Source organism: Rutidosis leptorrhynchoides, chromosome 3 (genome assembly GCF_046630445.1).
Source record: "Rutidosis leptorrhynchoides isolate AG116_Rl617_1_P2 chromosome 3, CSIRO_AGI_Rlap_v1, whole genome shotgun sequence".
In the NCBI taxonomy this organism is placed as follows: Eukaryota; Viridiplantae; Streptophyta; class Magnoliopsida; order Asterales; family Asteraceae; genus Rutidosis; species Rutidosis leptorrhynchoides.
This window is the reverse complement of record NC_092335.1, coordinates 648,837,010-648,909,098: the sequence shown is the minus strand read 5'-3', so window position 1 is coordinate 648,909,098 and position 72,089 is coordinate 648,837,010. Positions and strand designations below refer to the sequence as shown.

The following is a 72,089-nucleotide window of genomic DNA, read 5'->3' as shown; positions in this document are numbered from 1 at the left end:
GTTCAAAACCTAGTGTTCCGATCCTAGAGACGATCATGGAGGAAGGTGATAATTCGGTGATGCAAGCCTTGCACGTTGCCGTGAGTCTTATGCATTGGGAATGTGAACTTGATGTAAGTTTGGCTCCATATTTGTAGAGGGGATCATGAGAATTAGGATTTAGATGACTTGTGGGCTAAGTCAATCATATGAGCCTAATTGAGTAAACCCATCATTATCAGAAACAATAACGAAATAACTCAAGTTTGCCTCATGCATTAGAATATATAAGTACCCTCACTACGGTTAGTCTGAACTAAGGAAAATTAATCTGTTAAACAGAAAAAGTTTACAACAAGAATAAACTCAATCAGATGAACATGAGGTATGAAATAAAATAAAAAAGTTGAGTAACAAAAATACTATCCATATAAAATCAAAATGAACAAAAGCATTATAGTGGTTTTCTATTCATTTCTTACTAACCAAAATTAGTCAATTAAAAGAACACGGAGTATACATTACTCTTTTTCATCTACATCTTCTACACAAATGTCTTCTAAAAGTTTTAGAAATGTGGATTGGTGGCTTGAGAATCTATAATCGGATTGATACTAGAGTCATGTAAATACTTTCTTAATAGAGTATTTCAACCCACTTGGTCACGGTTATCACGAAATCCCTATTAGGATAAGACTAGTACGAACAATCATCTTGACCAGAAGATAATTGTTACTTGCAATAATAGAAAGTATAATCTGATAGTTTGAGAGTTGAAATGTAACAACCTGACTTCGTTATCTCAAAAACAAACTAAAAAAAAAATTTGATGCAGTACATCTGGACGGCGTCCAGCATTCTGGACGGCGTCCAGCTCTGAAGGCCAGGACGGCGTCCAGCCTTTTGGGACGGCGTCCCAATGAACTACCAGAGACTGATCCCCGTACTCAACTTACGTGAGCGGAAAACCCGCTTCCCGACACTTTCAAGCTAAAACCTTTTCACAACATGTTATAATAAGTTAAACTAAGAGATTTCCACCATAAGCCAAGTTTTACAACATCGGGCTCACATCGACCGTTTTACGAGTTTCGTTCAAAAATACAAGTTCGACCATAAGAGTTTAAATTCCAAACGACACCTAGAGCATGGTGTTTGGGGTTAAACTACCCACATATTGGCCAAAATTCAAAAGCTAACACATCCAAAAGCGTCCCCTATCATAACAAGCGGGATCTCTAATCCAACCGAACGCCCTTACCCTTGTCGACGCCCGAGCCTATAAAAAGGTAAACAACGAGAGGGTAAGCAAAGCTCAGTGAATGCAATAATTGTGACGACCCGAAAATTTTCGACAAAATTTAAACTTGATCTTAATAAGAGATCGACACGATAAGCAAAGTCTGTTAGATTGGATCTCAAAACTTTTGAACTGTTACATATATTCAATTGACCTTCGACTGTTCTCGATGATTCACGAACAATCATGTGTAGAAAAATGTATATATGTAATATATATATATATATATATATATATATATATATATATATATATATATATATATATATATATATATATATATATATATATATATATATATATATATATATATATAAATGAAAATATAAATATTAAATATATATATATATATATATATATATATATATATATAATATTTTAAATTTATATGTGATTTTTATTACTAATATATTGTTATATATATTGTATAAATATACAGTAAATATTACATAAATAATAAATTGTATTATTATTAGTTTAATTATAGTTGATATATTATCATTACATTAATTATCAGTATTAGTATTATTAGTATCATTAAAATATTAATATGAAATCTGTTACAATATTTTAGTATTATTATTATTATTATTATTATTATTATTATTATTATTATTATTATTATTATTATTATTATTATTATTATTATTATTATTATTATTATTATTATTATCATTATTGTTATTGTTATTAACAATATTATCATATTATTATTATCTTTATCAATATCATTATTATTACTAATATCATATATTATTCTTGTAGTTATTATTAATAGAAAATAATACAATATATTATTATTGTCATTTATAATATAAATATTATCGTCTTTATGGTTACTAATATCATTATTTTTCTTGTAATGATATAACTATTATTATTAATGTAATTATTAGTTGTTAATATTAATTTTAATTATATAAATTATATTAAATTGAATAATAGTACAAGTTTGTTACATACACCTATCAACTGTATATTGATGGTGTTATTGTCTCCAAATCTTGTTACCAAAAATCCAATGCTATCACAAATACAATCAAGTTGTTAGCAATCAACATCTATTTCAATTTTTTATTTCTTTTCCTCTTCTCTCCTTTTGTCTACTATCTCTGGACGAATGAACCTCTCTCATATCTCAATTATATACCTATACATTTACATTTACACAAGAGTTATATATAAATGGATATAGAAACCACAACCCTTCTTGATACTTCCTCTTCGTGTTCTTACTCGACGAAACAAACCCATTGAATCATCCCATACCATCATCACAGTAATTGCTTGGCTACTATTGAACGACTGCTGCAGGCCACTTCTATTCAGTCCCAAAACAACCATCTGCAAACCGAGTAAGCTGTTACAATACTTCTGTTTCAATTAAAAACTACTGCTGAATTACCTTTGGTGTCATGATTTTCTGTTAACGAACATCAGCTTATACAACTGCATTATTTTTTTTTCTTTATCAGCGAAATCACTATGAAGACCATTCGGAAACCACCGCTTCTTCATCATCAATTATCATCCTCACCACATCAAGAAAAAAACAACCTATAAAAACTACTGTTATGACACTGCAAATTAAAAACCTGCTAAAACTGCCATTATACTCCCTGGTTGATCACAAAAATATATGACCTACAACCTATGATACTAATTAGTCGTTTCTAAGAACCACCATGAACACCACTAACATCATCACTATTGTCTCGGTTATTTGTGATTAATGCAGTTAATAATCAAAACCACAAGCAAACCGTTAACAATAATCGATTATCACTAAACCCTTCAAGAAAACCATATATTACAGTTGGTTTCGATCCAATTAAAAATACAGATTTTATATATAAATTGATGAAAAACTAAGAAAAATATCAATGAACCAATTACCTATTTAAACAATTGATGAGTATTGTGTAATCAATTGATCGATTGCTGAACCAAAAATCCCATGAACCATCGCGATATTCCTTTCTGTGTTGAATATGCTATCTTTGTTCTGTATCAAGTCCACCTCAAACCTAAACACTGCCCTTAATCACTATCATTTATATCGATCATCATTAACAAAAAAATTAACAAGAACCATCATAAAGATCCATACCCGATCACTGTTCTGTTTCGATCTTCAACCAAAAACCGAACATCATTCCCATTGAACTTTTACTTACTGCTCATCTTGATTCTAATTGTATGAAGAATAATCGAGACCATTGTTGTTACCCTAAATCAAAATCCACCAAGAACACCATTTATTACTAAATACGTTTGATCTAATTAAAAAGTACAGAATAGATATATAGAGAGACGAATAAATTAAGATAATATCAATTAATTGATTACTTACCTGATCACTTGATGCACTGATTTCTTAATCCATTGATGATGATGACAATTAACGATGATGATAAAAGACTGATGAGGACAATGAACGATGATGAAGATAAATCGATGTACTACTAATCATTGATCGATTTTCCTTTTTGATTAACGAATTGAAGATCACTTTAACCATGATTTTTCTCCTGCGAGTTGTTGATGCTATCTTCGATCTGTTTGAGCCGCCTTTAGACGCAGACCCTTCTTTATTAGGTAGTTTTTTTTATTTATTAAATTTTATTATTATTATTATTATTATTATTATTATTATTATTATTATTATTATTATTATTATTATTATTATTATTATTATGAATATTATGGATATTAAGATTTTAATAATTGTATGATTATACAAATAAAAATTATAATTAAGATAATGATTTAAATGAATTATTAAGTATCATTATTATTATTATTATTATTAATATTGTTAGTAATATTATCATTAATAATATTATTAGCTTTATCATTTAGATTATTATTATCATTTTTATGGTTATTAATATTAAAGTCACTAAATCATATATTATTTATATAAAGAAATATAGATATTACATATATCATAATTTCCTTAAAAATATATATTATTATATTTTTAATATAGATTACGACAAACATTAATCTATAATAATAACTAAAACTTAAATATAATAAATGATAAATTATAAGATATAATAGTTAAAATACATTAATAAGTATTAATATTAAAATATGCTTTTAAAAGTTAATAAATGATATTAATAGATACATATCAAGTATAGGATTTCTATAACTATTTTATAACTATAACTATTAATATATATATATATATATATATATATATATATATATATATATATATATATATATATATATATATATATATATAATACTTGATTTATTACCAATTTTATGTTTATAATATTATTTGGTATATTAAACTGATATAGGTTCGTGAATCCAAGGCCAACCCTGCATTGTTCAGTATCGTCTTATGAATATTTTTACTACAAAATATTGTAGAGTGAGTTTCATTTGCTCACTTTTTAAATGCTTTTGCAATATATATTTTTGGGACTGAGAATACATGCGCTGCTTTTATAAATGTTTTATGAAATAAACACAAGTAATCGAAACTACATTCTATGGTTGGATTATCGAATCGAATATCACCCCTTTTAGCTTGGTAGCCTAAGAATTAGGGAACAGACACCTTAATTAACGCGAATCCTAAAGGTAGATCTACAGGCCCTGACTCCCCCATACTGGAAAATGGTATGCTTTAGTACTTCGAGTTATTAATACAGATGGATTTCTGTTTTAGGGATATTCTATATGCATTATGTTAATGTCGGTTACCAGGTGTTTAATCCATATGAATGATTTTTAAACACTTGCGAGTGTATGATTATTGAATAAAGGAAATCTTGTGGTCTATTATATTATTGAAAATGATTGTTTATGATAAACTAATGAACTCACCAACCTTTTGGTTGACACTTGAAAGCATGTTTATTCTCAGGTATGAAAGAAATCTTCCGCTGTGCATTTTCTCATTTTAAAGATATTACTTGGAGTCATTCATGGCATATTTCAAAAGACGTTGCATTCGAGTCGTTGAGTTCATCAAGATTATTATTAAGTCAATTATAGTTGGACATATTATGAAATAGTATGCATGCCGTCAACTTTCGATGTAATGAAAGTTTGTCTTTTAAAAACGAATGCAATGTTTGTAAAATGTATCATATAGAGGTCAAGTACCTCGCGATATAACCAAATGTAATGTATTAATCCAGATGGATTAGGACGGGTCATTAAAGTTGGCATCAGAGCTGGTATAACGCCGTCCATGTGTGGCGGGTTAGTCGTAAAGGAGGTTCTCACAGTGTGACCTGTGGCAAAGCATTGGCTCTTAATCCTTGCGATCCCTTACGAGGGTTGGCAGTAGCCGAGAGGCAGGCCCTAAAATCAGTATCCGAGGTACACTCAGTGGTCACCAGGCGGTTAGCTGGGAAGGCACTGGGTGGGACGGTGGTTGTCCCCAACTGTATTAAAGTTGGTATCAGAGCGGTGGTCTTAGCGAACCAGGTCTTGCATTAGCGTATCTAACTGATAGTTGTTTAGATGCATTAGTGAGTCTGGACTTCGACCGTGTCTGCATGTCAAAAGTTTTGCTTATCCTTTCGTGTCGAAAATCATCTACTTATCATCCTTAAGAAATTACCTGCTTATCATTCCTAGTCTAGACACATCTTACTGCATTGATTGCATGAATAGTGTATAGACAAATCCATATCTTAGCGTATCTATTACTGTAGACTTTATCTGACACGTTTCCTTAATTTCCTCTGTAATCTACGGGATCTTCTGTACTATATTAGATATTCTATATAATTAGAATATTATCTGATAACCGAAAATCATTTCATATCAAAAATCCTCTAACTGATCATAAGAGATGGATCCTACACCTAGCTTGGATTCCATTAGTTCCGGAAGCAATTTCAAGATGCGCATTGAAGTAGACTCCGAAGTCAATGAACCCGAAGTGTCTCCACTATTTAGCTATTTTCCTTTCTGGAGGAGATGGGGGTGGGTCCGAGACTTACTCACTCGATGGAGAAATGAAGAAGGCGAGCCCTACCGCAAACCAAACTTACCTCCTAACATCGGAGAAAATGATGCACTCACAGGTGAACCTATGCGCAACACTGTATTCACCCTTCTTGCTAAAGTTTTCCACCTCGAAGGTCGCATTACTGCAATCTCCGAAAATATTCAACCTCTACTTTCGAATACCAATCGAAGGGCAATATTAGAAGAAGTTAGGGAACTTCGAATTGATAATCAAGATCTATCGAATCAGATGAGTGGATGGATAGAAATGATAGAGGGTAGGATAGAAACCCTGACAAGAATGGTGCGTGATTTATAAGCTATACTTGGTACACCCACATCATCACCAACCTCAGCACCAACAACACTTCCAGCACCGACAGCAACAGTACCACCAGCAGCAGAACCAGCAGCATAACCAGTACCAACAACAACAACATCATCACACGTCTCAACCTCGCAATCTATACCTCAAGCATAATGATGTGCGCATAGGTGTATATGAAATAGCTTTATTTTTACAACGAAATACTATTAAATACGGTACAATTTTACACAAGATATTTATTTATTTATAGAATGGATATACTTAAACCTTGCTACAACACTTATAGGCAGTGTACCTAATCGTACAGTAGTGTAGTTTTTAGTAAGTCCGGTTCGTTCCACAGGGAAAAATCTTTAAACAAAGCTTAACGCTATATTAGTTTTACTTTATAAAAATACAAATATATATATAAATAATATTATTATTATGAAGGGGGTTTTTACCATTTAATGACCGATTTGTCGATTTTTAAAACTTTAGTCGCAGTTAAAACCTAATGTAAAATATTAAAAATAAATACAACTTAATTTAAAGCGTAAAGTAAATAACGATAATGAAATTGCGATAAATAAAAGTGCGATAAAATAAACTTGCGATAATTAAAAAGTATGATAATTAAAAATGCAATTAAATACAATAACAATAAATAAAAGTGAAATAATTAAAAGTGCAATTAAATATAAAATAAAGGGAATTAAATATGAAATAAAATAATTATGCTTATTTAAACTTCCGTAATCATGATGTTTGACGTGTTAATTTTAGTTTTATGCCCATGGGTTAATTGTCCTTTGTCCTGGATTATTTAATATGTCCGTCTGGTTTTGTCCATAACAGTCCATCAGTCATAAATATAAAGTGCGAGTGTCCTCGTCAAATTATCCTTATACCCGAAGTCAAATATTCCAACTAATTGGGGACTTAAACTGTAACAAGGTTTTATTACTTTGTTTAATAATTACACCAGGATATCGACTGCGTGTAACCCAAGGTTTTAATACTTTGTTATCAATTATGCCAAGTGTCCTTGTACATAATTTCACCCCTGTTTTAATAATTCTAGTGGCTATTAATCCATTCCCGTGTCCGGTTAAATGAACTATTATTCGTACATATAAATTCCCATCCCATCGTGTCCGATCGAGTGTATATGGTTATTTATAGGGACGTCCAATTGTAAATCTTTATATTAAAATTAACAAACTATCATTTAGTTAAACAAATATAAAGCCCATTAATAGCCCATATTCAAATTTCCACAAGTGTCGTTCTTTTGTCCAAATCCCAATTATGGTACAAAGCCCAATTACCCAATTTTAGTATTTAGCCCAACATCATGATTACTTCGATTTAAATAAGCATAATAATAACTTAGCTACGAGACATTAAATTAAAAAGGTTGAACATAACTTACAATGATTAAAAATAGCGTAACGTTACACGGACAGAATTTCGACTTACACCCTTACAACATTCGCTAACATACCCTTATTATTAGGATTTAAAATTAAAATTAAAATATAAATATATATATATATACGTTTACATATAGATAGAGAGATTGATGGATGATACGTTCAGAATGCGCGAGCTTTTATAGGTATTTTTAGAATTTGGGGCTCCGCGAGTCGCGGTATTTTTGCCCTTCAAACTCCGCAAGTCGCGGAGTTTGCTTTTACAGCTCATCCCTTTTTGGATCTTCTTTGCCGACAGTTTTAATATATAAATATAATATATATATATATAATTTATATAATTAATTATATATTATATTATATTTATATACATAGTTAACTTGTAATTTTTAGTCCGTTGCGTCGAGCGTTGAGAGTTGACTCTGGTCCCGGTTCCGGATTTTCGAACGTCCTTGCGTACAATTTAATATCTTGTACTTTGCGTTTTGAATCTTGTACTCTTGTAATTCTGAGACGTTTCTTATCAATAATTGGAACCTCTTTGATTGTATTTTGTACTTTTGAGCTTTTTGGTCGTTTGCGTCTTCAATTCGTCGAATCTGTCTTTTGTATTCACCTTTTATTATTTAACCGAATATCACTTGTAAATAGGACAATTGCAACTAAAAGCTTGTCTTTCTTGAGGAATAATGCTATGAAATATATGTTCGTTTTTAGCATTATCAAATATTCCCACACTTGAGCGTTGCTTGTCCTCAAGCAATATAGTCTTGAAATATACTAGAATCACTTCTTTATTCTTCACACTTTGTACATCAGTGATTTCTATACGGCGGTATAAACAATGGTAGTAACGATGTGGTTTACAGTCCCACATGACTATAAAAATTTAGATCCATTAAGGAAATTGGATCTTTATGAAAACATTTGATCTTTTTGAAAATTCAATCTAGTTTTTTACCCTAGATAAGTTTTCCGGAATAACCCTTCACCGGTGTTTGTAAAATATTTTTGTGGGTTTGGTGGGTTTCAAATTTGAAATTTTTAGCTTAAAACTTGTGGTTTTGTGTCACCCACTTGCTAACCTTGTATTGGGAAAGCAACACGTCCAGTATACTTGCTCCGTATATTACCTTTCGGTAAACTACCGTCCAGTTGTAAAGGAAAGTGTTGAACAAGCAACTGTTAAGGCAATGTCCCCTGACATTCTTTTAATTATGGTCTATAACGTGTCAGACGCAATTATTATCCTTTGTAGGAGCAATAGTAAAGCTTACCCTTATAATTTTTCGGTCTGGCACAAGGTCCTGTCTTTGACCATGTTATGCAACCACCGTTCTTACGGTTGACACCCGATTTGGTTCAGGTGACCTAATGAATTCCAGGTGAATTCCTAGGATTTTACGTTCAAAGGTAATGAACGCATTGAAAATGGGTTTTCAGAAAACAAATCGGTTTGTAATTTTGATCAAAATATTTTCTCGTTCAAGCTCGAGTTTAGATATCATCGAATTCCATGAGTTTGTAATTCTCAATCTTTAAGGTCAATCTCTAGGATTGAGTAATATCAGTCTGAAAAGCTGATTTTTGATCTTTAAGGAGATTATCCTTTATGGGGATCTGATTCATTAGTCTTATCAAGCTAATTTGCACGGCGCCCCCCATTGTACGAGATAAATCCTTCTTATGGTTAGGATAAATTTGACCACTTGGCGACCCTGTTTGATGCTGAGGTCCGTGGATTTCCTGCTGATTTTAGTGATGACTTTTCTAAATTTTTCATCAACCTACAGCTGGTCTGAACGACAACTTCTTGACCTAAATCAAGAAGCGCGTGTCTTTTTCGGAAGACTTTACTTCCTTTAAATGATGGAATTGATTCATCGTGTAGATCCATCTCTTCTTTTCTTTTATCGGGTAAAACAGTTAATTATCGTCCAAAACAAAAGTATTTTCAATTATTTGTACAAAAATATGTGATATATGTTTTGAATAACTTGGTAAAAATTTCCCACACTTGGCTTTTATTTTCCTTTCTTTGCCTTTTTATTTTCCTCTATTCCATTCTTAAATAAATTCTAACATTTTGGGTTGTTTCTCAATTTATGTCCTTTCCGAGGTAACGACAATTTCGGTATTAACACCTAGTTTTCATCGTTCATAAATATATATAAACATGATTTTAAATTCATTTAGTTTGAAAATTTTGAAAAATTTTACTAGAAGTGGGTAGTCAGTATATAAGACTAGGGCTGTTCTTTGTTATCAGAGAGCACTAGATTGTAATACAACTACTGATTTACTAGTATTTTTAATGGTAACCAAGTGTTTAAATTAAAAAATTTTAAAATTCTGAAAGAATTTAACCCCTTCCCACACTTAAGATCTTGCAATGCCCTCATTTGCAAGAAATTAGTAACAATTTAAATTATTGAGGGTGATTAGCGTAGAAAAATGATTAAATTTTACCAAAGTTTCCAAACATATTGTTGTTTGTGCTGAATGGTAAATGGTGCATATCATTTGTTCATTCCTTCTTGTTGTTACATCACATTTATTTTTCATCTTGTCGTCAAAATTAGTTGCTTTTGCTGAACTTAATGCCAGTCTTTGAAAATGCGTTGTTTTACCCTGTTGTGTACATAAGATAAACTGCAAACATATACATATTTTTGAAGTTTGGTATATTACCCCACATTCAAAAATTATTAAAATCTAATAATAAAAGTTAGAAAATTATAAAAACTATTACAATATCAACATAAGTGCTAAATATAGTAACAATACAAAAATAAAATAAATAAAACTAAATAAACTAGGGTTGTTACTGATACCAGTAGGGGTTCCATGCATAACCGTATGTGTTATAAAATGCTTCAGCTGGGTTATAAGTAGGATACGGTGGTTGGATTTCTATAGACCAGGGAGGAAATATGGGCTTTGGAGTAGGAATATAGTTTCTACCTACATGTTGGCAATGAGCTATGATGTGGTTTTGATGAACTTGCCAATCTTCAAATGCTTGATGTCTAGCATTTTCATATTCTTGTGAAGCTATAAACCTTTGCATTTCTGTCATTTCATTTCCCCCTCCCACATTACCTGGCTATTGATTTCTCTCAACCTGTGGATGTCTTCCATTATATGGTACGGCGGCGTTATTTCGCGTCTTCAAAACCTTAGCACCATGATATATATTTAAACCAATTGTATCGTGGGGTTCTGGTTCTTCGATTAATAATCCCCCCCGACTTATATCCACATCGAGATACTCAGCAATTAATGTAATAAATATACCACCTCCTATTATACTGTGCGGTCTCATCCCCCTAACCATAGCCGATAAATAATAACCCACACAATAAGGTATACTTACAGCGCTTTGTGGGTCTCGAATACACATGTGGTAAAATAAATCTTGCTCATTTATCTTTTCCTTATTTTTACCTCGCTGTGTAATCGAGTTCGCTAGAAACCTATGGATTACTCTTAATTCAGCTCTATCAATATCAAGATAAGAGTAATTTCCCCCTTTAAATCGGTGATGGCTAGTCATTTGACTCCATACACCATGCGTATCAAAATTTTCATCAATCTTCCTACCATTTAATATCAACCCTTGACAATCGGCAGATGCTAGCTCCTCAGGCGTATATATACGTAAGGCCTGAGCCATGTCTAGTAGAGACATGTGGCGTATCGAACCTCCTAACAAAAATCTAATAAAAGTTCGATCGGTTAAAGTAGCTACCCGATCATTTATTTCTATACTACACAATAGTTCTTCACACCATACTTTATATATAGGTCTACGCATGTTGAATAATCGTACCCAATCATTAAAAGTAGAATTACCATACCTCTGTGTAAGTAATTCTCTAATCCGTTCGCCCAATCCTACAGCTTCTAACGGTTCCCATTCTATTACCCTAGGTACTTCAACAGCTTTAGAATGAAGAGTGTGCAAGCCCCTTTGGTATTTTGGATAATCTATCCAACGTCTGTCTAATCTCAAGTTCGGGTGCAAATCTTCCACGTGCATATCTGAAAATGTCATAACTGGATGAGGTATATCTTGTTTGTAATAGTTATCAACATCCTATTGTTCCGCATTCTCAGGAGGAGCAATGCGAGCTTGGAATGAAGATTCACCCCTTTCAGTCTGCAAAACACATCAAACACAATTTTTGTGCATCCAAATATGCATTAGTGTCAGCAAAATCATCAATCAAAATAATTACAATGACATGTTCAATTTATATCAAACTTATGCTCATTTTCATATTTTTATCAAATCTACACTTTTTCAAATAAACATATACGAAAATGTTCGCCAAGTTCATAAGCATTCAAATAACATGTCAAAATAATCATTATTAGCAATTAAACAAGTTTCAAATGGCATTATCTCTCAAAAATCAAGTTCATGAATTTTAGACATGAAAAAGTCCACTTTAATTCTCAAAAATCATGTTTAGGCTCAAAGTTTGGATCATTTAACTACCTAAACATGTTGCACTACTTAATTTAGCAATAATTCATGACAAAAATCGGCCATAACCTGTTTATATCAAAAAGCCCCAAATTGCTCAAGAACACAAACCCTAGATTACTCAAAATTTGAAGTTTAAGGCTTCTAATCATGTTAAATAGCATCAATCTAGGTTATACAAGCATAATACATAAACAATTTAAGTATAATTACAATAAAAAGCATCAAAATCGAATTGGGTATAAAATTATTCAAAAACACTAATACTTCGGATTAAATGGGTGTTTTGATGAAGAAATTACCGTTTTCCTTGAGTAATTCCTTGATAGCATCCTTCTCAACATGATTTTGTGAAAGATTTGATGAAAAATGGCCAAAAATTCGATTTTGTGTGTGTTTTGTGTGTTTATTTTCGCAGAAAAATGGGATATGGTGAAGAAACTGGTCTGTTCGATCCAGTTATATTTTTTTTCTAGAATTTAGGTCCTCCGCGAGTCGCGGTATATAGACCTTACAAACTCCGTGAGTCGCGGTTTTTTTTTTTATATATATATAAAAATCTTATACTAATTAAAACAATTATTTTAATTAAATTTAAAATTTCGTTTCCCTTGTTATTTAGGACGAGGTTGTTTCGGAACGATGTCCTAGTCCGTCCCTCGATAAAATTTTAAAATTTGTCAATTTAAAGCGCGGTTTTAAAAGCAAAGATTTTTTTTGGTTTTTTTAATATTTTTGGCATACTTTAATTCAATAAGATTAAAAATAATGATAATAAAAGTTCTCGTCTCTCCCTCGGGTAAAGCAATTTCGGTTCAACGACCTAGTATTCAACTCACAACGAATTTTAAAAATCATATTTTTCACTTAGCGAAATAAAGTAAATTTTTGTTTTTAAATTCACACCAAACTTAAATTTAAAATGCATAAAATTAAAAAAATTCACACCAAACTTAATTAAAAATTCATATTATAAATTCACACCAAACTTAAATTATATTTTTGTTTTTATACATACAAACTTATATTAAAAATATTAATTTTCCAAATATTTACAATTTTAAAAGTTTACAATATTTATTTAATATTAATTTATTAATTTTTTAAAAACATGGTAAAAATAAAATTAAAAATCTTTTTGGCTTTTATCCCACTTTAATCAATCAAATATTATCAAAAATATGCGCCCCTCTTTTTGATAAAGTAATTTCGGTTCCATGACCTAATTTAACTCATGACGAATTTTTGAAATATTTTGGGTTGATTGATTAAAGATATTTATACCTTAAGAATAAACGTTAAATTTCGCAGTGATGTAATAAATTTTTGTATGATATCAAAAATTTCGGTCGCAAGACCTAATTTTATTGAATACCAATTTAATACTTTATAGCGAACAAATTAGCGTTTATTATCAAAAGGTTAAAAATAAAAATAAAAATAAAAACTGTACAAACTTACCTGTGAGATAGTATTCTTAGTGATATGCTCTAGCCCACTCATAAGATAGTCGGACTAATTGATTTTCCATGGCTACATAGGCGTAACCTCGAGCATTTAATCTTTTTTCTTCTAAACATATGAACGGTCCATCTCTGCATAAAGTAACAAATTCGGTGTTTGAATAGGTTTGATTATTTGAACATTTACTTTCGTGTGACCATTTTCCGCATTTGTGACATCTTTCAAGGTGTCGTGCTCTTCTTTTCCCTACGGATTTTGATTTTCCTTTACCAAATTGTAACTTATTATCTTCGCATCTGGATTCTTTTCTTACTCCGTCCAATTTTTCTCTAATTACTGATACCAGTTCACTCGGTAGTGTGTCATTATTACGTTTAGTGATCAAAGCGTGTAGCATTAGACCATGGTTTAGTTCACAGGAAGTCTTCATTTCGTAAAAACCTAAAAAAAAATAAAAATTCAGAATGGGGGGAGAAGACTAGTTCTTTAGGGTCTGCTAGGGAAAGACCATTCGGGTTCCATTTTCGAGAACTACACGAAAACAGAAAATCTAACTCTAACAGAAATACATATTATCCTTTAAAGACTTGATTCTCCCCACACTTAGTTAGCTGTGGTATCGAAATTGTGATTAATTTCGTTGTTGACTTCCATCGGACTATCTATGTAGTGTTTAACTCTGTAACCATTAACTTTAAATTCAATCCCATTTGAATTTATCAATTCTACTGTTCCGTACGGGAAAACTCTTTTGACTATGAATGGTCCAGACCATCTTGATTTCAATTTTCCAGGAAATAGCTTGAATCGTGAATTAAAAAGAAGAACTCTGTCTCCTTCTTTAAATTCTTTTGAACTTCTGATTCTTTTATCATGCCATTTCTTCGTTCTTTCTTTATAGATTAACGAATTTTCGTATGCTTCATGTCTTAATACTTCTAATTCATTTAATTGACTTAACCGTAGACGTCCAGCTTCATGTAAATCAAGATTACATGTCTTCAAAGCCCAAAATGCTTTGTGTTCAATTTCTACTGGAAGATGACATGCTTTTCCATAAACGAGTCTAAAAGGTGTGGTTCCAATTGGAGTTTTGTAGGCTGTTCTAAAAGTCCAGAGTGCATCCTCCAATTTTATGGACCATTCCTTCAGATTTGATCCTACGGTTTTCTCTAGAATACGTTTTAAAGCTCGGTTGGTATTTTCTACTTGTCCACTTGTTTGTGGATGATATGCAGTGGAGATTTTATGAGTTACTCCATATCTTTTAAGAACTTTCTCAAGTTGATTATTACAAAAATGAGTTCCCCGATCACTTATTAAAGCTTTCGGTGTTCCAAACATTGCAAAAAGACGTTTTAAAAAGTTGACTACAACTCGTGCATCGTTAGTTGGGAGAGCTTGTGCTTCCGCCCATTTAGATACATAATCAATGGCTACGAGAATGTAGAGATTATTATGAGATTTTGGAAATGGACCCATAAAGTCAATACCCCAAATGTAAAATACTTCACATACTTGAATGACATTTTGTGGCATTTCATCACGTTGACTTATTTTTTCGGCCCTTTGACAAGCATCACAGGATTTGCAAAGAAGGTGTACGTCTTTGTAAATTGTAGGTCAATAGAATCCAGCATCATAAACTTTTCTTGCTGTTAGTTAAAGCCCATAATGCCCTCCTGTTGGTCCTGTGTGACAATGGTTTAAGATTTTACTAGCTTCATCTTCGAATACACATCGGCGTATTATTCCATCGGGACAACTTTTAAACAAATGTGGATCTTCCCAGAAATAGTGTTTTATATCACTAAAGAATTTCTTTCGTTTTTGGTACGACAATCCTTTTTCAAGGAATCCACATACTAAGTAGTTTGCATAGTCTGCAAACCATAAAATTTCATTATGATCTATCTTCAATAGATATTCATCAGGAAAGTTATCTTGTATGGCCGATTCATTTAGAACTTCTAATTCGGGATTTTCAAGACGAGAAAGATGATCAGCGGCGAGATTTTCTGCTCCTCTTTTATCTCGGATTTCAATATCGAATTCTTGTAAGAGTAAGATCCAACGGATTAATCTTGGTTTGGCATCTTGTTTCGAAAATAGGTATCTAAGAGCAGAATGGTCGGTATAGACCACCGTTTTTGCTAGAACGAGATATGAACGAAATTTGTCAAAAGCAAAGACAATAGCAAGGAGTTCTTTTTCAGTAGTTGTGTAATTTGTTTGTGATCCTTGTAACATCTTACTAGCATAATATATAGGTTGAAATCGTTTTTCAATCCTTTGTCCTAAAACGGCTCCCATTACAAAATCACTTGCATCGCACATTAGTTCAAACGGTAGATTTCAATTTGGTGTTATCATGATCGGTGCATTAGTGAGTTTCTCTTTAAGAATATTAAAAGATTTGATACATTCATCTGAAAAAATGAATGGAGCATCCTTTTCTAGGAGTTTATTCATAGGAGTGGCAATTTTAGAAAAATCTTTTATGAAACGTCGGTAAAAACCGGCATGCCCTAGAAAACTCCTAACTCCTCTAACATTGGTGGGATGTGGAAGTTTAGCAATTACATCTACTTTAGCTATATCCACTTCAATTCCTTCCTTTGAAATTTTATGACCAAGAACGATCCCTTCTTTAACCATGAAATGGCATTTCTCCCAATTAAGAACTAGATTTGATTGTTCGCATCTAATAAGCATTCGTTCCAGATTAACTAGAAATGATTCAAATGTATCACCGAAGACTGAAAAGTCATCCATGAAAACTTCCATGCATTCTTCTATCATGTCGTGAAAAATCGCCATCATGCACCTTTGAAAGGTTGCAGGGGCGTTGCAAAGTCCAAATGGCATGCGTTTGTAAGCAAAAGTACCATAAGGGCACGTGAATGTGGTTTTCTCTTGGTCTTCGGGTGCTATTGGAATTTAAAAATATCCGGAAAAACCATCTAGAAAACAATAGTAACTGTTTCCGGCTAATCTTTCCAACGTTTGATCAATGAAAGGTAAGGGAAAGTGATCTTTTCTGGTGGCGTCATTTAATTTTCTATAATCAATACATACACGCCATCCTGTTATAGTCCTAGTAGGAATAAGCTCATTTTTCTCATTTGTAATGACAGTCATGCCACCCTTCTTAGGTACGCATTGAACTGGGCTTACCCATGGACTATCAGAAATTGGATAAATTAAACCTTCATCAAGCAGTTTAATAATTTCTTTCTTAACAACATCTTGCATATTAGGATTTAGTCTTCGTTGGCGTTGCACATACGTTTTATGACCTTCTTCCATAAGGATTTTATGTGTGCAATATGAAGGACTTATTCCTTTTATATCATGAATCTTCCATGCAATAGCTGGTTTATGAGCTTTCAACACAGAAATGAGTTGTGATTTCTCATTTTCAGTAAGAGTAGACGATATTATTACAGGTAATTCAGATTCACCATGTAAATAAGCGTATTCCAAATGATTTGGAAGTGGCTTTAACTCTAATGTCGGAGGTTCTTCTATCGATGATTTATATCGATATCTATCTTCTTCTTTTAGCATTTGAATTTCTTCTGTTATTGGTTCATATCCATTAGCCATTAGTGTAGCTAACATTTCAATTTCATCAATTGGTTCAGTTCCTTCTCCTAAAGAACATTCTCCTGTTCCTTGTAATTCTGGAAATTCTTCTAACAATTATGCATGTGAATCTATAGTTTGAATATAATAACATGTATCATCTGCAGATTGTGGTTGTTGCATAGCTCTATCAACTGAAAAGGTAACACTCTCGTTCTCTATACTTAGGGTCAGTTTCTTACTGAACACATCTATCATTGCTTTAGCCGTGTTTAAGAATGGTCTTCCTAATATGAGAGGAACATGAGAATCTTCTTCCATGTCCAGAACAACAAAATCTACTGGAAATACTAAAGTACCAACTTTAACTAGCATGTTCTGCATTATCCCTCTAGGATATTTTATTGATCGATCGGCTAGTTGTATGCTTATTCTCGTTGGTTTCAATTCTCCAAGGTCTAGTTTAGCGTATAGTGAATACGGCATTAAATTTATACTAGCACCTAAGTCTGCCAATGCTTCTATTGAACTAAGACTACCCAGAAAACATGGAATTGCGAAACTTCCTGGATCTGATAATTTTTCTGGTATCTTATTCAACAGCACTGCTGAACAATTAGCATTCATAGTAACAGTCGAGAGTTCTTCCATTTTCTTTCTATTCGAGATTAGATCTTTCAGAAATTTAGCATATCTAGGCATTCCTGAAATCACATCAATGAAAGGAAGATTTACATTTATCTGTTTAAACATATCCAAGAATTTGGATTGCTCGGCTTCAAGTTTCTCGTTTTTCATTTTACTCGGGTAAGGAAGTGGTGGTTGGTATGGTTTAACATAAGGTTTAGCCTTAACTGTGTTATCTTCATTAACCTTTTCAACTACCGGTTCTGTTTCCTTATCTTGTTCAGGTTGTGGTTCTTGTGGAGTAGGAATAGAGTCATCAGAAATTACAGGTATTTCAGGTGGTTTAAGTGTAATACCACTTCTTGTGGTAATGGCTTTAGTTGTTTCATTACGGGGTTAGTATTTGTATCCCTAGGTAGACTCCCTGGTTTTCTTTCACCTATCAACCTTGCTAGGTTACTCACTTCTTGTTCCAGATTTTGGATAGAAGCTTGTTGATTTCTAAATGCTTGAGCATTTTGTTCATTGGTTTATTTCTGAGATGTGAAAAATTGAGTTTGAGATTCAACTAGCTTCGACGTCATGTCTTCTAAATTTAGCTTTTTATTATCGGTTTGTGGTGGTTTATTTTGAAAAATAGGTCTTTGCTGATTGTAAGTATTATTAGATACTTGTTGATTGCTAGGACCTTGTTGGTTGTTGTATGGAACATTTCGGTTATAATTCTGGTTTTGATTGTAAATCGGTCTTAGCGGTTGATAATTATTCTGATAATTATTTCCCGGCCTTTGGTTTATGTATGAAATATTCTCTCTTTGTTCCATTGTTAGTTCAATACTGAGACAATCTTTTGTCAAATGTGGTCCTCCACACTGCTCACAACTAATTTTTATTGAGTGAATATCTTTAGTCATCTTTTCCATTCGTCTCTCGACAGCGTCTATCTTTGCAGAAATGGAATCTAAGTCATGGCTAGAATCGGCTCTAGCTGCTTTAGATGATCTAACGATATCTTTTTCTTGGTGCCACTCATGTGAGTGGGAAGCAGTGTTATCAATAATTTTATAAGCATCAGTTTCGGTTTTCTTCATAATAGAACCACCAGCTGCTATATCGATGTCTTTCCTTGTAGTGATGTCGCATCCTTGGTAGAATATTTGTACTATTTGACAGGTGTCTAAACCATGTTGCGGACATCCTCTTAATAACTTTCCAAATCTAGTCCACGCCTCATATAGAGTTTCATTTGGTTTCTGTGTGAACGTAACAATTTCTCCTTGAAGTCTTACGGCTTTAGATGCCGGAAAGAATTGTTTAAGAAATTTTTCAACTAAAACGTCCCATGTATCAATCGCCCCTTCAGGTAACGATTCCAACCAATCTTTGGCTTCTCCCTTTAAAGTCCAGGGAAATAACATGAAATATATCTGTTCATCTTCAACTTCTCTTATTTTAAATAGTGTGCAGATCCTATTAAAGGTACAAAGATGTTCATTTGGATCTTCCTTCGGCGCACCACTAAATTGGCATTGATTAGTCACCATGTGTAGAATTTGTCATTTGATTTCATAATCTGGCACATTAATGTCAGGATGAGTAATTGCGTGACCTTGGCCAGTGCGTTTAGCTCGCATTCGGTCTTCCATACTTAAAGGTTCCAGATTTTCCATAATTGAATTTGTTGAATCTGAATCACTAGAGGATTCTGATTTAATGGTTCGTTCCTCAACAATCTCTGTTTGAATAATTGGTGGTACCGGAGGAAAAATTAATGGTTCAGGATCTATGAATCGTCCCTGAATATTCTCCGAATTCTCAATTGTGAGGTCGGGTTCAAAAAATGGATTATCGGAAATTTGAATTGGAGTACTTGGTCGACTGGATGACGATTCTAAAGAAAAATCAACGGCGACAATATTTGCTAGACGTCTTGATCGAGTTACAGGTGGTGAACGTACAAAAGGTGGTGAACGTCTTGCTCGGTGCATTCACTGAATATCCTATTAGTTTTTAAAAGGAAAGAAAAATTATATAAGTTATCCAAATAATAGACTTTTCTGATTTTGCCCACGTTTCGAATAGCCAAAAGATGCAGCAGAGGGGCAGGATTCGTTTGGTCTCAATATAATTGAGTACGGTTTGGCTCCAATAACCCGGTCCACGTACAAATCCAACTATTACTACGAACCAGAAAATTTTGATGTCTATCAATTTAACCACTTAAAATAAATTTTCATAATTTTAAGAAATTTAGAGAAGAAATAGAATAAAAATCTATGTCCTAAAAACTAGAATGGCGAGAAATAAGAAAGAAAAAGAGCGCGTCGAAAAAGGTCGAAAAAGAAAAGGGTTGAAAAATAAAAGGCGTCGAAAAATAAGAAAGAAAAAGAGTGACTTATAAAACTTTAAAACACTCGACTAACCCAACCTTATTACTATCACTAACTTAAAATTAAAATTGCAAATTGAGATTACTAATTGGAGTGATAATTGATACATAGGTAAAAGGCGTCGAAAAATTCTAAAGCACCTAAATCTTAGTCTAAAGAAAAAGCACTTAAGGGATTTTACGGCAAAGCTTAAAAATCTAGAAGTAAAAATAACTATGGCAAAAACTATGGATTAAAACTAAATATGAGCAAAAAATACAAAAAATTACGCTAAAACAATTAAAAAGGGACAAAATATAAAAATATACTAAAAGTTGTAAAAAATACAATTTTTATAAAAATATTATTTTTATATTATTTATTTATTAAAACTATTAATTTTACAATTTAATTAAACTAATTAAACTAAATATATAAAATAATTAAAACTAAACTATATTAATTAATTAACAAAACCTAATTAGGGTTTTTAAATAAATAATAATAATAATTACACGTAATTAATGCAGAATTAGGGCTTCTGCTCGTGTCAGGGTGGCTCTGCGAGTTGCGGTGCCACGTACCAGAAAACTCCGCGAGTCGCGGTGATTGAATTTTCAAATGAGGTGCAGGCCAAAATCGTTCGGTTTTTAATATTTTTTTGTTTTTTTATTTATATTTTTTATTTTTCTGTTTTAATATTTATATAAAATATTTATATTAATTAAAAAACTTATGTTTTAAAAACTAAAATAAAAATAGAAATACTTTATAATTTTATAAAAATCTTAAAAATAGATTTATATATATATTTTTTTGGTGTTTTTTTATGTTTTAAATAAAAACAAAATATTTAAATAAAACTTATATTTTTATAAAATAAAAATAAAGAAACTTTATAAAACTTAAATATTTAACAAACTCTTAAAAATATATAAATTTTTTTGTTTTTCTTTTTATATTTTTGAATTTTTAAAACGTATTTTTACAAAAGCGTATTTTTTTATAAAAGTAAACTAAAAATAATTTTTTTTTTATATTTAGCGTTGCGCTTCCGGCTTTTAAGCTAGATTTTGTTCCCCGGCAGCGATGCCAAAAATACTTGATGTGCGCAGAGGTGTATATGAAATAGCTTTATTTTTACAACGAAATACTATTAAATACGGTACAATTTTACACAAGATATTTATTTATTTATAGAATGGATATACTTAAACCTTGCTACAACACTTATAGGCAGTGTACCTAATCGTACAGTAGTGTAGTTTTTAGTAAGTCCGGTTCGTTCCACAGGGAAAAATCTTTAAACAAAGCTTAACGCTATATTAGTTTTAATTTATAAAAATACAAATATATATATAAATAATATTATTATTATGAAGGGGGGTTTTTACCGTCTAATGACCGGTTTGTTGATTTTTAAAACTTTAGTCGCAGTTAAAACCTAATGTAAAATATTAAAAATAAATACAACTTAATTTAAAGCGTAAAGTAAATAACGATAATGAAATTGCGATAAATAAAAGTGCGATAAAATAAACTTGCGATAATTAAAAAGTATGATAATTAAAAATACAATTAAATACAATAACAATAAATAAAAGTGCAATAATTAAAAGTGCAATTAAATATAAAATAAAGGGAATTAAATATGAAATAAAATAATTATGCTTATTTAAACTTCCGTAATCATGATGTTTGACGTGTTAATTTTAGTTTTATGCCCATGGGTTAATTGTCCTTTGTCATGGATTATTTAATATGTCCGTCTGGTTTTTGTCCATAACAGTCCATCAGTCATAAATATAAAGTGCGAGTGTCCTCGTCAAATTATCCTTATACCCGAAGTCAAATATTCCAACTAATTGGGGACTTAAACTGTAACAAGGTTTTATTACTTTGTTTAATAATTACACCAGGATATCGACTGCGTGTAACCCAAGGTTTTAATACTTTGTTATCAATTAAGCCAAGTGTCCTTGTACATAATTTCACCCATGTTTTAATAATTCTAGTGGCTATTAATCCATTCCCGTGTCCGGTTAAATGAACTATTATTCGTACATATAAATTCACCGCCCATTGTGTCCGATCGAGTGTATATGGTTATTTATAGGGACGTCCAATTGTAAATCTTTATATTAAAATTAACAAACTATCATTTAGTTAAACAAATATAAAGCCCATTAATAGCCCATAGTCTAATTTCCACAAGTGTCGTTCTTTTGTCCAAACCCCAATTATGGTGCAAAGCCCAATTACTCAATTTTAGTATTTAGCCCAACATCATGATTACTTCGATTTAAATAAGCATAATAATAACTTAGCTACGAGACATTAAATTAAAAAGGTTGAACATAACTTACAATGATTAAAAATAGCGTAGCGTTACACGGACAGAATTTTGACTTACACCCTTACAACATTCGCTAACATACCCTTATTATTAGGATTTAAAATTAAAATTAAAATTAAAATTAAAATTAAAATATAAATATATATATATAAATATATATATATATATATATATATATATATATATATATATATATATATATATATATATATATATATATATATATATATATATATATATATAGATAGAGAGATTGATGGATGATACGTTCAGAATGCGCGAGCTTTTATAGGCATTTTTAGAATTTGGGGCTCCGCGAGTCGCGGTATTTTTGCCCTTCAAACTTCGCAAGTCGCGGAGTTTGCTTTTACAGCTCATCCCTTTATGGATCTTCTTTGCCGACGGTTTTAATATATAAATATAATATATATATAATTTATATAATTAATTATATATTATATTATATTTATATACATAGTTAACTTGTAATTTTTAGTCCGTTGCGTCGAGCGTTGAGAGTTGACTCTGGTCCCGGTTCCGGATTTTTGAACGTCCTTGCGTACAATTTAATATCTTGTACTTTGCGTTTTGAATCTTGTACTCTTGTAATTCTGAGACGTTTCTTATCAATAATTGGAACCTCTTTGATTGTATTTTGTACTTTTGAGTTTTTTGGTCGTTTGCGTCTTCAATTTGTCGAATCTGTCTTTTGTCTTCACCTTTTATTATTTAACCGAATATCACTTGTAAATAGGACAATTGCAACTAAAAACTTGTCTTTCTTGAGGAATAATGCTATGAAATATATGTTCGTTTTTAGCATTATCACATAATCATCGTTCTACGAATCGTTCTACATAAACTATCTCCGTCCTTCATGGCGATTATGTAATCTCTAATGTTTTAGAGATTATGTACTCTAGTTCTAGCCGTAAATCTGATGAGTTTAATATCACATTGACTCATTAAATCCATGATTACGTCTGAAGAAAATATATATGTATATATGTTTTCATAAAGATTGTAATTAAAATTTTTATTGTACAAACTATTAATGGTGAAAATATTTTAACGGGTAGGTAACACCCGAGGAATATTTAGATTTCACATTAATAAGTTACACTGTACATTCTTCGAATCTGATTCAACGGTCATTTACCATCATACTTACATCCACAGATATACGAATCTGATTCAACACAGAATAACCATTTTCATTCAATTTTATATTTGGATTTTAATCTATCAGAATCCAACAAGTGGCATAATGAAGAAAACATTGGACAAAATAAAATTTGTTAGAAACAAACAAATTAACACTGAGAAATTCTGTTAAGAATCCACGCTAACTGTTCCTAGCTAACTGATTACATTTTAATTATCGCAATTTATTTATCGCAATTTATATTATCGTAATTATATTTATAGTCATTTAATTTCTGTTATTTATTTTACGCACTTTAAATATCGGGACACGTATACAAGGTTTTGACATATCATATCGACGCATCTATATATATTATTTGGAATAACCATAGACACTCTATATGCAGTAATGCTGGAGTTAGCTATACAGGGTTGAGGTTGATTCTACAATAATATATATACTTTGAGTTGTGATCGAGTCTGAGACATATACACGGGTCACGACACGTATTAATTAATTCGAATATTATATATTGCTAACTGTGGACTACCAATATTGGACAATTAAAATGAATTAAAATATTGATTATAACATATGAAACTAAACAATTCTTCAAGTTTGCCACTTGATTTCATCTTAAACCTCATTTGTATCTCGACGATTACAATCTGCGTTCAAACCTTTCATGATTCTTGAAAACACCTCAATCGAGATGATGAACCAACCGCACTTCATCTACGAAAGAAAAGATTGATAAATATAGTTATGCACCTGAAAAACTCTCGAAAACTGAGTAAACGTTTAACATAAAGCTGTGTTAATTCCTTTAGCGTTATTATTACCCAAAATAACTTTGCAATTCCTGTTCGAGATAGCCAGTTTTGTCATAGCTTCAACAAGTCAACTTCGACTTTTCATTCTAAACAACCTTATTATAACCTTGATATATATGCGTGCTCTTTTATTATTACCGGGGAACCTTTTATATTCCATCATATTACCAGCAGACGTACCAACAACCTCGTTGCTCCTTGGCTTAAATCTCTTCGACAAATCACTATATTTATCTATTGAAGTCTTATCATGAACTCATCGGCATCTTGTAACGAGAATTGCCATACCAAGTATCGGGAAATCAGCAATCAGTATTTTGAATCTCGCAGCGTTTCTACATCAAAAGTTATATGTATACATATAACATTTATCTCATAGAATTATCATCTTCCATTATGAAATTTTGAGGAGCATTCAGTCTACAAATCAATACTCTGAATATTGAAAAGTTGAATGAAGTAGCAGAAACTGTAGACAACGTAAACGACCATAACAGTCAGAAGTATGATGGTAAAGAAGGATACGTTGGAAAAGCTCAGAAAAGTTGGAACTGGAAAACGGATTGAGCTAACCACGAAGGAGACCAAGGACAAATACAAGGACCATACCCTATATTCAAAGAATCCAGATAATTCTGGATCCGATGAAATCTTTAGAGAATATCTTGCTCCGAAATCGTGTTAAAATCGTGCGGAAAATTTTTCTTCATCAACCTTCGAACTTAAAAATTCCAAAATATCATCATAAATATCTTCGATATTTCTGAAGATATTTTCATAAATATTCTCGTCCGAAATTATTTATCTCTTCGTGTTATCTATACTACATCATAAAGGAAACTACTTTAGTTTCTAAATTTCTTTAAAAATTCAAGCTTGAAATATGAATGATTTTGAAGTAGTGTTGGCAACTAATGCATGAGTTAGTATAATATAATGACACTTGATCAACGTGATTATATTACAGTAAGTCATGCTGAGTTTCTAATGGGACGTGATGATTCACAGATCAAAACGTCATCATGTACCATGTTACACGACTCTTTCATTCTGCTTAACTTCTGAACATATCATGAAAGTATATTCTTGATAGTTCTATTCTCAATGATTCTGATAATTTGACAAATCAAATCGTACGATTACGTTCTTTCTTGGCTAGAACATTAAGTTCATTCGAAAACTCCGTACTTACGAATTCTGGACCGTTGCTCGCTTTACTAGAGGTCGAGAGGATAATAAAAAGGCAAAGAGATCCAAAATATAAGAGAAAATATAAAGCCCAATAACAACACGGAGGTTACAAACCATGGATATTAATATGAATAGCAATATAAGGACACGGTAGAATTAAGAATAGTATCACTCCAAGGTAATAGTAGAAGTAAACAGATTTTTCCGGTGGAAATATTGAAAAGAGGGATGGCAGAAATGATAATTAGAAAAACATCAAGGATTAGAAATGGATTAAGCATTTTCACAATCTTTTAGATGTATGAACTAAGAAAGAAAGTATCGAAATGGTGAGAATAATGGAACGGAAAAAGTTTAATTTATAATGGAAATTTCAGACAGAGTAATCGAGGCAGATCACCGTATTTAATTATAGAGACCTTAATTTCCTTACTCGCCGAAGAATCAAATCTTTTAGATTTCGAAGATTTTCTTTAAATCCCTTGAATTTCGGAATTCAACCATGACTACGTCAAAAGATATGACGAAACTTTAGTTACTCAATTTACTATTTTGTGATAGCTTCACTCGTACACTTCGAGTAATCGAATTGTCTTATTCATATTACCCAACAGTGATAAATATCTATCGATCAACCTATATTCTTCATGAAAACATTCTTATTGGTATCCATTACGACCCCGATCAAATTTCGAGACGAAATTTCTTTAACGGGTAGGTACTGTGACGACCCGGAAATTTTCGACCAAATTTAAACTTGATCTTAATAAGAGATCGACACAATAAGCAAAGTCTGTTAGATTGGATCTCAAAACTTTTGAACTGTTACATATATTCAATTGACATTCGACTGTTCTCGACAATTTATGAACAATCATGTGTAGAAAAATGTATATATATAAATATATGTATATATATATATATATATGTAAATGAAAATATAAATATTAAATATATATATATATATATATATATATATATATATATATATATATATATATATATATATATATATATAATATTTTGAATTTATATGTGATTTTTATTACTAATATATGGTTATATATATATATCGTATAAATATACAGTAAATATTACATAAATAATAAATTGTATTATTATTAGTTTAATTATAGTTGATATATTATCATTACATTAATTATCAGTATTAGTATTATTAGTATCATTAAAATATTAATATGAAATCTGTTACAATATTTTAGTATTATTATGATTATTATTATCATTATTGTTATTAACAATATTATCATATTATTATTATCTTTATCAATTATCAATATCCTTATTATTACTAATATCATATATTATTCTTATAGTTATTATTAATAGAAAATAATACAATATATTATTATTGTCATTTATAATATAAATATTATCTTCTTTATGGTTACTAATATCATTATTTTTCTTGTAATGATATAACTATTATTATTAATGTAATTATTAGTTGTTAATATTAATTTTAATTATATAAATTATATTAAATTGAATAATTGTACAAGTTTGTTACATACACCTATCAACTGTATATTGATGGTGTTATTGTCTCCAAATCTTGTTACCAAAAATCCAATGCTATCACAAATACAATCAAGTTGTTAGCAATCAAAATCTATTTCAATTTTTTATTTCTTTTCCTCTTCTCTCCTTTTGTCTACTATCTCTGGACGAATGAACCTCTCTCATATCTCAATTATATACCTATACATTTACATTTACACAAGAGTTATATATAAATGGATATAGAAACCACAACCCTTCTTGATACTTCCTCTTCGTGTTCTTACTCGACGAAACAAACCCATTGAATCATCTCAGACCATCATCACAGTAATTGCTTGGCTACTATTGAACGACTGCTGCAGGCCACTTCTATTCAGTCCCAAAACAACCATATGCAAACCGAGTAAGCTGTTACAATACTTATGTTTCAATTAAAAACTACTGCTGAATTACCTTTGGTGTCAAGATTTTCTGTTGACGAACAGCAGCTTATACAGCTGCATTATTTTTTTTCTTTATCAGCGAAATCACTATGAAGACCATTCGGAAACCACCACTTTTTCATCATCAATTATCATCCTCACCACATCAAGAAAAAAAACAACCTATAAAAACTGCTGTTATGACACTGCAAATTAAAAACCTGCTAATACTGCCATTATACTCCCTGGTTGATCACAAAAATATATGACCTACAACCTATGATACTAATTAGTCGTTTCTAAGAACCACCATGAACACCACTAACATCATCACTATTGTCTCGGTTATTTATGATTAATGCAGTTAATAATCAAAACCACAAGCAAACCGTTAACAATAATCGATTATCACTAAACCCTTTAAAAAAACCATATATTACAGTTGGTTTCGATCCAATTAAAAATACAGATTTTATATATAAATTGATGAAAAACTAAGAAAAATATCAATGAACCAATTACCTAATTAAACAATTGATGAGTATTGTGTAATCAATTGATCGATTGCTGAACCAAAAATCCCATGAACCATCGCGATATTCCTTTCTGTGTTGAATATGCTATCTTTGTTCTGTATCAAGTCCACCTCAAACCTAAACACTGCCCTTAATCACTATCATTTATATCGATCATCATTAACAAAAAAATTAACAAGAACCATCATAAAGATCCATACCCGATCACTGTTCTGTTTCGATCTTCAACCAAAAACCGAACATCATTCCCATCGAACTTTTACTTACTGCTCATCTTGATTCTAATTGTATGAAGAACAATCGAGACCATTGTTGTTACCCTAAATCAAAATCCACCAAGAACACCATTTATTACTAAATACGTTTGATCTAATTAAAAAGTACAGAATAGATATATATAGAGACGAATAAATTAAGATAATATCAATTAATTGATTACTTACCTGATCACTTGATGCACTGATTTCTTAATCCATTGATGATGATGACAATTAACGATGATGATAAAAGACTGATGAGGACAATGAACGATGATGAAGATAAATCGATGTACTACTAGTCATTGATCGATTTTCCTTTTTGATTAACGAATTGAAGATCACTTGAACCATGATTTTTCTCCTGCGAGTTGTTGATGCTATCTTCGATCTGTTTGAGCCGCCTTTAAACGCAGACCCTTCTTTATTAGGTAGTTTTTTTTATTTATTAAATTTTATTATTATTATTATTAAATTTTATTATTATTATTATTATTATTATTATTATTATTATTATTATTATTATTATGAATATTAAGATTTTAATAATTGTATGATTTTAAAAATAAATATTATAATTAAGATAATGATTTAAATGAATTATTAAGTATCATTATTATTCTTATTGATATTGTTAGTAATATTATCATTAATAATATTATTAGCTTTATCATTTAGATTATTATTATCATTTTTATGGTTATTAATATTAAAGTCACTAAATCATATATTATTTATATAAAGAAATATAGATATTACATATATCATAATTTTCTTAAAAATATATATTATTATATTTTTAATATAGATTACGACAAACATTAATCTATAATAATAACTAAAACTTAAATATAATAAATGATAAATTATAAGATATAATAGTTAAAATACATTAATAAGTATTAATATTAAAATATGCTTTTAAAAGTTAATAAATGATATTAATAGATACATATCAAGTATAGGATTTCTATAACTATTTTATAACTATAACTATTAATATATATATACACTATATAATACTTGATTTATTACCAATTTTATGTTTATAATATTATTTGGTATATTAAACTGATATAGGTTCGTGAGTCCAAGGCCAACCCTGCATTGTTCAGTATCGTCATATGAATATTTTTACGACAAAATATTGTAGAGTGAGTTTCATTTGCTCCCTTTTTAAATGCTTTTGCAATATATATTTTTGGGACTGAGAATACATGTGCTGCTTTTATAAATGTTTTACGAAATAGACACAAGTAATCGAAACTACATTCTATGGTTGGATTATCGAATTGAATATCACCCCTTTTAGCTTGGTAGCCTAAGAATTCGGGAACAGACACCCTAACTGACGCGAATCCTAAAGGTAGATCTACGGGCCCTGACTCCCCCCATACTGGAAAATGGTATGCTTTAGTACTTCGAGTTATTAATACAGATGGATTTCTGTTTGGGGGATATTCTATATGCATTATGTTAATGTCGGTTACCAGGTGTTCAATCCATATGAATGATTTTTAAACACTTGCGAGTGTATGATTATTGAATAAAGGAAATCTTGTGGTCTATTATATTATTGAAAATGATTGTTTATGATAAACTAATGAACTCACCAACCTTTTGGCTGACACTTGAAAGCATGTTTATTCTCAGGTATGAAAGAAATCTTCCGCTGTCCATTTGCTCATTTTAAAGATATTACTTGGAGTCATTCATGGCATATTTCAAAAGACGTTGCATTCGAGTCGTTGAGTTCATCAAGATTATTATTAAGTCAATTATAGTTGGACATATTATGAAATGGTATGCATGCCGTCAACTTTCGATGTAATGAAAGTTTGTCTTTTAAAAACGAATGCAATGTTTGTAAAATGTATCATATAGAGTTCAAGTACCTCGCGATGTAACCAAATGTAATGTATTCGTCCAGATGGATTAGGACGGGTCATTAAAATAATTATACACATACATATATAATCTACTTACTTGCAATCACTTACACAAATACCTCATACACGCTAGCATTTTACAAATTAGCATACCATCTCAAAATACAAATGCTAAGTCCACGATATCATAAGCTAGCACAAACGATAGCATATATCACGAACAATATATTATGCTCTACTACAACACATAACCATGGTTAACCAATCGTACAAGGAATGGTACTTGAATTTCCCATCGGTGTTCATAACAACCATTAGAGTACTTAAGACGTCGTACACTAATGCCACGGGTGTCATCTTAACACGTCCATGCTTCACCCCGGGTGGCATCTTCACACGTCGATACTTCACCCCGGATGGCGTCTTAACACGTCGACACTTCATCCATTAACTTCTTGGAGTGGCATCTTAGCACATCGATACTTCACTCCAGTTGGCGTCTTAACACATCGACACTTCACCCCTCATATTACTTTGAGTGGTGTCTTAGCACATCGACACTTCACTCGTCATGTGAAATATGGTGTCTTAACACATCGACACTTCACATCTCACGATACAATAAATAAACACATTATATACCTACGCATATAATTAGTCCACTCACCTTAACACGTCGGTGATGATTACACTTCCGTACTCTTCAAAGCAAAGTACCTAATACATTACGCACATATATCAATCATACATTCAAGTTGGTCAACCAACTTATTCGCCATACAAGTGCCATTTGGCCCATAGTGCAAACGTGACCCATTTGCACCATTCATTCTAACACTAGGTCGGGATTTTGTCAAACCTTTACTAACGATTCAATTATAGTCTTAAAACACTTCTCAACACAAAGTTATCTCACTTCGCACCCATTAACCCACTTAGGCCACCAAAGACACATTTGACCCATTTCAAGGTTAACACACCTATTTGGGTCACTATCGTACCCAAATACACCCATTCACTTTAAACTCTAAGTGTGCTAGTGATTTACTATCATTCAAGACCCATATACACCATTTAACATTTCCAAACTCTAGGTTAGTCATCTTTGGGTCCTCATGACCCAAACTTACCCAAAAACCCCAAAAACACTAACAATTGGGTTTTATGTTCATTACTAGCCCAAACCCTAGCCCTTAAACAATTAAAACAAGGAAATCAAGGTTAAGACTTACCGCTACAATCAAAACGTAGCTAGGGACTAGATGAATAACTTTAACACTCGAGCTTTAACCCAAAACAAGCTTCTTCCTCCTTAGATTGAGCTTTCTCACTCTAAAACCTCCTCTCTCTCTAAACTTGAAGTGGAAATGAAAGAGTAGTTGAAAATGAAGTAATGAGGCACCAAACTGATCTTGGGACCTTTAAGTCGTCCCCCATGTGAAATTACCAAAATACCCATTTTAAATATCTAAAAACAAGACAGTTGGCCCGCCAGTTCATCTGGACGGCGTCCAGGATACTGGACGGCGTCCAGGCTTTCACAACAGGACGGCGTCCAGCCATTTTGGACGGCGTCCCAACCTTCTGGGAAAACAGGGTCTTACAACTCTCCCCCACTTGAACCGGATTGCGACCTCGAAATCCAAGCCGCATGACAAGCAGGAAGATACACTAAAACAAACTCTTCAGGCTCTCAAGTAAACTCAGAACCTATACTACGACGCCATTGAACTTTAAAAGTTCTCACCTCTTTATTCCTCAATCTTTTCACCTTTTCATCGAGTATAGAAATCGGCTCCTCAATATACTCTAACTTATTGTTTAGCTCAATTTCGTCTAAAGGCACCCATGAAGAATCATCCGCAAGACACTTACGGAGGTGGGAAACATGAAATGTATTATGGATCCCCGCAAGCTCTTCGGGTGATTCCAAATGGTACGCAACTTCACCAACACGAGCTAAAATTTTAAATGGCCCATAAACCGAGGAGCTAACTTCCCTCGTTTTCGAAACCGAATAACACCCTTCCATGGCGAAACTTTAAGCATCACCATGTTACCCTCTTGAAACTCAATCGGTCGCCTTCGTTTGTCGGCATACGCTTTTTGTCTATCTTGAGCCTTCTTCAAATGAACCCGAATCATATCAATCTTGCTATTCGTCTTTAAAACTAAATCGGTACTCCCGATTTCTCTTTGACCCACTTCACCCCAACAAATCGGGGTTCGACACCTACGCCCATAAAGCATCTCGTAAGGTGGCATCCCAATACTAGTATGATAACTATTATTGTACGAGAACTCCACCAAAGGTAAGTGCTCATCCCAACTACCACCGAAATCAATAATACACGCCCGTAACATATCCTCCAAAGTTTGATTCGTACGTTCAGTTTCACCTTCCGTGTGAGGATGATACGCCGTGCTCAATTTCAATTGTGTACCCATATCTTCATGAAATTTCTCCCAAAATCGAGATGTGAAACGGGTATCTCGATCCGAAATAATAGATGTAGGAACCCCATGCCTTGATATCACTTCCTTGATAAACAACTTAGCCAAAGTCTCCGATGATATCGCTTCCCGAATGGGAAGAAACAAGGCACTTTTCGTCAATCGATCAACTATTACCCAAATCGAGTCAAATTGGGTTCTCGCCGTCTTTGGTAACTTTGTGATGAAATCCATGGTAATGTGCTCCCATTTCCATTTCGGAATTTCTAACGGTTGTAATGTACCATACGGCTTTTGATGTTCGACTTTAACTTGCAAACACGTGACGCATTGTTCAACATACTTAACAACATCACGTTTCATGCCCGGCCACCAATACTCTTTCCTCAAATCAAGATACATTTTTGTCGCGCCCGGATGAATGGAATATTTTGACTTATGTGCTTCATCAAGTAGCACTCGTCGATAATCACCCATCTTAGGCACCCACACTCATCCTTGAAAGGATAACAAACCATCCGGGCCTAAAGTAATAGACTCCGTTTGTCCCACGATTCGTTCCTCATGCTTATTGTTAACAAAAGCTTCAATTTGAGTCTAGCCAAGCTTTACAAGAAAATCGTTAGTAATAATCATGCGTAACAATCCTACTCGTATCGCCGGATGTTGACTCTTCCGACTTAACGCATCCGCGACCACATTCGCCTTACCCGGATGATAAAGTATTTCACAATCGTAATCGTTTACCACATCCATCCATCTACGTTGACGATAATTCAAATCTCGTTGGTCAAAAAGATGTTTTAAGCTCTTGTGATTCGAATAAATCGTACACTTGACACCATACAAGTAATGGCGCCAAATTTTCAACGCATGAACAACCGCCGCCAACTCAAGATCATGAGTCGGATATCTCGTTTCGTGTTCCTTTAATTGTCGAGAGGCATACGCGATGACTTTACCTCGTTGCACTAGAACACAACCGATCCCATTTAAAGAAGCATCACAATAAACCGTCATGTCTTCTACACCTTCCGGCAATACTAAAACCGGAGCTTGACATAACTTCTCCTTTAACAATTGGAAAACAATTTCTTGATCGTTTTCCCAATTAAATCTGGCGTTCTTTCTCGTTAACTTTGTCAATGGAGAAGCGATTTTAGAAAAGTCTTGGATAAACCGACGATAATAACCGGCCAATCCGAGAAAACTTCGGATTTCTGTAGGCGTAGTCGGTCGTCCTCAACTCTTCACCGTCTCAATCTTCCCCGGATCTACTTGAATACCATCCTTGTTCACAATATGGCCAAGGAATTGGACTTCCCTTAGCCAAAATTCACATTTGGAGAATTTTGCATACAACTTCTCCTTCCGCAACGTCTTCAACACACCACGCAAATGATGTTCATGTTCCTTCATACTCTTCGAATAGACAAGTATGTTGTCAATGAACACAATCACCGACTTGTCCAACATAGGTTGGCACACTCGGTTCATAAGATCCATGAATACCGCTGATGTATTCGTAAGACCGAAAGGCATAACTACAAACTCATAATGCCCGTAACGCGTTCGAAAATCCATTTTCTCAATATCTTCCTCACGGACCCGCATTTGGTGACATCCGGACCGTAGGTCAATCTTAGAGAAATACGTTGCACCTTGGAGTTGGTCAAACAAATCGTCAATTCGAGGCAATGGATAACGATTCCTTATCGTCACTTTGTTCAACTCTCGATAATCGATGCACATCCGCATACTACCATCCTTCTTCTTTACGAATAAAACCGAAGCACCCCATGGCGAAGCACTCGGTCGAATGAAACCCTTTTCGAGCAACTCTTGGGTTTGATTTAACAACTCTTGCATCTCCGTTGGTGCTAAACGATAAGGAGTTTTAGCAATGGGAGTAGCCCCCGGAACCAACTCAATGCGAAATTCAACTTGTCTTTCCGCCGGAATACCCGGTAATTCATCCGGAAAAATGTATTCGAATTCACTAACCACCAGAATTTCACGAATGGATGGCGGCTCTTCACGAGTATCAACTACATGAGCAAGAAAATTCATACCACCCCTAACAAGAAAATGACGTGCCAGTGCATAAGTGCATAATGGCACAACTCTTCTCCGCCTCTCGCCATGAATTATTAACTCTCCCCCACTTGGGGTCTTCACACGAATAGATTTTTCATGACATGCAATATCGGCTCTATAGCGATCGAGCCAATCCATGCCGATGACAATATCGAACTCACCCAAGGTCATCGGGATAAGATCAATTTTAAACGTTTCGGAACCAAACACAATATCACATTCATTACACACATCAACCCCTTGCACCGTCTTACCATCCACTATTTTGACTTCTACCGGTTGACTTAACTTAGCTAGCGGTTTCTCAAGCTTAGACACAAATCTTGGAGAAACAAACGATAAATTAGCACCGCTATCAAATAGGATCCTTGTCGGATTAGAGTTAACCATGAAAGTACCTGAGACAACTTCGTTTGATTAATTGGCCTCATCATTGGTCATTAAGTAATTTCGTCCCCGAGTCGTGCCCGTCGCCTTCTCCAACTTCTTAACATGATCACCCCGCAACTCGGGACATTCCGTCCTTCGGTGCCCTTCTTTGTTACAATTAAAACAAGTGATTTTGTTTGTAACGGATTGGTTTGGACAATCGCGAGCCATGTGCCCCTTTTGCCCACAATTGTAGCACGAATAAGAAAAACCCCCGGAAGCGCTCTTCTTCACGCTACCAACACTTTCGGCACCCTTCTTGTTCTTCTTGCTTGAAAAGTTCGATTGACTCGAACCCTCGAACTTTCTTTTGCCAAAAGTAAAACCACCCTTTCTCATGACAAGCGCTTCAAAACCTTTAGCCATGTCGAACAACTCATCAAAACTCTTCACCACGTTTACACTAATCTTCTCTTGATAGTTGTCGTTCAAGATTCGATAGAAGTCTTCCTTCAACATTTTATCATTCCCGACATACTCCGGGCAAAATTGGGTCTTTGACAAGAAAACGGATTTGAGAGTGTTCAAATCCATCGACCCTTGCCTCAAGGCACGCAACTCGTCCTTGAGTCTAGTAAGATCGGCCGAAGTTCCGTACTCGTTGAAAAACTACGCCTTGAACTCGTCCCAAGTGAAGTCCATACATTGTTCTTCACCGTAAAGTTGGATTTTCGCGTCCCACCACAACTTGGCATCGCCTCGCAACATACTACACCCGTACCTTGTCTTCTTATCGAGAGGGCATTCACAAGTACGGAAAGCCCCCTCCATATCGGAGATCCAACGGGCACTCTTAAGGGGGTCTCGTTCACCATCGAAGGTAGGAGGTTGAGAATCCTTGAAATTCTTATAAAAGAAGTCCCGTCTCCCCACATTATCTTCTTGTAGAACAAGCTTAACTTGTTCCTTAACCACATTGACTAGTTGCTCGTCGATCGTATCTAGAAACATCTTCTTAACGTCTTCGAGAAACTTCGCTTTTTGACGTTTAAAGTCGACTTTGGCCGTGAACTCAACATCCTCGCTCGTACCTCCTTCATTGGTGTCATGTCCATTTCTCATCTTCATTCTATAAAACGGAAATAGGTTAAACAACGAACGAAAAGACATGACACATATACAAATTCACCTCACCGCCCCCTCTTTCTCAACAATCGTCGTACATTGCTTGTTTGACTCGACTTGAACCCGTAACAATGGTAGCTAATCATTGTTACGCGAGCACGTCGCATTAACTCGCTAGTACAACGTCTATCTCGCTTGATGATTGCAAAACACAACACAAAACAATTAGCGCATAGTTAGCTCACCTAAACCTAGGCACTAACCAATCCCCGGTCCGCCCGTCTCCTACAAGTCCCGCATAAAGCGCATAAACAATACAAGTCTAAGTCTAGGCACCTATCTCAAGTCGCCTAAATCCCTTTGACCATGCTCTGATACCACTAGTAATAACCCGACTTCGTTATCTCAAAAACACACTAAAAAAAATTGATGCAGTACATCTGGACGGCGTCCAGCATTCTGGACGGCGTCCAGCTCTAAAGTCCAGGACGGCGTCCAGCCTTTTGGGACGACGTCCCAATGAACTACCAGAGACTGATCCCCGTGCTCAACTTACGTGAGCGGAAAACCCGCTTCCCGACACTTTCAAGCGAAAACCTTTTCACAACATGTTATAATAAGTTAAACTAAGAGATTTCCACCATAAGCCAAGTTTTACAACATTGGGCCCACATCGTCCGTTTTACGAGTTTCGTTCAAAAATACAAGTTCGACCATAAGAGTTTAAATTCCAAACGACACCTAGAGCATGGTGTTTGGGGTTAAACTACCCACATATTGGCCAAACTTCAAAAGCTAACACATCCAAAAGCGTCCCCTATCATTACAAGCGGGATCTCTAATCCAACCGAACGCCCTTACCCTTGTCGACGCCCGAGCCTATAAAAAGGTAAACAACGAGAGAGTAAGCAAAGCTTAGTGAATGCAATAATTATACACATACATATATAATCTACTTACTTGCAATCACTTACACAAATACCTCATACACGCTATCATTTTACAAATTAGCATACCATCTCAAATTACAAATGCTAAGTCCACAATATCATAAGCTAGCACAAACGATAGCATATATCACGAACAATATATTATACTATACTACAACACATAACCATGGTTAACCAATCGTACAAGAAATGGTACTTGAATTTCCCATCGGTGTTCATAACAACCATTAGAGTACTTAACACGTCGTACACAAATCCCACGGGTGGCATCTTAACACGTCGATGCTTCACCCCGGGTGGAATCTTAACACGTCGATACTTCACCCCGGATGGCGTCTTAACACGTCGACACTTCATCCGTTAACTTCATGGAGTGGCATCTTAGCACATCGATACTTCACTCCGGGTGGCGTCTTAACACATCGACACTTCACCCCTCATATTACTTTGAGTGGTGTCTTAGCACATCGACACTTCACTCGTCACGTGAAATATGGTGTCTTAACACATCGACACTTCACATCTCACGATACAACAAATAAATACATTATATACCTACGCATATAATTATTCCACTCACCTTAACACGTCGGTGATGATTACACTTCCGTACTCTTCAAAGCAAAGTACCTAATACATTACGCACATATATCAATCATGCATTCAAGTTGGTCAACCAACTTATTCGCCATACAAGTGCCATTTGGCCCATAGTGCAAACATGACCCATTTGCACCATTCATTCTAACACTAGGTCGGGATTTTGTCAAACCTTTACTAACGATTCAATTATGGTCTTAAAACACTTCTCAACACAAAGTTATCTCACTTCGCACCCATTAACCCACTTAGGCCACCAAAGACACATTTGACCCATTTCAAGGTTAACACACCCATTTGGGTCACTATCATATCCAAATACACTCATTCACTTTAAACTCTAAGTGTGCTAGTGATTTACTATCATTCAAGACCCATATACACCATTTAACATTTCCAAACTCTAGGTTAGTCATCTTTGGGTCCTCATGACCCAAACTTACCCAAAAACCCCCAAAACACTAACAATTGGGTTTTATGTTCATTACTAGCCCAAACCCTAGCCCTTAAACAATTAAAATAAGGAAATCAAGGTTAAGACTTACCGCTACAATCAAAACGTAGCTAGGGACTAGATGAACAACTTTAACACTCGAGCTTTAACCCGAAACAAGCTTCTTCCTCCTTAGATTGAGTTTTCTCACTCTAAAACCTCCTCTCTCTCTAAACTTGAAGTGGAAATGAAAGAGTAGCTGAAAATAAAGTAATGAGGCTCACCAAACTGATCTTGGGACCTTTAAGTCGTCCCCATGTGAAATTATCAAAATACCCATTTTAAATATCTAAAAACAAGACAGCTGGCCCGCCAGTTCATCTGGACGGCGTCCAGGATACTGGACGGCGTCTAGGCCTTCACAACAGGACGGCGCCCAGCCGTTTTGGACGGCGTCCCAACCTTCTGGGAAAACAGGGTCTTACATGAAAGTGTGTTAGAAATGTCAATTTTATGAAACTCTTCTTTAATGAACGAAGACATACATTTATAATGGGTCAAAAAGTGCATTAAAGTGTTGAAACCTTTCAAAATGGGTCAAGATTAAATGACACATCACTTGACAATAAACATGTTTGAAAAGGTGCATTAGTACACTAATAAACCACTTAAACATGTCCCAAAACGTCCAGGAATACAAAGCAACCATTTGTAAAACGTTGCAAAACGTTTGGGTAAAGTTGCAACCTTTTTGCATAAACCGCAAACAGGAACGGCGCCCCCTGCGAAGGGGAGCGACGCTCCTTACAACTACCAATCTCACCTTTTGCTTCGTGATTTGTTTGGACCCTTTTTAGTTATGTGGAGCGGCGCTTTTGGCAACCAGAGCGGCGCACCTATAACCTGGTGCGGCGCTCCGGCGCCAACTTAGTTTGTTTCATCATCAAACTACAGTCAACTCAAGCTAGCTCTTTAACTCTTTGACGGACGTATACTCCACACACTCTAAAGAGCTAGCTCTTTAACTCTTTGACGGACGTATACTCCACACTCTCTAAATCCGTTCTAGAGTATTAGAGATTACTTTACTTTCAACCTAGTAATCCAATTACTAAAATGTATTTTCTAATTTCATTAGTCACCAACAAAAACTAAGTAGGTGACATCATCATTTTTACTCGCATAATTGGTTATGCATAGCTAAAATGGAGTGGTGTAACTTAGGGACAGAGAGTTGGACCAGCCATCAAGACCAATTATAACAAACTTGATTTAACCCGTTTTGACACTACTGAAAGTTGCTTCAATCTTTAGAACCCGATACCATGAGGTTTACTATCATACTTATGTTATCATCTCTAGAACACAAGTTTTTACTTCCACATCAATTGATCGATCATCAAAATTCAATATCTACAATTACATAATCTAAACATTAACCAAAATATCCAAAAAAGTTGCAGGATAAAGGTCTCAGAACCCAACACTAATAGACTTAACGTTCATATGGCTAGAAAGTCAGTTATATACCAACTGAACTGAAGATCACTAATAATCAAATAATCAGATGTTACCGTGCTGCTACCCCAAAACACGAAGTCAAGATGCAAAAGTAGTTGGACTTATGGTAATGTGTTTTAACGGGTGGGCTATATTAACGCCACCCGCATGCTCCACGAACCCAGCAGGAGAAAACGAGTGACCATGACATACACACACAATGCTGACATCATTTTTCGTGTATCTGTACAAGAACCCGCTTATTGTCTTTCCATTTGGACCGTTTCCAGTTGTTGAAACGCACGGCATCCTGGCCAGAACAGAGGCTTGTTGATGTTGACTGCTGCTGGTATCGAGCTTTGAAGGTGGGTTTGAAACACTTGATGCATGTCGGTTCAACTGGTAATTGGGTTTCAGAGAGTTTGGGTCGGATATAGTGGGATCTGTTATTTTGTTGGTTGGGACGGTTTGTTTGGGTGAACTGGTAGGTTGATCAGATTGGTCAAATTGGTCACTTGTTGTTGAAGTACTTGGCAGTTGTTGATCCAATTGAGAGTTGCTTGAAATGCTTCTGCTATCATCTGTAGCACCACCTACAACCACATTAAAAAATCATTTAATCGAGCCTGAAAACTGAAATAGGCAAACTGATAGAAGTAGCCTATATAGACCGTAAAGTGGGATGGTCACAAAAAGAGTTCAAATAGACTGTATAAGCTATAGAGTCCGTAAACTAAAGTATATCTTCAATAGGCAGTGTAACAAATTTTTATACTATATACAGATAAAATTGATCATTTTAGGATACAGGGTGTGTTTGGATGAAATTAGTTGTAGCTAATGGGCTGGAGCTGGAGCTTATTTTTTTAAAGCCGGTAGCTGTAGCTTATTATTTACTATAAGTGTTTGGTAAACTTGCTGCAGCTTATTTTTCAAGAGCCGATAATTTTCATAAGCTCTACTTTTTATGTGTACCAAACAAAGCTTATGACTTGAAGCTTATTAAAATTATAAGCTCAAGCTCCTATAAGCTCTAACAAGCTCCCATAAGCTAGTATGTCAAACACACCCATAAGCTCCCACTCAACATGCCTTCTAGTTTGTTTTTAATCAAATGTCTTATTTCCCTACAAAATAACCTAGGTGTGTTTACAAACTAAAATGACAACTTCTCATATATGTTCAATATCTTATTAACTTAATGATCATAAGCGTAAGTTGCGCATGAAGTATAAAGTTTGTGCATACAACATACAATGTGCAATGAGAACTGCTTTACGCACTATACTTGCGCAGCAAATGCAGTTGCTATGATTAAATTCGCACATGAACAACTCCTGTATATAGAAGGCAAAGTCTACCATTCTAAGGGTTGTTGAATTTATGGAGATTAGGACTTCATCACATTTCACAGCTATAAATAGAAGACAAGTTCTAACATTCTAAGGCTTGTTGAATTTGGAGAGATTAGGATATTATCACATTTCACAGCTACAATAAAAAAAGGTAAGGCAAAATGGATTGTTAATGAAGTTATATCGTTTGAATATTCATTAGAGAATCTAAGGGTGCTTAATGATCGGACACGATGATTAATTATTTTTAACGGTTTTAAGATCGGAGAGAACATTGTTCTAGGCTCCTTCGAACACCAAAACAACCACCACCTCATTGCACTCAAGCCGGAATTCACATTACCGGTGAATTTTGGCTTGATCACTTACCAAACTTAATTATGCACTAAATATATTTCAATGGTGTATCTGTACTCTATTTTAGGTTATCTAAAGAATTTTTTAACAGCCATATCAACATCAAATGCTCACCTACACACGCATTAGGAGGAAACCAATTTGCAACGATGTTGGGCAGTACAATCGAAGGTTGGTAAAACCCCAGAGACCTTCCCAAATCGCATTGATGTTGAGATCAAAGATTAAAAACTCCGGAGTGAGAATTGAACATGGGTTGAGAGTACTGAATATCCCACCCCCTACCAATGTTAAATGTTAATGTCTCAAAACTCACATTTTTTCTATTTAATTTCTAATGGCCGGGAATTTCAGCTCCCCTAACTTGCAGATGCAAGGCATAATAATTTATCAGATTCAATAACAGTAAGTCGTATTAGCAAACCTAAAATGAATTCATTAACAATAACAATGTACTCCGTATGTAGTTTTTGAACCCTTTGAAAAACATATTAATTTCAAATTACCAAATTCAATCACACTACCTAACCAACAATCTTGATTTTTTTATTAAAAAAAAAAAAAAAAAAAAAAGTGTATTACCTTGGTGAGACGAGCATTGACCATCAGAATACGCAGATGAACCACCGCCACCGGAACCATTCGAACTAAGTTTACAATTCCGCCGTCCACCGCCGCTTTCCATCTCATCCTCACCACCGGAACCTTTCACATTCACATCATCATTACACGGCCAAAAACTCCGGCACACCGTCGGCGTAAACACACATTTCTTCCCATTCTCATTTCCATCTTCCACAATCCTTTCCTTTTTCCGTACATGCTCAACATCCAAAACGTCATCGTTTTGTCCAATAACTTGCGTCTCTAACCACTCTTTATTCTCCACAAACGGACCGCTGACCGAACCGAAACAAACCGTTTTCTTCGATTTTTCTTCTCTCTTACGTCTCAATTCTCGCCTTTTTCCAGCTTGATTCTCAAGTTTTGATTCTTCAACGTTTAATTCATTATCAATTTCCTTCAACTCGTTTACATTCGGACTCGTTCGGTTCGGGTTTCCAAATATTCCTCCGATTGATAACTCCAACATTAACTCGTTTTCCTCTCGATTTTGATTATTAATTTTCGAATCATTCGCCATTACAAAAATACGATCGAATTGAAACTACGAAATTAATTAGGTTTTTTTTTTGTTATTTGAAAAAAGGATTTTGAACTAAGAGGGAAACACTTTATAAAAAGAGATAGGGAGGGAAATGAAAATGACACGTAAGATCTGTTTAAAAGTATGTAACGCGTGAATTTCGGAGTTGACATTTGGAGAGTAATGAGAGAAATGAGGTTTATTAGATGATGCATGATTGACACGTGGCAATTTGTGTTTAGAAGATGTGTTTGGCATTGGTGGGGAGATAATGACAGGTGGCGGAATGTTTGAAAAGGCCGTACAGGTTGGAATAATATTACAGATGTATGATAAGACTTGTCGACGTAGCTTTTTGGTAATGGAAGGATGTACGTGTACGGCATGCATGGTGTGGTTCCAATTAAGATTTGTCAAAGATTTTGCAGCAATGAATCCCGTGTAAAATAGCCCTCTTGTTTTTTATAATCATTCAAAGAAGATAATAAGAAAAATATATTTTATCATTAAAATAATTTTTAAAACAATTCGATGATCGAACGATTACAGTAATAGAATGGATCTATTAATCTAACCTACAGATAATCAACAATTGAGTCGGATCCTACCAACATAAGTACGCGACAAACATACAAAACTTAACAAACACACAAACAAGTGAAATGATATTGAGGGATCGAAATGCATAAGTTTAACGTAAATTGAAGCCGAAAAAAATTCTAAAAGGAATCGCGACACACGAAACTGAAAGTAAAATCGTAAAAACATGCGAAAAATCCAACGCTAATTAGAAGTCATGAGGCATGATGTCACTGTTGTAAATCTCTTTATTTTCTCTCCGGGATCTCTCCGATATCTCGTTTTTGAAAAGCCGTCGAGACGAGATGTCCATCTCCCGAGATTTCTTGGTCAACAGGGTCAAAATTGATCAAAGCCACTATTTTTCGAATTTTCTCGCACATTTCTCGAATATTCTCATAAAACTCGTAAATTTTTCGGCTTTTCTCGCTCATTTCTTGAATTGTTTTGTATAATCTCATAAAATGTATATAAATATACATATATTTATTTATATGTGTATATTTATATTATAAATACTAAAAAGTCAAAGTAAGTCCACGTCCGAGATCTCTCCGAGATTTTTCCGAGATGCCGAGATCTTTCAAAAAATGTCCAAACGAGATTTCCACGAGATCCGAGATCTCCAACCTTACATGATGCAAACCAGTGGCGATGGGGGCGAATTATTTTTTTTTTAAATGTACGGATTTTTTTGGCAAAACATAGAGGTTTTGGGCAAAATATAAAGTTTTTTAAGCAAAATTTGAAGATTTTTTGGACAAAATACGAAAGTTTAGGGGCAAAATATGAATATTTTGGGGCAAAATATGAATGGTTTGGGACAAAAAAAATAAAATTTTACCTGGGGCAAAATCGAAAAACCAAAAAATTTTACAATAAAATTGAAAATCCACTGGGGACGGGCGCCCCACTTGCCCCTACATAGGTCCTCCCCTGATGCAAACTAACCATTAGTCATACTAGTCAAGACAAACTAAAAAATTTCACACAACAGTCACACCACCATCAACGACATCCTGCTCAATACTTTTCCTAAACAACTATAGAAGTAAACCCTCCTACCCAAATTTCACTCGAACCCGCAAATTCGGCCTCTTAAGGAATCACTTATCGACAAACTCAAAAACAAATGTTGAGAAACCTAGAAGCACTCCTCCAAGGAAGGATGGTATTAGAACCACCCAAAACCCCAGTAAACCACAACCGAGATGCAAAATTCAGGAGGAGCATACTATCTCCGTCCCCAAATTATTGTCCAGTATTCTATTTTGGAATGTCTCAAATTAATTGTCCACTTCCATAAATTAGAAAATAATAAGAAGATTAGTTATATTATGTTTTAATATTGTGGATAAGGTTAAAGGAAAAATAAAAAGGTAAGGTTAAAATTGAAAAGTAAACAAAAAATATAATACTTTTATAACATTTTCTTGAACTACGTATTTTTTGTTTAATAACAATAAATATGAGACGGAGGATATAATCCAAAACCGGATAAACCGAAAGCTGGCCAAAAATCCAACAATCAAAAGAAGAGCCAAGGTTGGCAACAACGTCAAAAGTCCGATGAACCGTAAGAAGACGAATAGAGACACAAAGTGGTTGAAACCGAGTAATTGAGGGTCCAAGGGAGGGAAAAACGAGAAGGTAAATCAGTGAAAAGAGGTTGAAAAAGATGACGATGGAGGAAAAAGAGAACAGGGAGACCGTAACATAACTAAATTAACCGACTAGAAATTTCAATTAACCGATTAATTTAGTTTATATTATGTTAACCATCCCAAATTAACAGAATCTCCTGTCTTTTAAAGTGTCGTAGAATGGTATAGTATATAAAGTTATAACATCAATGCTGATATATACTTGTAGTATGCTACAATGTCTGAACCACGCCGTGCTGGAACATATAATTTGACACTACCCTAATTTCTTATAATCTGTTCCGACTTCTAATAATTAAAGCAGCAAACAAAAGTAAACTATCAAATCCAAACTTCGTAATAAGTCAGGTTCAATAGAAAGGATTGAAGCCTAACAAACATAACCTGTCTAACTTGTAGAGTAATCTACAACTTTTCAGTTCAATATGACATCAAATTCAAAATTTACCATACATATTTACAAAAGTCACCCTAAAATGTATAAACATTCAAACTGACAACAGGCTTACAGGATTTGATTCCATGAGTTGATTCATATTAACTCGATCAACAAGAGATGATAAAAACCTGAGAAACTTCAGTTTAGCGCCCACTAAAAAGTTCGTGTAAACTAAGTGTACATTTCTGACCCACGAAACCTAGAAACCTAGACGTCACTTGTTCATGCCAAACTTCTTCTCGACTGGTGGCAGGCTGACTAGAAGTTGTCCGTTCACCACACTGCAAAATAAAGAAAATATCATATAGTTATCGAACTGATAACTGATGAAGAAAAACTGGAGGTGGCAATGTCGACCCACTTAACTATTGAATGGATCAAAATGGGTTATGCTTGATCTCCAACGGATCAGATGGGTACAATAAAATTATACCTTTAAGAAAAACAGGTCATATGGACTGGAAGTCATCTAAAGTCTAAAGTATATTCTATTTTATATATCTTATCAATAGCATTTTGTAAAAAGGATTAAGCTAAGCATCAGTCTATACAAGTTCCATCAAAAACCGTAGTTAAATAATGAACAATAAACAAAAAAGTTGGTTTTTCAATTGTCACGGCCCATGATTTATGAGTTGTTGTTATTCATAGCCCTAAGGGCTATGTTAACCAAAATCATAGTATAAAAAATCAGAACAATTACTTACCAACAAGTCTAAAACTGCTTGAAGAATAAGCAGTTTAGGGCCACCCAATCCAACCCGTTTTGATCTATATCATTATATTTTTAAACCAAACCAAACCAATCTAAATCTGTTGCCAAATTTACCACCACTAGAACTAAAAGTTAAACTTGGAATCTGTGTTTTGTCACACAACAAGTCTGTTAATATGAAAATAATATACATATAATAAATATAATTATAAAATAAATGACTATTGACAGCCATATAAAGTATAAACTAATTTTAAAAAACTTGAATATGCATCATTTATTTGTATATTAAAAATTAGCACACTTTCTAAATAATAATATATAATATATTAGAAAGAATTTGGACCGCGCGTTGCGGCGGTTATATTTGGATATACGTTGCTTGATACATAATATACCTAATTGCACGGGCGTTGCAGTCGGTGGAACATTTTAACGTACTTTATGAAACTAACGTTGAGCGAGAAGTGAGCAAAATTTGCGAACAAAAAAAAGGCAGAAGGACTCGAACTCGGGTCTTTTCCCTTACAAACTCATGGACTTAACACTTGCTCTAGCCATTTACTTGTTCGTATAGTTGGTTGCATTTTGTTCGTAAAATTATCTCGAACATAGTTGGTTGCATTTTATTCGTAAAATTATTTCGAGTTGAACGGTGATAACGGAGAAACCTAATTCGCAGCGAAAAAAAAAAGATAAATCTCGTCAAAAAATTGGGTGAGTTTTATTTAATAATTATTATATTAATTGAGAAGTTAAAACTTAAGCCCCCTAAATTACCATTTATGCTCCACTATTACTCCTACACATTTACACAATTTACCCCTCAATTATATATCTTTTGACCATTTGTTTCCCTATCAAGTATCAAGAACGCAGTCACCAATGAATGGTACGACCAAATTTTTGGTTGTATTTAATAGATATGGAAATTTACCTTTTAACATAGTAGTAACAAAAATCGGCCAAGATGAACGTTTGAACCGCCTCTGCAAGTAAGACCATCGGCAACCAAAAGTAACCGCTTCCTAGTAAAAACAGATATGATCCAGCAGATTCATACACCTGACATTCATCACAAAATATATTGCATAAGTTACAATTGGAGGTTTAGATGTTCAATGTTAAATTCACTTTCACATTAGTATAAATATATCATGTGAACAGGGGCGGACCAAAGAAGGGGCAAGGTGGGGCGCCCGCCGCCCCCAGTGGATTTGCAATTTTTTGTGCAAATTTTTTCGGTTTTTGACTTTGGCCTAGGTGGAATTTTTTTTTTTTGCCCCAAACCCTTCATATTTTGCCCCAAAACCTTCGTATTTTGCCCAAAAAATCCCTACGTTTTAAAAAAAAAAAATCGCCCCCGGTGAAAAAAATTCATGAGTCCGCCACTGCATGTGAATATAAACAATTGGTTTATGTTAATTGATGATACCTGGATGATCCAGTGAGCACATCCCAAAAATCTTGCAAGGCCAAGTGCAAACACATAACGAGCAGTAGATGGTTCGATCATCTACAATTTGGATAACGCTTACACAAATAACTTTTTTGATTTGATGATTACATTGTTTACCTAGAAAATGTAACACTACAAATATGGTGTTTTTTTTAATTAAAAGATCCAAACCTTGGTTTTCTGCATCATCATTAGCTGAGGAAGGACTGCAATTGATTCCAAATACACACAAAACGCCCATGAAACTTTGCTCATGTGAGAATGATAGGTATGTGGGTGAATGAATATAGCAAGAATCGCACACGGCACCAACTGAAGCAAACACAAAAATATAGAAAACAAAATTGTTAAAACAACAATGAAATCTATTAAGTTGTACAGTATAACTTAAAGGCAGGGGTTGTAGTTACCAGATAATATTTGGGCAAGTTGTCAAGGTCTTCATTGTAGGTTGAGTTTAGTTTAAATCGGATCATATAAATGACCCAAAGAGTAGACACTAACGTAGCGAAATCAAGAACAGTGTGAATGTCATGTTCCATCATATAGCTACAACACAATCTTACAGCTAGAAATGTAGCTGTGAGTTCTTGTGTCTGTAACGAAAGCCCTGCGAATGATCATTAATTCAATTCACCATTTCAAATAATCACACAATTCAATAGGAAAACCTATAATACATATAATTACAATCAAAACAATTAACAAAATTAGCCAGAATGCAATCTAATTGTACAAATTAATGCATAAAACATTAGAATTTCAAATCCATCATCCATATTCACAAGAAATGATAGAAACCCCCAATCAAATTACGACTTAAATAATTATAAAATAGGATCAAATAGTAGTATCAATCATATCAAATTCAACAATTCACATAAAGTCATTTCAATAATAATAATAACAGATAAAATGTAACGCCAATTAAATAATAAAATCTTCGAATTTTTATATCTAAAATGAATTATACATAAGAAAAGGATACCTGAGCAGGTTTTGAGGGTGGTGAGTTTGTAAATAAGAAGAATTATACCAGCAGCATGAACGAATTCAGAAGCAACAAAAAACTGATTGGTATCGTGAACAAGAAATCTAAGAGCTACAAGGGATGATAAAAAAGACGTAACCGCTAAAAAGATTTTAACTTTTATCGATTGTTTACGAACCCAAATGAACAATTTGTTCACTGCCGAATTACCTCTTTTACGACCCATTTTTTTATTGTTAAAACCACCTTCTTCTTTATCTTCCCTCTTTCTTTTTATTCTCGCCGGAGAAGATGATCGAGAGGAAGAAGGTGAAGGTGGTTGGGGCGTTTTGGGTGTGTGGATTTTTTAGACAAAAATATGAATAAAAATGATGGGATTCTAATTTTTATTTAGTTATTAGCTATTTATACGAGGTTGGGGGTGATTTGGTTTGAGGTGTTTAATTTTAATAATAAGTTTTTTAAAAACATAATGTTTATGTTTTTTTAATTTTTTTTAAACTTGTACATAAAGTCGTTAAAAATTCTCTAATTTTATATTGGTCCGACAATATTTGTTTTTTTTATTTTATCAAAAGAAGTAAAAGTTTTTTTTTTTTTTTTTTTTTTTTAAAAGCAGTCAAAAGAGGTAATAGTAATAGTAATCTTTTTAGAAACGTAAAAGAAATGTTTAATTACGTTAGAAAAGTTAGCTCAACGGTTTAAGGAAAATATATACGTGGACTGGCCTTTAGTTGAACACTTACTCGTAGCTACTTGCTTGTTGGACGTGAAAATCATAAGACTAACCAAAGTTATTGACTTTGGCAATGAAATACAGTTCAATATCATTGACCTTTAATTTGGATAAAATTTGATACTCCGTATTTTGATAGACTTAACAAATATTGATGATACATTATAAATAATATAAACATATTACGTGCAATTGTTATATATTACAGTTGATTATTAAAATCATACCCTCCAACAATTACTAACCATTGATAGACTTAACAAATATTGATGATACATTATATAAATAATATAAACATATTACGTGCAATTGTTATATATTACAGTTGATTAAATGATTATTAAAATCATAATCTACAACAATTACTAACCAGCTGATCATTGTGCACCTTCTATCACTTTAATCCCTAGCAGATAACAATTAAATGGCATTGCAATATCTGGTCTGCTAGACTGTATGCTATTATTAGATAATAAAAATAATTTCTGATAATAAATTCATCAAATCCTTCGTGAAACTGTATACAACTTATCACTTATTAACATATAAGACAAAAATTCACGCATTTCACACACTTTTTTCAAGTCCTAAGGACTTCAATAGAGCTCTGAAGAAAGCCGCGGAGTGATCATCACTTCGAGCGGTTTCACTTTCGGCAACGCAATCCCCAAACCCTCACTCATATCCACAAGCTCCCCGTTCGGTGTTGACCAGTCAAACCCCTGAATTAACTGCGCAAGTATCAAATGAATCACTTGAAGCGCAAACGTACTTGCAGGACACATTCTTCTTCCAGAACTAAACGGAATGTACTCAAAGTTCTGACCTTGATAATTTACGTGCGAGTGTTCATCTAGAAACCTCTCAGGTCTAAACTCATCAGGATCAGACCATACTTTCGGGTCTCGATGTAGTTTCCAAACGTTGACTATCAGACGGGTCCCTTTGGAGACGTGATAGCCCCCGATGTTGCAGTCCTCAATGGCTTCACGGGGCCCAGCTAACGGGCCTGGTGGGTACATTCGGAGAGTTTCCTTCACTATGGCTTGTAGATATGTTAGTTTTTGAATATCTGATTCTTCGACCCATTTATCTTTTCCTACGCAATTGTCGAGCTCGTTTTGGGCTGTTTTTAGGATGTCAGGGTTGTTTAGTAGTAAAGAGAGTGCCCATGTTAGTGTCTCAGCAGTACTTTCGGAACCCGTCAAGATGAGAATCTACAAAAATAATTTGCATACACAAGTTATGCAATTTAAACCTTCTAACAATTTAAACCATCACTAGATAGCCCAGTGGTTGGGGCCCTGAGTTCTTTGCAAGAGGTCTTAGGTTAATATTTAGTGGTGGCCAGGGATGGGTTGGAAACAGCCAGGGAATAATCCTGCTGGGCTGCGTACATCATAGTATGGGGTCGGATTACTCGCCCTCCCGGGTAGGCCGAACAGGAAAAACCTTCTAACTTTGCAAGTTATGCAATTTGCATCCATATTTTAATGTGGGTACAATTTTAAGCTTCTGATATGAATGAATAGCCTATAGTATGATGAAGTAGGCGGGTTGGACTTACCCATGACACTTATTTACTGAATAATTATAATCTATATCTAAATTCGGTAAAGCAATTTAGGAGGTATTATGCATTTGAATGGTTTTTTTTTTTTACCCATTTGACCCGTTACAAGTAAAACATACTAGTAACATATATCGAGCTTTTGACTCATGAGTTTTCCCCCACAAAATATAAACAACTCCTTTTAGAAACATTGGTTATATTTGACCCGTTCTTATTTTAGAAATAAATCACAGCTATAGAAAAGCACTAAATATATTATTTTGATTGTCAATAGTCACGGAATAATCTGGGTTAGCTGCATATATGAGATAAAACCTTATTCTAAGAAAACCAAATTTACAGTAATAAGTAGAAACTAATAAACAGGATTACGAACCAATGTTGTTGCTTTGATTATTGTTTCACGCCCGTAACCAAACATTTCAGCATCTTTCGGTAGGATTGACAACATCACATCGATAAAATCACCTTCATCGTACTCATGTCCCTTTTCAACATGTTCATCAACCCACTTTCCAAGAACAACATCAAGTTCTTTTCCCGCCTTTTTCATCGCTTTCAAATGTCCCCCAATATCCATCCATTCCAAATTCGGAATAACATCCGAAACAACAACAATGCCGCTCAGATACAACCCTTTATTAATAGCTTCTTTCACCTCTAAATCATCTTTACTCCCCTTATTATCGTTACAATCGCTAACAAATCTTTTACTCGCTAACATTCTCACTATTATATTAAACGTTACGTGCTCAAACCACTTGGTCATGTTCACAACACATGATCGGTCCTTGTTGTTTAAACACAACGAGGAAAGATCGTTAATTAAGTACTTCACTTCTGAATTACGAACGTGTTTAAGCTTTTCAAGACGTTGGCTCTTTAAAAGCTCTAAAGTGACCATCTTTCGTATCTCTCGCCAATATGGCCCGTATGGTGCTAGTGCAAAAACGGCACTATTGTAGCCCATGTAGCGGCTCACGGCCATATTTGGTCTAGATGCAAAATTTCTGTCATTAGTGGTGAAACACTCTTTAACCATCTGCCAACTGCTCACAACCAATGCTCGATGACTACCGAGCCGTAGAGAGTAAATGGGCCCGTAGTCATCAGCCTTTTGTCCGAGTATTCGGGCTAGCGGAACTCGACCATGAAGTTGATGAAGGTGGCCCACAATAGGCAACGCGCCGGATGGTTCGGGAGCTACTAGTTTGATACTTGTTTTTGTGTTGTTGATTTTGGTTCTTTTGAATCTACAGATTAGAACACAAAGAAAAAGGATTAAAAATGATAGAAATAAAGGAAAAGATTCCATATTATTAATGGTTTGTTTTGTTTTTATGATAAAAGTGAACCAAGAATTATGTTATACTTATAGTCAAGACTCAAGGCCCTCTAGATGGAAAACTGTAACGATATTGTCTGGTGACCAGTGGTTGTTAAGCCAGTGTGAATATGTAATAAACTATGACAAAATTTGTAATGTAACGTACGTCACATAGTATAATTTTAATGCGCCCCACTTAAAAAGCATACCCAATGCACCAATCATGTGCCAGTCATACAAATAGACAATAGCTCTGATACAAATTGAAATGCCCCTAAAGCTAATACAATTAACTAACCGGAAATATTGAGGTTTCAACTAAAAAGTAAGCAAGACTTTTCGCTATATTTATAGTCAAGACTTAAATCGTCCCTCCGTATGGAAAAATTGTAACCATATTTGTTTGGTGGCAGTGATGGCTAAAGGTGCGTGAGTCAGGGAAACAACGTTATTGCCAATCAATGTTTAAGTCGCAACAAGCCAGCGTTACAGTTAATAAATTATGACAAAAGTTTATTGAATCCCACCTACAAAATAATATAATGTGCCCCATTTAAAAGGGGAGCTGATTCACTAGATTTTAGTTATACACTATTAAAGGTGCATTAAAATATTATACTGTATAACACTGTAATGTATATTTGGTGATGTATAGATAAATTTAGTGGTGTACGGATCAGCCTCCATTTAAAAGAGGATACTAATCTCTACGTCAGAAGCGAGTGTATTACAGCGGACGTGGCACGCTGTCAGTCACTTTGCTTTATCTAACCCACATGTTAATCATCCATTTAATCAAAATTAATTAACTTAATTACAATAAAATTACACGTGGTCCAGTTACAATTTCGCTTAATCGTAGACCAATAAAAAAAACAAAAGGAACCTCTCTCTCTCTCTCTCTCTCTCTCTATCTCTATCTCTCTCTCCGCTCTTAGAAAAAAAACCATCCTTCAAACCGGTGATTATTGCCAGTTGCCGCCGTAAAATAGGTCGCCGGTATCCCTTAGTTATCCATCATCATTTTATACACACAACGGTATAAATTTTATATAATATACGCAATTGTTTTTCGCCAGGAAGCTTCTCCGGTGATTAAATCGGTCGGCGAACCACGACCATTCATACCGATCATTACGAATATCAGAAACCCAATACGACGTAATTCCTTGAAGTCGCTTGAAGGTTTTCCGTTCATTTAATCGGATATCCGGTATCACGAGTGTAATAAATCGAAACGTCAATCAGGAATTCAAAACGCTTCAACTGCGTTATTCTTTGTATATCGTTTTGCCAGACCTTCAATTCATTATATTTATTCAAGTTTATTAACATATAAACCACCGATTCTATATTTCTGACAAAACGAATTAAATTCAATCTTTTTAATTTGGTATTCTTTTGGCAGGTAGTCACATAATTATATGATATTAGATACATAGTTGGACTCCCGTCTCATCATATTCAATTGGCCATGGATGCCTGATCACCATATATGGTAATGGTACTGTGACAACCCGAAAATTTCCGACTAAATTTAAACTTGATCTTTATATGTTTCCGACACGATAAGCAAAGTTTGTTAAGTTAAATCTCAAAGATTTTAAACTATGTTCATACATTCATTTAACCTGTAAGACCCAAATATTTATTGTACATAATGTATTTAAGGTATACTATGTGTGTATGGAGTGTGCACAACATGTAGGTGTTGCTTGCTCGACCGTCGAAGGAAAACTGGACGTTGTTTGAGGTACAAGGTGTGTACGTACCTTTTCAACCCCAAATAAAGTTTGTGTTGATGTTTCAAGCCTTACCATTGGAAAGAAAATCTTATTACGTTTCCAACGATATTTGATTCGTCGAAAACGGAGCTACGGACAAAAAGTTATGGCCAAAACAAGTTTCTGAAATCTGACCTGCAGAGTGGAGCGGCGCTCCACATTGTGGCGCGGCGCGCCGAATGGGTCAGAAGCAATTTTCAGCCTTTTTAAAGGCTTTAAATGAAGGGTACTTTGGTCTTTTCACTTGGGGTCGGTTTAGGGTCATCAAAACTGATCCTTTGATCAGTTTGGATCAAATTCTCACCAACCAAAACACTCTCAACCATTTTTAGAGAGAGAGTAAGGGTTTAGAGAGAGAGGGCTTGATTTGGGGAAGAAGGAGTCGATTTCTCACCAAAGCTCGGGTTCTAAAGTTGTTCCTTTCGTTCTTGGCTACGCGGTGATAGTATTGGTAAGCTCAAACTCCGAGTTTCAATTATTTGATTTGATATTCAAGTTAGGGTTTGAGTAAATTTGTTGTGAAACCCTTTTAGGTGATGAAATGGGTTTAGTGATGCTAGTAATCGGGTTTGTTGTTAATTGTTGGTGGATTTCGGGTTGGTGAACTATTTGGCCATGTTTAGAACTTGAAATTTAGTTTAATCACTTAAGTTAGTGATTATGGAAGTATTGGAACCCATTTAGGGTTATTTGGTTGACTAACTTTGACTTTGGGTCAAATTAGGGTTTCGTGGTGATTATGACCCAATTGGCGATTTAATGAAGTTTATAAACTTAAAATGGATTAAGTTGAAGTATAAAACCGAGTTAAATGTGTTTTGGTGTCAAAACTTGCAAAGAATGAGATTTTGACCTTTATGGGTCAAAATTAGGGTTTAAGTGTCAAAATGGGTATGACACGTGTTTAACACTTGAGTTCGGGTTTAATTGGCATATTAGGACCATTCTCACTTGTGTTAGTGACTATTGGTTAGTTTGGGCATGGTTTGTGCTTGGAAGTGCATTTGGGTCGAAATTGCACTTAGTGACGAATTGGGTTGATTTGTAAATCCACTCTAAGTGTATTATTGTAATTGTGGTAATGGAATAGGTACTTTCCATTGGCGAGTTGCGGATTACTTGGAAGCATTCTTCAAGACTTCAAGGTGAGTGGAATATCTATATATGTATGTATATGATTTATGTACCGTGTTGATGGTGTCACATAGCCGTTTTGTGACCAAGGTTGTGGGACTTAGCCGTATTAGTCCATGTTTTGTACTAAGGCACATAGCCGTGTTTGTGCATTTAGTGGCAAGTAATAGCCGTGTTTGTGCATTTAGTGGCAAGTAATAGCCGTGTTTTACTCCCACGTTGTTATTTGAGTTACCCGTACACATAGCCGTGTTGGTGTACGAAAGCGTGAGTAATAGCCGTGTTCTACTCACATTGAGCAAGTGATGCCATAGCCGTTTTTGGAACACTTGAGGGGTGATGCCATAGCCGTTTTTGGAACACCTCGGGGGGTTAGCATGCCATAGCCGTTTTTGGAAGCTAACGAATGTTATGAACATCGATGACTTGATTCGCGAAGTCGTTCCCCTAGCGAAGAGATTGGTTAACCATGAATTGTAATTGTTGATGCTAGCATTTAATTTGATTTATTATTTATATTTATTTATGCTAATGATGTTGCTAGTTGTACGGTTTGACGTTACTAGCTATTGATTGCTTATGAGGTTGCTAGTTATACGATTTGATGATACTAGCGGTTGGTACGATGAGGTAAGTGATTTATGTGTATTTATGTGATGTCGTGGATGCGAGTAGGTAAGTTGTATATGCATGTATATATTTATTCTACTCACTAAGCATTAGCTTACCCTCTCGTTGTTGACTCTTTTTATAGATTGCATGCGGATTGGTGGCTCGGGTAAGCGCGAGGACTAGAAGACTTGCATAGTTTGCTTTAGAGACTTGCTTTTGGATTGTTTAGGATTGGGTAGCGTATCCCCAATCGCCATGCTCGGCTTCGTTTTGTATTAAAAGTCTTATGGTCAAATATTGCATTTTGGTACTCAAGGGGTAATTTGGGTCGATGTGGGACCCGCTTCGTAAATTTGATTTTATTAATTAAACGTGCTAGTTTTTCATATATGAAGTCATGGTTAAAAGCGTTTTAGCTAAATGTGTCGGGAACTAGTCAAACATTTTCATTAAATTGACTTCCGGGGACAGCGGGCTGTCCAGGTGGTTTGGCGCGCCGCGCGGCCACCTGGCGCGCCGCGCAGATGGCCTGCACCAGAAATTTTTTTTTTGTTTGAAATTTCGTCGTGTTTGGTCGGTTACGGTTTGGGTTGTTACAAGTGGTATCAGAGCATGGTCTAAGGGATTTAGGTGACTTGAGATAGGTGCCTAGACTTAGACTTTTGTGTGTGCTTAATTTGTTGCGGGACTTGTAGGATTACGGGTCGGAATGGGTTTAGTTAGTGCCTTGTTTATAGGTTGACTAACGTTTATATTAGTAATGCGGATATTATTAATATGCTCTTGTGTTGTGATAGTAATTCTCGCGTGTGTTTGTACCGCGTAGAATTTTGGTTGTGTTTGTTTATATCATCGAGCGAGGCGGTCGTTGTACTAACAAGTCGATGCGGCGTGTGTGCGTAATAAGAACTTGCAGACCTTATTACGGGTGCAAATCGTGTCTAACGAGTGATGTACGACGAGTGTTTAGCAAGATGGGACGGAGTTGTGCGTGCGATTTTATACGTTCGTGATCTAATCGTTTTGCATTTTGAGATTGACGACGCGAAACGAGATCGAGGCGAATAACGTGGAGTTTAACGCTAGAGTTGCGGCCGCCATTGCGGAGCAAATGAGAGCGTTTCGAGAAGAAATGGATAGGAAGTATTCCAAACTTCAAAGTAGTGGCGAAATGAAGCGTTATCTTAAGAGCTTCATGAGGACTAAACCACCGATGTACGACGGGAAACCGGATCCATTGGTAAGCACAACTTGGATTTCGGATGTCGAAGGGCGTTTTCGCACGATTGATTGCCCTCCCGAGAAGAAGACGAGGCTCGCAACTAGTTTGTTGCGGGGTAGGGCAAGGGATTGGTTGGATGGTAAGATTGATCTTGTTGGTGGTGAAACGTTTATGGTCTTATCGTGGGACGAGTTTAAGGAGGAATTCTTCGAGGAGTTCCGGACTTCGGCCGATTTGTGGGAATTGCGTAATGAGTTGCGAAACTTGCGACAAGGATCTATGGATTTGAGTACTCTCAAGACGACCTTTATGGCGAAGGCTCGTTTTTGTCCGGAGTATTTGGGAAGTGATCGTTTGTTAATGGGGGATTTCTATTGGACTTTGAATGACGACTTGAAAAGTAAAATTAGTCGTGGTCAAGCGAAATCGTTTTCGGAATTATTCGACTTGGCTAGGGGTTTCGAGTCGCATACACGATCGAAGAAGGGTGAACCTTCAAGGGAGATAAGGGTTGTTTCTTATGGTGCTCCGAGTAAGAGGACTAAGGGTCCGAGCGTGAGCACGGGTGGTACACGGACGGGTATATCGGATTCTAGTGCGCCTAGGTGTTACAATTGTGGCGTGAGGGGTCACAAATATTGGGAATGTTCGGTACCAAAGGGTGGTAGTATGGTGTGCATTAATTGCCAAAAAGAAGGACATCGTAAGTCGGAACGTCCCAAGTTAGCGGGGACGGGTGCGGCGAGGAGACGTTAAGGCACGTTTCATTTTAATAAATATGTCTTTTGATTGTTTATCGAGTGCCGTTTGGAAGTGAGTTGTTAAATGCCTTGGTTTGTGCATATTGTTGTTATGGGTGACGTTCCTAATGGAAGTACCCTATAGTGACGTTTTAATTGATTGGTGAAGGGCGTAAGACTTGGTGCAACCAAGCATTCCTTATTGTTTGGGAAATGTTTCTACCAAGCCACGGAAATGGTTTTGGTGTCCGATTGTTAAGCGCGTGTTCGCTTTTATGTTGAAGTGATGAACCATGAGGTTCGCCGGGTGATTGGAACCCTTGAGATCGAGTGTTTGAAATCTCGATGTATGTCGGTAATGGAGTCATTATGACGCGACATTAGGTGCCTCTTTTATACCTACTAGCGTGGTGTTCGACTCCGACTAGGTTATGGTTGTGGTTGCATTGTACTTAGGGTACCGGAGTAAAACCCTTAGTTACATGAGTGACTAGGTGGAATTTGACAAACTAATGAAATTGGATGATTGCGAGGGTATAGTTTGGGTATTTGTGGTACACTTTTCGTTCGAAGTGTTTAAGGATTGGTCAAGTCCTTCGTGTGCTCAAGGTTTGGAGCAAGGTATGGTAACGGGTCGTGTGAACCCAATTGTTTGTAAAGTCTACCTTTGGTAGCATTGTACGGTTGTACGAGTTGTGGATATGGAACGTAGTTCTAAGTGAGGGAGTGGCACTCCCGCACGAGGAGGTTTTAGTGTGAGATTTCGGATGATGCTTTTGTTAGATCCGGAAATTTGGTCGAGACCTAGTTTTGGTCAATTGGTGGTAGAGTACAATTTTTGGCTCATTGGTACTTATGATATTGGATTTGTAAATTACCACCGAGGTGGTAAGTTTGGTGAATCTCGTCGAGAGATAATGGACGTGTTTTGGCGAGCAAGGTGAAATCCCTCGGTTAAGGGATGTGCGTATCGGATTCTCTTCTAGAGAAATATTGTTTTGTGCCTATGTTTGATATAGGTGGTTCTTGCTCGATAGTGTGGACGGTTAGCGGTATCCGTTAGGGTTCACTATAGTGTAGCGGAGCGCGATGTTGCACTACTCGTAGTGTGAGGTATTGTTATAGTGGTGAAGCATGACTTTCGGGGTCCGCTGACTTCATCATGAGGTATTGTTATATCGGTGAAGCATGACTTTCGGGTCCGCTGACTTCATCCGGTGTTGAGTGATCTATCAGTTGTTTTATACTCCTATGGTGGGATCGTGAGGACCGTATTGTGTGATTACTGATGCGATAGCCGTATTTCGCTCACATGTCGTTACGGGCGTGACAATGGTCGATTTTGTACGCCTAGGGTTTTAAGTTGTTATAGTCGATTGGACGCTAGCGGTTCTAGTCGTTCGCTTATGATGTTACGGTAGTTGCGTATTGGTTGTATTATGCGCTACAAGGGATGTTTAGTGATTGGTGTTATCCGTAAGGATTCGTTTGGTTCGGTCTTCATCGTTTCGGGTTGTTGACCTTAGGTTGAGACTTGGTTGCTTTAGCACGGTACTTGGTAATGGTACGCTAGAGGAGTGATATCTCGGTTAGAGATGGGATGAGTTTCCCGATGCGAGGGAATGAGTATGGTTTTAGTGCTCGGATTGTGAATTTGAGAAAAATCGTGGATGACGATTTAGTTGTGGAAGGCGATTCGTCGGGAAGAATTGCTTAGGAAAGTCGGATTGGGACTTATGTTGAGGACCGTGGAGTGTGGTCCGTTTGGTTAAGTGACGAGGATCACGAGGACGTGATCGATTCTAAGTGGGGGAGAGTTGTAAGACCCAAATATTTATTGTACATAATGTATTTAAGGTATACTATGTGTGTATGGAGTGTGCACAACATGTAGGTGTTGCTTGCTCGACCGTCGAAGGAAAACTGGACGTTGTTTGAGGTACAAGGTGTGTACGTACCTTTTCAACCCCAAATAAAGTTTGTGTTGATGTTTCAAGCCTTACCATTGGAAAGAAAATCTTATTACGTTTCCAACGATATTTGATTCGTCGAAAACGGAGCTACGGACAAAAAGTTATGGCCAAAACAAGTTTCTGAAATCTGACCTGCAGAGTGGAGCGGCGCTCCACATTGTGGCGCGGCGCGCCGAATGGGTCAGAAGCAATTTTCAGCCTTTTTAAAGGCTTTAAATGAAGGGTACTTTGGTCTTTTCACTTGGGGTCGGTTTAGGGTCATCAAAACTGATCCTTTGATCAGTTTGGATCAAATTCTCACCAACCAAAACACTCTCAACCATTTTTAGAGAGAGAGTAAGGGTTTAGAGAGAGAGGGCTTGATTTGGGGAAGAAGGAGTCGATTTCTCACCAAAGCTCGGGTTCTAAAGTTGTTCCTTTCGTTCTTGGCTACGCGGTGATAGTATTGGTAAGCTCAAACTCCGAGTTTCAATTATTTGATTTGATATTCAAGTTAGGGTTTGAGTAAATTTGTTGTGAAACCCTTTTAGGTGATGAAATGGGTTTAGTGATGCTAGTAATCGGGTTTGTTGTTAATTGTTGGTGGATTTCGGGTTGGTGAACTATTTGGCCATGTTTAGAACTTGAAATTTAGTTTAATCACTTAAGTTAGTGATTATGGAAGTATTGGAACCCATTTAGGGTTATTTGGTTGACTAACTTTGACTTTGGGTCAAATTAGGGTTTCGTGGTGATTATGACCCAATTGGCGATTTAATGAAGTTTATAAACTTAAAATGGATTAAGTTGAAGTATAAAACCGAGTTAAATGTGTTTTGGTGTCAAAACTTGCAAAGAATGAGATTTTGACCTTTATGGGTCAAAATTAGGGTTTAAGTGTCAAAATGGGTATGACACGTGTTTAACACTTGAGTTCGGGTTTAATTGGCATATTAGGACCATTCTCACTTGTGTTAGTGACTATTGGTTAGTTTGGGCATGGTTTGTGCTTGGAAGTGCATTTGGGTCGAAATTGCACTTAGTGACGAATTGGGTTGATTTGTAAATCCACTCTAAGTGTATTATTGTAATTGTGGTAATGGAATAGGTACTTTCCATTGGCGAGTTGCGGATTACTTGGAAGCATTCTTCAAGACTTCAAGGTGAGTGGAATATCTATATATGTATGTATATGATTTATGTACCGTGTTGATGGTGTCACATAGCCGTTTTGTGACCAAGGTTGTGGGACTTAGCCGTATTAGTCCATGTTTTGTACTAAGGCACATAGCCGTGTTTGTGCATTTAGTGGCAAGTAATAGCCGTGTTTGTGCATTTAGTGGCAAGTAATAGCCGTGTTTTACTCCCACGTTGTTATTTGAGTTACCCGTACACATAGCCGTGTTGGTGTACGAAAGCGTGAGTAATAGCCGTGTTCTACTCACATTGAGCAAGTGATGCCATAGCCATTTTTGGAACACTTGAGGGGTGATGCCATAGCCGTTTTTGGAACACCTCGGGGGGTTAGCATGCCATAGCCGTTTTTGGAAGCTAACGAATGTTATGAACATCGATGACTTGATTCGCGAAGTCGTTCCCCTAGCGAAGAGATTGGTTAACCATGAATTGTAATTGTTGATGCTAGCATTTAATTTGATTTATTATTTATATTTATTTATGCTAATGATGTTGCTAGTTGTACGGTTTGACGTTACTAGCTATTGATTGCTTATGAGGTTGCTAGTTATACGATTTGATGATACTAGCGGTTGGTACGATGAGGTAAGTGATTTATGTGTATTTATGTGATGTCGTGGATGCGAGTAGGTAAGTTGTATATGCATGTATATATTTATTCTACTCACTAAGCATTAGCTTACCCTCTCGTTGTTGACTCTTTTTATAGATTGCATGCGGATTGGTGGCTCGGGTAAGCGCGAGGACTAGAAGACTTGCATAGTTTGCTTTAGAGACTTGCTTTTGGATTGTTTAGGATTGGGTAGCGTATCCCCAATCGCCATGCTCGGCTTCATTTTGTATTAAAAGTCTTATGGTCAAATATTGCATTTTGGTACTCAAGGGGTAATTTGGGTCGATGTGGGACCCGCTTCGTAAATTTGATTTTATTAATTAAACGTGCTAGTTTTTCATATATGAAGTCATGGTTAAAAGCGTTTTAGCTAAATGTGTCGGGAACTAGTCAAACATTTTCATTAAATTGACTTCCGGGGACAGCGGGCTGTCCAGGTGGTTTGGCGCGCCGCGCGGCCACCTGGCGCGCCGCGCAGATGGCCTGCACCAGAAATTTTTTTTTTGTTTGAAATTTCGTCGTGTTTGGTCGGTTACGGTTTGGGTTGTTACATAACCTCGACCAAATCCCGACGATTCACGAACCATTTTTGGATATGAATATGTATATATATGTATATATTATAACTTGAGAATATTAACAAAGTATTAAACGTATAATACTTTACATGAACGTATTTGTTTCAAAATATAATTATCGGTGGAATTAAAAGATAATATCAAATGATTGAATTATCAGAAACATTGAATTATGATTACAAGTCTCTGTTGAGAGGTCCACTTTGATTTAGGAAACTTTTCCTTTTTAACGGTATCCGGAATATTTGGTAATGTAATTTACATATAAGAACAAATATGTCATTTGACGAAGGTTAGACAAAAGTTAGTGGGATTCTTGTTCAATGTCCTATATATGCATTAGCTATTTAACTTTCATATTACTTAATGTGGAAATAAGGTTATGAGATATAAATAACTTAGAAAATAAATATCGACGTTTTATCTTAAAATGATTTCGTACGTTCATTTAACCTTTAAACTTTATCTCTCGCTTCATCAATAATTAGTAATTTAAAAACTTGAAATCTATTATTTTACTTTTCAAAATACGATATAACGATTTCCATTACTTCAACCTTTTGACAAAATGATTCCTAAATATATATTAGTTTTAGAAAACAAAAGTTAGTATATTTATTTGATTTAGTACTAAAACGTTTTCAATTTAGAAAGAACTTCATTAAAAGGTGTTATAAGATACTTCGTTAATGAATCTTAAAGAACTTGATTAAAACTTTATATTATAAATTACGAATATATATATATTGTGTTTCAAAAACGCAAACATAATATGACATAATATTTTCTATCATTTAAACGATTATAAATGAGTCTTGAAAAATAATTACTTTGAAAAACTAAATATTAAATAAATATTATAAACTTATATTTTGAGATAAAAATATATATATATATATATACCTTACAATGTAATGAGATATAATAATAACGTAGTCACAAAACGTTTTGATTTAAAATGATATATTTTGGTGAACAACGAGACATTGAATTATAAAAGCAAATGACCAAAACACTCAATTGAATAAGTTACACTTTGAGTGGGATTGTTTTTCATTGATTAAAGTCTAATTATTATTAAAGGTACACGTCGCGTAACGTAAAGTGTTAGTTTTCTAAGCGTACGAAACGTCGTTCGAAAAACAGGAAGCGGGACATGAGTTGAGTGTCATCGTACAAGTCGTTAGAAGTAAGTTTACAAATTAACTATGTATGTAAATTTAATATAATATTTAATTAATTATAAAGATTAATAATATATATAATTATACTATATAATAACGAGTGTCGGCAGGGTGAATTAATGCATATGAGCTGGTTTTACCTATCATGCAATCGCATGATTTAAGTATAGAGACTCCATGCGATCGCATGGAGTCAGAGTGCTGAACACATCTATAAATCAATCGAGTTCGTTCGGATATACACACATATATTTACCTCTGTCTCTAAATCTCTCTTTAGTATTAAGATTAATTATTATTATTATTAATCTTAACTAGTAGTATGGGTATTATTATTAGTAATATACATAAAATACTACGACGCGGTCATGAACAAATTATCTCAAAACGGGTTTTTCGAGTATGATAGGGCTAAGGAAATTATGGGTTATAACTATGGAGGTGATGGGTAATGTTCGGGGGATATGCTCGTGAGGTCAACCTAGTGTTTATCGTCTCCGTTGCGTCTACATACCTTTCCTGCAATATTGAATCTCAATATTGATACGTGAGCACTCATAACTTAACTTTTATACATTAATAGTGTATCCCTGACTAGTGCTCGAGTATATAGGATTATGCATGCTTGTATTTTTGATATTGTCATTAGATAAATTATGTTGAATCCTGAATTAGTTACATATGCGGTTGAGAAAAGGTATAAGATATGCATGTCGTTGGAAAACTAGCGAAAAATTAAGAACTTTTCATTTAGATATCGAATGGTTTCGATGAACGGATTAGAAGTTATAGTCAATTGAATTTTTGTATTATTATTAAAAATGATTATTATTATCATCGTTATTATCATCGTTATAGTTTTTATCTAATTATTATTATTATTATTATTATTATTATTATTATTATTATTATTATTATTATTATTATTATTATTATTATTATTATTATCAATAAAAGGTATTATCATTAAAAATTGTTATTTTTACTATCGTTATTATCATAAAAGTTATAATTAGTATTATTATTATTATCATTAAAATAGTTATTAGTATTATCATTAATATTATCATAATATTTATTATTATTAGTATTACTATAATTAAAACTAATATTAGTAACACCTAATTATTATTATTACTATTATTATCATTAATATGAACGCGATATAAAAGACGATTAAAAACTATTAAACGAATAGATTAGGAAATAATGAGTATGGGTATCATGATGAAATTTAAAATATTGTAAGATATAGATTAGATAAAAATATCATTTTCATTATTTTTATCATTATTATTATTAAAAGTATTATTAATATTAAAACAATCATTTTTACAAAAATTATTATGTATAGGAATATAATTGTTAATATAAAATATCAATATCATTTTAGTATTATTATTAATAAAAATTATCATTTTATCATAATATCATTTTTAGTAAAAATAAATATTGTTATTATTATTAGTAGAATAATAATAATTATTATTACAAAATAATACAACTTTTACCTACTATTATTATATATATTATTTTATCAAATAAATATGTGATACAAACATATTTTACTACGTGTAATATAATAACATTAATAATACCTATCATATTATTTTTATGATATTAAATGAACTTTATAAATTTTATTACTTAAGATATATAAGAGTATGTTTTAATATAAATTTTATTTATTAAAAATGAATTATATTATTTACTCTAATAAACCTTTTAAAAATATTTAAAAATATAAAACGATGATATTTAAACTATATAATAATCATGTATAAATTTTGGAAATCATTTTTAGTCAATTTGACTTTTGTTGACTTTTGCATAGTAGTCTCGAGCATTAGGATTGTGGTACACTATGACTTGACCTAATTTGTTAGACAAATATTGACCAACATACAAATATATATAATTAATATAGGTTCGTGAATCCGAGGTCAACCTTGCACTTGTTCAGTGTCATCATATGCTTAATTGCTACGAAATACAATATAGTGAGTTTCATTTGCTCCCTTTTTAAATGCTTTTGCAATATTTATTTTTGAGACTGAGAATACATGTGCTGTTTTTATAAATGTTTGGCGAAATAAACACAAGTAATTGAAACTACATTCTATGGTTGAATGATCGAAGCCGAATATGTCCCTTTTTGCTTGGTAGCCTAAGAATTAGTAAACCGATCTACTAATTGACGCGAATCATATAGATAGATTTATTGGGCCTAACAAACCCCATCCATGGTTGCGGATGCTTTAGTACTTCGATGTTGTTTTATCATGTCCGATGGATGTTCCGGAATGATAGGGAATATTCTTATATGCATCTTGTTAATGTCGGTTACCAGGTGTTCAATCCATATGAATGATTTTTGCATGCATGCTATTTATGAGAAATGGAAATGAAATTCTTGTGGTTTATTAAAAAGATGGAAATGAATGATTATGATAAACTAATGAACTCACCAACCTTTTGGTTGACACTTTAAAGCATGTTTATTCTCAGGTATTAAAGAAATCTTCCGCTATGCATTAGCTCATTTTAAGGATATTAGTTGGAGTCATTCATGGCATATTTCGAAAGACGTTGCATTCGAGTCGTTGAGTTTATCAAGATTATTTTTAAATCAATTATAGTTGGATGTATTATGAAATGGTATGCATGTCATCAACTTTAGATGTAAAGAAAGTTTGTCTTTTAAAAAATGAATGCAATGTTTGTAAAATGTATCATATAGAGGTCAAATAGCTCGCAATGAAATCAACTATTGTGAATCGTTTATAATGTATATGAACGGGGTCTTTCAGTAATATAGCACCACTTTATAATCTTTGTCAATGTTTATGTTAGCCATTCTAAAGAAAAGAAACATTTTCATATATATATTTTTTGTTAGTTAAATGTAAATTAATGAAGTCAAATTGATTACATTTGTAAACTCATAATCAGAAATCGTTTACACATATAAAATGTATTTTTTGAATTTTGAAAATAAGAGAATGTGATAATTACCGGCCCAATCGTGATTGCTAAATCACGTCCTACAATACAACGGTTTCCACTAGTTTTCCTATTTTTTTGCGATCACCTAATCACTACCTTAAATAACTACGACAGTTTTCAACCTTCTTAATTATAAATATATTATAAATATAGACTCTACCGCCTTCATTTACATACACATATTCCCTAATTTCTGTATTGAAACTCTTACTGCATATAAACATACATTTTTTTTTGTTCATAATGGAATCAAAGTTGTTAATGGTAAGGGAAATTAATCCAAGGAAGGTGAATGCTAATGTCCGAGTTAAGATACTCAACATCGAAACAACGACAAATCCAACCTTTGACAATGGATTGTCGTTTCTTGATGTCATAGCAACTGATGATCAGGTATAATGAATCATCTTTATTTTTTGCTTACCTTAAACTAATATCTGTCACCATAATTGTATTTAAAGTTTTTGATAATTGTATTTAAAGTTATATATATATATATATATATATATATATATATATATATATATATATATATATATATATATATATATATATATATATGGGCAGGATCAATGGGGAGGTAACCAATCGGGGGGAAGCGGGGGAAGCAAATTTTTTTTTTTTTTTTTTTTTTTTGGAATTTTTTTTTTCCGGCATCAAGATCACACGAAAATATGAACATTTAGAAAAGACACTTCGTGATGAATGTTATTATTTAGGCGGAAAAACGATCGACAAAAATAACATTTAAGATAATATTGTTCGTGAATAATATGAACATTTTTTTTTTCATGTTTTGTAAAGTAAAATTTAGCCCGATTTAGAGTTTAGGGTTTAGGGTTTGGTGTTTTGGGTTTATGGAATAAACTCAAAACACCAAACCCTAAACCCTAAATCCTAAACTCTAAAACGTTCGTGTTAAAAACTCAATCTAAATCCTAAATCTAAACCCTAAATTTAAACCCTAAACCCTAAATTTCTAAACCCTAATATCTAAACCCTATAAACCCTAATATCTAAACCCTAATATCTAAACCCTAATAGCTAAAATCTCAACATACGCTCGAAAAATACGATAATTATTATATATTACTTCTTCGAGCGTTTTCCCGCCAAAATAAAAACATTTATCACAAAATATCTTTATTAAATGTTCATATTTTTATCCCATCTATAAAGTTCGTGAACAAAGTTTTTTCAAAAAACGAAAAAAAAAAAGTTTTTGCTTCCCCCCGCTTGGTTACTTCCCTTTTGATCCTACCACTATATATATATATATATATATATATATATATATATATATATATATATATATATATATATATATATATATATATATATATATATATATAGGCAGGATTAATGGGGAACTAACCAATCCGGGGGAAGCGGGGGGAAGCAAAAAAAAAAATTCATTTTTTTGGAAAAAAAAATTTTCGGCATCAAGATCACACGAAAATATGAACATTTAGAAAAAACACTTCGTGATGAATGTTATTATTTAGGAGGGAAAACGATCGACAAAAATAACATTTAAGATAATATTGTTCGTGAAGAATGTGAACGTTTTTTTTTTTTTTCATGTTTTGTGAAGTAAAATTTAGCCCGATTAAGAGTTTAGGGTTTATGGTTTGGTGTTTTGGGTTTCCAAAATCCTAAACTCTAAACCGTTCGTGTTAAAAACTCAATCTAAATCCTAACCCTAAACCCTAAATTTCTAAACCCTAATATCTAAACCCTATAAACTCTAATATCTAAACCCTAATATCCAAACACTAATATCTAAAACCTCAAAATACGCTCGAAAAACACGATAATTGTTATATAATACTTTTTCGAGCGTTTTTCCGCCAAAATAAAAACATTTATCACAAAGTGTCTTTATTAAATGTTCATATTTTCGTCCAATCTATAATGTTCGTGAACAAAGGTTTTTCAAAAAACGAAAAAAAAAAAATTGCCAGTCTTTTTACAATACATGATATACACATATATTACTTAGTCAATAATGTCTTTTGATAGGGTGATGGAATTGGTATTACCCTCACGAACCTTATTAAGAAGTATGAAAGTATTTTGAATGAACAAGAACACTATATTGATAAGAGTACATTTTTCATCAACAATCCAAACAAAGGCAAATTGAATCATTGAATTACCCTACCAAGAAATTCAAATCCACCAGAAAATTGCCTTTCAAATCTACCAGAAAATTCAAACCGTTCAATCCGTGCATACACCTTATTAAATTAACAAGCAGATCTATACATGTAATCTTCACTTTTGATCTCATTAAGTTTTTTGTACACAAAAAGGTTATCATTGTTACTTTTACTGTAACAATTGGACATACCATTCAAAGTAATTGTGGAATAACAATTGTGGAATAATTAGACTAATCATATTTTTGTTACAGAATTAAACCCGTGAATATTATTAATAACATTGGTCCCTATTTATAGATTACACATGATACCCTAATGACTTAATAAACCCTAACGGACCCAAGCCCATAATCGGGTTGGGCCACTAACCTATCATCTAACACTCCCCGCAGTCCGAGCGGCGAAATCGCTAAAGCTCGGACTGGAGTAAAACGCTAATAATGAAATAACACTAACAAATAAACAAAATTAACTCTTTCTTCTTCTTTTTTTTGCATTAAATAAACTGATATTCGTTTGTAGAGTCGCAGATTTCCTGACGGCTTCTCCTTTTCGGTAGCGTTTTTTCTCTTTTACGCCGTGACTTGCTGTGCCTAAGGATCAAGTACCGCTTTCATAAGCTACTTTTGTTTACGATAACAGTATTCTTCAACGCTTCAAACAAGAGTTTTGACAATATTCTTTTTTTTTGTGTTTTTTTTATATTCCTCTTTTTTCGGGGTTTGGAACCTAGTCAAGCTGTAGCGACCCCGACAAATCGTCAAGTGACGGCGTCGGCTACGTGGGTCCCATTACCTGATTATAAGTCTTTAAGATAGCGTTTGACCAAAATATGTCGCCTTCATTTCAAAATAAAGATTGTTTCAAAGTTTACAAGAATTGTTCAACCAAAAGTTAAGTTACAACGTTATAAGTACGATTGAAATCTAGGCGACACGGTTTAAAGTAAAGTCAAAAGACGCTCCATGAAATGCATGTATACTCGACATCGGATGCAAGTATCAAATAGTAAGCGGAAGCATGTTTCACATATCGTGCAAGACCTGAGAAAAACATAGAAATCTGTCAACGAAAACGTTGGTGAAATCATAGGTTTAGTAAGTATTAAACGTTGTTTGAACCACAAGATTTTGTATTTCCATAACGTAGATTATCCAAATCATTTGCATTCCAAAAGTGTTGTTATACGCGAGCACTCAATTATCAAAACTTAACCAACGTTACCCCATCACACAGTGCTAGAACCCACACTAAAACACAAAAGTATATTTCATCCGCATAACGGTAGCGAACCGTCCGAATGAGGGTTTGTTAAACCCGTATGGCCACACAATATAAGTTCTCGCTTACACCCTGCAAGTGTAACTAATGATAATCGAATTGAGGCATTTTGTTCTAACTCGCACGTGGAATGTTTGTTTTCACACTTGTGTTCAAAACATAAAAGTAAGTAGTACAAGATGTAAACAAGTATATGTTTTCTCAGCCCACGATTTAGAAGTATAAAAGTTGTTGAAAAGGTGGGACTATGATCTCACCTCGAGTGCACGAGTATAAAGGTACTTCAACAAGTAAACGTGTGCATGAAAGTTGCTTAGCCTTGACCTAAACAAGTAAGTTATATCAATTAACCGGTTACGACACAAGGTCGGGTGAAATGTGTTCAATTAGTCCTATGGCTCGTTACGACTCGATTAAGTATAGCATGTGAATCACGTTGTCAAGTTTCATACAAGAAACAAGTATAAAAGCATGTTAGAATGATTGTATAAAAGTTTGGTTAAGTTTGATTAAAAGTCAAACTTTGGTCGGTCAAAGTCAACGAAAGTCAACACGTTCGGGTCGGGTTCCGAACTATTTTTCTGAGGTTTTTAATCATATATGAACATGTTAGAACAAGTTTCATGTGAATCGGAGGTCCGTAGTATGCCAAACATTTTCCTAAATTTGACAAAGTAGGTCAGAATCTGACCACGGCATATGCCGCGCCGCGGCCAGAGGTGTCGCGCCGCGACATAACACGTGGTCTGGCACCAGGTCAGTTTCAAGGTTCAAGTCTTGGTCAAAACTTCAAACCACCATAAAACGCAAACCGCAAACAATTAGAAGACGTATCTTATACCGTTGGAAAGCTCTTTTGACAAGGAACACAACTAAACACAAATCCTCAAACAAAAACATCATTTACAAAAATCGAATTCTCGTCATGTGATCAATAAACGCTCATTTCAAAGCCTCAAGTTCATCAATATGCATTTTAAGTTCCGGGAATCCAATTTACACATGTGATATGCCGTTTTGAAGGTAATGAAGCATACATTACAACTAATCACTAACAATTAACATTCCATGGCATTCAAGCATCAAAAGTTCATGTCAAGAACTATCAAACCCTAGTCAAACATCACAAAATCAATATTCATGTTTTTGAAGTTTTCTTAATCAACCTACGCATCAAAACGAAGCTAGTGATACTAGTAACACAATTAAAACATGCACTTTAACAATCTAACAACATTAACTCATCCAAAATCAAGGATTAAGCAAACCCATTTCAAGTTCATGCTAGTTACTCCAAAAACAACAAATCGAGCAAACCAAACATATATTCATGTTAGACTTGAGCCATAGACACTAACTAACACCATTTCAAATCAAAAACACGAATTTAGAGAAATCTAGAGTTTTAGAAATGTTACCCAAAATCGATGAAGTTAGTATCAAATCGTAGAGAATGAAGAGAGGATCACGAGAATGTAATTTGTTTTGTTGTAAGCTTCCTAGATCGAATTTAGATGATGATTTTATGAAGTTGGGGTTTGTGTGTGTTCTTGCTAGAGAGAAAGAGAGAGAGAGGGAGTTGATGGAATGGATGAAATGGGTTGACTAGTTGACCTAGTCAACTAGTTTGCCCATTTGGCAACTCCGGTCCCTCGAGTTTCAAAGCGGGTGCGGGATTTAACCGATCGAATATTTTTAAAACGCAAGTTAACGAGAGATGTTATAATTAAATGACGGAATTATTATGAACGTTAGTCAACGGAAACTACGAATTTAAATAACGAAAGGTATTATTTAAAAGAAAAAAGACGGTGTTAAAAATAAATTTAACGAAAAAACGCGGGATGTTACATTATCCACAACTCAAAAGAAATTTCGTCCCGAAATTTAGTTGGAAGTAGTAGTCGATATCTCTTACTCGAGACTTTACGTTGTCAATGCTATGAATAAGTGAAAGTACGTTCTTGAGGGTTCTCATGAATTTGGATAGTCAGGGTTTTACGTTGTATTAAAGTTTGGTTTTACGATCCCCGATTTCAACTGGTTTT

The 72,089-nt window shown here is 34.3% G+C and overlaps 3 protein-coding genes across 3 annotated transcripts; all 3 read right to left on the bottom strand.

The window, feature by feature from the left end:
- Window positions 1–40,165: 40,165 nt before the first annotated feature.
- Window positions 40,166–43,132, bottom strand: LOC139899168 (uncharacterized). The gene is made up of 2 exons (XM_071881990.1): window positions 42,526–43,132; window positions 40,166–40,824 (listed from the first exon to the last, which is right to left on the bottom strand). Exons 1-2 carry the CDS (start codon window positions 43,085–43,087, stop codon window positions 40,331–40,333), a joined length of 1,056 nt encoding a protein of 351 aa, XP_071738091.1. The 5' UTR covers window positions 43,088–43,132; the 3' UTR covers window positions 40,166–40,330.
- Window positions 43,133–45,707: 2,575 nt separating this feature from the next.
- On the bottom strand, window positions 45,708–49,300 carry LOC139899167 (uncharacterized). The gene is made up of 6 exons (XM_071881988.1): window positions 48,935–49,300; window positions 48,357–48,556; window positions 48,118–48,258; window positions 47,923–48,003; window positions 47,425–47,552; window positions 45,708–46,053 (listed from the first exon to the last, which is right to left on the bottom strand). Exons 1-6 carry the CDS (start codon window positions 49,161–49,163, stop codon window positions 45,987–45,989), a joined length of 846 nt encoding a protein of 281 aa, XP_071738089.1. The 5' UTR covers window positions 49,164–49,300; the 3' UTR covers window positions 45,708–45,986.
- A 969-nt stretch (window positions 49,301–50,269) lies between these two features.
- LOC139899166 (xanthotoxin 5-hydroxylase CYP82C4-like) lies at window positions 50,270–52,561 on the bottom strand. Its single transcript, XM_071881987.1, has 2 exons — window positions 51,623–52,561; window positions 50,270–50,890 (listed from the first exon to the last, which is right to left on the bottom strand). The coding sequence occupies exons 1-2, from the start codon at window positions 52,559–52,561 to the stop codon at window positions 50,270–50,272; spliced, it is 1,560 nt and encodes a 519-aa protein (XP_071738088.1).
- Between the last annotated feature and the right edge of the window lie 19,528 nt (window positions 52,562–72,089).

What these genes read in the sequence shown, in the direction of transcription:
- LOC139899168 (XM_071881990.1), bottom strand. Translation starts at nt 43,087, where the DNA reads ATGGCGAATGATTCGAAAATTAATAATCAAAATCGAGAGGAAAACGAG. An exon ending in TCAATGCTCGTCTCACCAAG is followed by an intron (nt 40,825 to 42,525) that starts GTAATACACTTT and finishes ATGTGGTTGTAG; the next exon opens with GTGGTGCTACAGATGATAGC.
- LOC139899167 (XM_071881988.1), bottom strand. Translation starts at nt 49,163, where the DNA reads ATGGGTCGTAAAAGAGGTAATTCGGCAGTGAACAAATTGTTCATTTGG. An exon ending in ACTTGCCCAAATATTATCTG is followed by an intron (nt 48,259 to 48,356) that starts GTAACTACAACC and finishes TGTTTGCTTCAG; the next exon opens with TTGGTGCCGTGTGCGATTCT. An exon ending in TGTTACTACTATGTTAAAAG is followed by an intron (nt 46,054 to 47,424) that starts GTAAATTTCCAT and finishes TTTATTTTGCAG; the next exon opens with TGTGGTGAACGGACAACTTC.
- LOC139899166 (XM_071881987.1), bottom strand. Translation starts at nt 52,561, where the DNA reads ATGGAATCTTTTCCTTTATTTCTATCATTTTTAATCCTTTTTCTTTGT. An exon ending in TAATCAAAGCAACAACATTG is followed by an intron (nt 50,891 to 51,622) that starts GTTCGTAATCCT and finishes TTATTTTTGTAG; the next exon opens with ATTCTCATCTTGACGGGTTC.